This window comes from Lygodium microphyllum, chromosome 21 (genome assembly GCF_053477565.2).
Source record: "Lygodium microphyllum isolate KBCC chromosome 21, Lygodium_microphyllum_v1.1.10, whole genome shotgun sequence".
Taxonomy (NCBI): Eukaryota; Viridiplantae; Streptophyta; class Polypodiopsida; order Schizaeales; family Lygodiaceae; genus Lygodium; species Lygodium microphyllum.
Genome location: NC_141155.1, coordinates 15,803,497 through 15,875,585, shown reverse-complemented (window position 1 = coordinate 15,875,585; position 72,089 = coordinate 15,803,497).

Sequence of the window (72,089 nt, the reverse complement as noted above, 5' to 3'; positions counted from 1 at the left end):
AGCACCCCCCCCTTGCGTGGACATCACGATAGCCCCCTTGGCCTTTCTACGGCACGTGGTGGCCCCCCAGCCTTCTCATGACAGCCTCCCCCCACCGTTCACCAGTTGGCCACGCAAGTGGGGGGGATTTAATCTCTTTAAAAAAAAAAACATTTTATTATGACGGGATTGTTACAATGTCATCGTTTCATTCTCTTGCCGTTCTTTTCTCCGCATGCTCACAAATTTACTACAGACAAAGGTATCGCTGCACCATTGTCAAGAATCGCGTGGTGGGGGGACTTGCTCAAGATGCTGAGCCGAACACACACAGAATGCACAAGGAGAAGCTCACTCAAGAGACAAGAAGAGAGATAGAGGCCAAAACGTTTTCTTGCTGGTTTCTTCTTCTTCTTCCACACTCTTTACAATGTACACAAAGTATCGATAAGATACAACATAAAAGGAAAGTGGCCTACTAAGTCAAACAATGCATAACCGACTACACTAGTCGACTGGCGCTATAACTATGCCAGCTGTAAATAGGTGTAACAACCTGAATATAATAAGTAATGAGTCAGTGGCCATGTGAGAGTCATAATGACCACCGACGTGCTAAGTGTAGACGTGTGGACCCATCTAACCAGGCGGTCCATCATCAATGTCCACATGTGTTGAGCTTGTCATCTCAACAACCATCATGAAAGGAGGAAAGGCTTGGTGTTGAATCAACTTCTCTTCTTTGCGTTGTCCTCTAGCCATCCTCGTTGAGGATGAGCTCTCACTGCTCATCGTCTTCCTTTTGATACCTTCAAGGGCAACCATTTTTCTCTTTTCCTTCATTGCCTGAATGATCTTGACATATTTAACATTAACATGCTCTTCTAGTCCATCTAATATTCTTGTCTGTTATGAGGCCTCTGACAAAAAATGACAACATGCTATGATTCAAAGGATAATTCATGGCACTTTTGATGAACCTCCCTTCTTTGATAGATTCATGACCAGCCTTTTCCCTGGCTGTGCACCAAAAATGATGACCCTCCCACATACACCAAAAGAAACATAGAATCAAGAATTGCAGGTAGCAAAGTATATGCATGGGCTGAGCCCATCACCATGAAGCTACCAAAATAGCCTCTCTTGCCATAAGAAACCTCATGAGTCAAGTACCTCCTCTAAGACACCCATCATCTTCGCCCTCTTTATTACTCTCAACCTCTATGAGAGAAGAAAATACAAGAAAAGCACAAGAGAGGAAGAGAATTTTTTTAAAGAAGGTGTGAGGAGAAGAAGAGAGGGAAAGAGAGGAGAAGAGACACCTAAATTGCTAGTGCCTTCTCCTTCCAACCAACTCCTCCAACCACCTTTCTCTTTGTTTTTAATTTACTTTGATAAAAATTGTAGTGCATATTTGAAGGCCTAAGATTGAAAAACCTTATATAATATGGAAATAGAAAATAATCCTTGAGCCTCCGAAGTTTAAGATCACACACATAAGTTAGGTCATGGCAAAGATAATATGCGGACCCACTAATAAGCCATGCCTTTTACAATGCATATGAAAAGATTTTCCATAGAAATGAAATCAATTGAATGACTAAACTTTTAGAAATTTGCCATTGAAGATTTTGAAAAGTTCCTATTTGTTGCACAAATTGTGGGTTAACAGGTTTTTTCAAGATTCGTATATATGTGTTGCTCATGTACTTAGGCTTACACTTATGGATAAAGAAATGATAATTCTTAAGATATTCATGAGATAAAGGTATTCAAAGGTCCTTGAGCTAGTCCCGCTTTTTTATGTGAAGGATTTCAATATTTTAAATGTGTCTCCATATAGAAAGAAGAAAAATGATCCAAGTCTTAAGGTTGAAGATGTCACCCATGAAAAGAAAGTAAGACAACATGAGAAAGAGGAAAAGGCCACAGAAGAGTAGGAAGATAAATGGAGATAGTATAAAAGTAAGAAGGGAGAAGAAAAGGAAGCAGAACAAATCCCATCTTTTGAAGAGGAGTTATCTACCCTTCTTGAAAGGGCTAACCCTAAGGGCTTCAATGTTTGTTGCTTTTTACCTGGTGATATTAACAAAAGATCTAATATGGTATTTTTGGACTCTAATTGTGTTCAAATTCTCAAGAATAAAGTATACCAAAATTGACGGTGTTCAAATTCTCAAGAATAATATGGTATTTTTGGACTCTGAGTGTGTTCAAATTCTAATATGGTATTTTTGGACTTTGACTATGAATGACTCTATTCTTCTTCCTTGGATGAGAGATAGTATACCAAAATTTGTTTTTACTCACTATATTTTTCTAGAAATAGACTTTCATGTTGATGTTTACTATCTCCATTCCTTTGCTAGGTGTGTAATGCATGAGCTCTCCTTTGATATACAACAAAAGATTGAGGTTCTTGATCCATCTATCTCATACTATATGAGGAGTGAGCTAGATGCAAGTGCATTTGACCATTGGTTCAATTCAATTGACTTTGAAACTTTGGAGGTTCTTCTAATTCCATACAATGAAAAGTAAGTAATATGATATTTTGTTAGATTTTAGATTATTGAAATATTTTTGTTTTCAATTCTCACTGGAGCCTAATTGGAATAGATTGTGTAGAGAGCCAATGTTTTCTCATCAATTCTATAAAAGGAAACCATGGAAATGCCAAGTTGAAAGTTATATAATCTAGGGTCTCCTTGATATTTTGATCTTTTTTTGTAGGTAATCTAAATATTTTGATCGTTCTTTGGTAATTACTCTAAAATTTATTGCCTTTTTGGTACAGAGTTGTAAAACAATTGATTGAAGTGCTAGAGAAAAAGCCTCCCATGTCTTCTGACTTACTTGCAACAATGCAATATAAACAAGTTGCGGTAAGGTCTTGATTAATATGGTTGGAACATAATATGAAAATATATTCTAAAAACTACCATAAACAAGTTTCATAGTTTTACTTTATATTGTTGATTGCAGCGTCCTCATCAGGATGATAGTTACTTTGTGGTGGTTGGAGAGTAATTGTAAATGTTAGAAGATTGGTTTAGTTTATTTATCTCAATGATGATAAACTTATAAAGGTAATGTGAAACATACTAAACTTTAAGATAGAGGTTTATTGCAATATAGTCCATTGTAAAAAAATAACAATGAAGTAAAAAACTTTTCTTACAAATATATGACAATTTACAAGGGATTGCTATACAAGTGAGCATGTTTGGTATATAAAAGCAAAGCTCATGAAGTACATAATGGTCAATTGTATACAACCGACAAGAATGGACAGTAGTGGGGGCTTGGACATTGAAGGAGAGGAGGTATATGTAATTACAATAGGTGAAGCTATGCGTTCAACACCCAAGGCAACCAAAGTATCAAAGATAGGCAAAAGAACTCCTAGAAAGGATGTCCCTTCTCCTAAGAAAAGATCCTTGTGGCTGACAAAAATTTGCCACAAAATTTGTACATGTATTTTATATTGATAGTAAAGATATATTTTATTCAATATCCTTGCATTGTATATTCTTCTCTCTCCTCATTGATATCTGAAAAAGAAAATATGTAACAAATGTTTATTAATTAGGAAGTGAAATCAGATAGGCACCTAAGTGGATATAATATGATATAAAAACTTACTCGTTTGTTATTAAGTTAGAACAGAAATGAGTATGGTAGTTCAATATCTTCATTCTGTAAATCCATTCTCAGTTGATTTAGCATACATGATGATCTAACCTCTAGGATTGTAATAATGTCCTCATTATACCAAAAATATCAAGATCCACTATAGAATCTTTGCTAAAATTATCAAGTTTTTGGTCTAAAGCAACCAGACTACCACCAACATAATGCAATCTACTATGATAAAAACTAAGGATGAAATTTTGAGTAGCAATCATATATTTGCAAGCTATGGAGTCTTGATCTATCTTACATATAATTTTTCCTTCTGTCCTAGTATCCCATCCCTCATCAACAAATTGTATAACATGATCATATGTTAGTCTCTTCACAGTGACGGCATGGCCTTTGATCTTCTTATCTGAGCTTTAGAAAAGAAGTCAACAAATATATTAATAGGCATGAACAAAGTAACTTTGCTTAGCTTACTTGAGATAATAGGTTTTAATGTTCTCTATATCTCGTAAAATATTTTACATCTATAGCCGTCACTAGTAGCTGGACTTGGCAAGGGCCACTCAAAGCTTGAAAAATCAAGCAAAGGGGAAATTGATCCCCATTGGCTATGTTGCATGGGGACAATATAAGAATGGTCATAGAAGAATATTCCATTCTCTGCAAGCTCTGTCTTCTTTCTACCATCTACAATATAAATAAACAAATGTTGTAATGAAAAACCTTAAATCGAGCCCAATAAAAGAAAGAACTTAAGAATCAAATCCTTACAATTTGGTTTATGCATTGGAAGATTTGAGCTTCCATGTTCTAACTATAGCTCTCTATGCATAAACACATGTTGCACCAAAACCTCTCTTATGCTATTCTTATTTACTCCAAGCTTGAAATATCAGATTCTACCCTTCCAAGTAGAGATGAACAAGCTCTCATATCTTTGCATTTTTCCATGTTTTGCATGTTGCATGGTGATCCAATTGCCTTTACTAATGATTGTAGGAATCCATCTCTCCATATTTTTGGAATGAGTTAAACTCTAATATGGATGAGATTTGGGAGCTTGGATGCCTTATTGAAGGTCGAATTTCTATATCCATGGCAGAGAGAGAGAGAGAGAGAGAGAGAGAGAGAGAGAGAGAGAGAGAGAGAGAGAAGACTAAGCTACCACAAAGGAGAGAAAAACACAAGAGGGATAAAAGAAAGGAGGGAAAAAAATAAGTAGCAAGCTCTTTATTAATTTAAATTTAGATTAAACATGTCATTATCATTAATCTAGACATATCATTAAATGAAAGTGGTCGGGACTGTATATCATTAATGCAAAGATTGTTATAATCACAAATATAAGAGGCTAAAAATAGATATTGATCAAACAAAGTCGTAATATGTACACACACACACACACACACACACACACACACACACATATATATGTATGTATGTATGTATGTATATATATTTGTAAAATAACTTTTTTATTGTTTTAATAGAAATTTCGTTACAGAGGCTCTGCTCCTATTGATCTAAAGCACTCTCTCTCTCTATCTCCTAAAAGGCATTTTTGAGCTCAAAACTCCTCTAATGAGCTCACAACTTCACATAGCCAAGGTAGACCTTAACCTAAGGTAACCTTATAATCTAATGAGGATTCTTCTCCCCATAAAGAAGTGTTGAGTACATATCTTTCAACTTTTTTAAGCAAGACATGAATTTTTTGCTTAGGGCTAACTACCCCAACACAAGCGATACCATTGCATAAATATTTATGAAGAATACACAATATTCCTCCATTTCAATTTTTGGGGGTTTGTAGGTAATACGATAGACTAGAAGGTTCTAAGTTGTTCTTTAGATTTTTTAAAGATTCCATCCAATATTTTCTTAACATTAAACTATCCTAAGAAATAGCAAATTTCCTTTAGTTGGTACCTAGAAAAATATGGCGATGATAACCTAACAAGAGTATTTACATGGTTTTTAAATAGAATTTTACTTTTGTATAACAAGTGTTATTAAATACTTAACCTTTTCGCGTTCGACGGTAGATATATTGAGCCATTTTACTTTAACTAATCTCGAGTGTGCATATAGTCATTTACTCATTTCACGTAATGCAACTAGAAAATCTTTTTGTGTGCTAACTAATGCACAACTTGCAATTCTATTCTATCGCATAGATAGTTCCGTAATACTAAGTTCTTTGTTTATGCAACCATCTACACAACTACCTAATAGTTTAGTATCTAGTGTAGTTTTTCTACTTCATAACCTATGCAATATCCACCTACAACTATTTCTATCATGATTCTACATATTATAATCTTGACTAATCTAACTACAAATCATAGGTAGAAAATATCAATTTATGCATGCACTAATACATACTCTAGATGAAAGCTGTCATTTTGTGTAAGTATAAATATGAAAGCTAATATTTTATGTATTTAATTTTTATATGGATGATGTCCATGCAATCTAATAAGTAGTTCATGTAGCATTTAATGCAAAAGCTAACATTTTATGTAAACTTTTAGAAAAAAACCTTATTGTTTTATGTGGGGCTAAGAAAATAATAGCTTATTTCTGAGACGCAAGTAACTTGGTTCGGCACGATGACATTGGGAGTTTCGTCTTTACTTGCAATTGCGTTTGCCACACCCGCTATTTCATTGGTAGTGGCAACTCCAGCAACCTCATGCACTCTCATATCTTTGGCAATACTCGTTTCTTGGCCCGTTGCGGTGGTTCTCATGGTCTTTGCATATCGTTGCTTTGGAGCCACCATTGAGAGTGAGGTTGAGAGATAAATATGGAAAGTTGAGCTCGGGATGGGAGAGCATGAGAGAAGATTGCCTAGTCGATGATTGAGAGAAGGGGGTTTTGACTTAACTTTCTCTATCACTAACTCTCTATTCCCACTAACTCTCTCTCTCTCTCTCTCTCTCTCTCTCTCTCTCTCTCTCTCTCTCTCTCTCTCTCTCTCTCGGAGTATCTTCCTACTTCATTTTTGAGTAGAGGGTATGCCTTTACAGAGATAGAAGGGAGTACGTGCTACCTCTCCCTTCTCTTATCTTTCTCCTCCCTTTTTGGCCATAATAGCTCCTTCACTCTTAGTTTTAGAGTGGGAGCTTTTTTCATTTTTTATTTAATGTGTCATAGATGATGACCTTGTTGATGATGACATTTCCCACCACAACATTTCATATCAAGAAACAAATTCGGGCTTGAGGCACTTTAAAAAAATTACTTGTCGAGCTGTCACATAAGTAACCACATGTAATCTTCTTGATATCCAGTCTCACATTAAAGCAATTTCGCAATCCAACATGAGAAGACACATTAATGTTCTCAGCCAATAAAAAGTAAAAACACCTCACAAATAATATTACAATGACTTGATCATAATTTTTTCATCATTATATTTGATTTAGCATTCCCGATTCCGTTTAATGCATCAAAGATTGCATTGATTTTGTAACCATACGACAAATCGCAAAAGCCTTAATCAGTAGATGAAGAACACGCAAGAACAAGCATGATGCTAAGTAAGTTAAGTATCAAAGAGTATGGCATGACTTTATAAACTAGATAAGTCATGAGAAAACTTGGCTAAAAGTCACCAGATGAAGTCGTTTTGAAGAAAAAAAAACGTTTTGAAAAAATAGGCAAAAAATCGTGACTTTTTTATGCCTGGAGAGGGAGAGAAAGCATTTTAAAATTATCCACATGCCACCATCCAACAAGTAGGCAATCAAAATACATTTTTAATAAAGCTCACTTGGCTCTTGAAGAAAAATTAGGTAGAGCCGAGTGTTGACTTACCTAGGGTCAGGTCTTAAAACCTTGATTAGTAATTATCTTAGGGGAAAGGTATGGCAGTTGTGCCAGAATTGTGTTGAGGTTGAATCCTAACCAGTTGTGCTGGAAAAAAGCGTTACACTCCATGAACCAAGGGTAACTAGGATCACTCCAATTGGATGAGAAGCCCTTGTGGGACACCTCTCATGGAACTAGTTGATGTATCGAAACCTCAGTTGTCAAATTAAGACCCTGAGCTTGCCATATTGATCCTTGTGGGGATGGCCAGTACCTTCCGTTATGGGGTGGACTCTAGGAAACCTAGATGATAGACCCCGTGCATTCTTACGAGTGCCAAGCGAAGCCGTCTAAGATAGTTCCCCGATGGATCAATAAAACGTGCTGCCAAGGAAATGTTAGGTAGGCATGTAACATCATCATCATCATCATAACCGTGGCCTGTTTGTCAATCGGATTCGGGGAGGAGGCGCCCTTTATGGGGGAACGATGATGCTTTTTTTCTTTTAACATTAATTATAACGTTAGTTATAACATTTATAACTTATATAATATATAAGATATATAGGTTAATACTAACCTTACTAACTTATAAACTAACTTACTAACTTAGTGCCAACTAACATTTTTATCTTGACTAACCAAAAGTAATTCATATGGAGGCGTGGGGTGTCAAGATTCTGGGAGAGAAGGAAGGAGTCTCACTTGTAGCTTTCTTGCTTGCACAATGGGGGAATACACACACAGAGGTGGAGGCTGAAAACAGTTTTCCTCTTCTTGGTTGTGTAAGCCAAAAAAACTCTCATACAAAGAAATACAAGAACCCTATACATGGGTCTCAAACCAAACTCAACTAACTAAGGTGGCATATTAACTGAACCACGAACTAGAGTAGATAAGGATAGCTGTTATCTAGCTATTATTCATGGGCGGTGTAACAACCGCATCTGCAACTAACAAGTCGGTGACATAAATGCACAACGGTCACCCTGGCATATTACGAGTGGAGCTCGATATCTCAACACTCCCCCTCGAGCTCAATCCCAATTCCTGCACACCAAGCAGGTCTCTGAACTTGTGCAGCTTCTCTGCGCCCAATGCCTTCGTAAATATGTCAGCTACCTGATCCTCTATGCTGACATAAACTAGATCAATAAGACCTAGTAAAACCCTCTCCCGCACATAATGATAATGCACCTCAATGTGCTTTGTTCTAGCATGATAGACTGGGTTATTTGCTAAGTGTATACTGCTCATGTTGTCACAATAAATGACAACTAGCCCATCTATAGGCTGATGCATATCATAAAGTAGCTTATGCAACCACGCTACCTCACATGCAGCCATTGCTGTATCCTTGTACTCAGCCTCTGTGCTCGACAAGGCAACTGTAAGTTGTTTCTTGCTGCTCTAAGTGACTGCAACACATATCCACTGGTAGATCGTCTATCAGAAATACTACCAGCCCAATCAATGTCAGTGTATCCATGCAACTGTATCTGAACCCCAGTCTCATAAAATAGTCCATACTGCAATGTGGACTTCACATACCTGAGTATGCATCTAGCCGCATCCAAATGTGGTTTCCTTGGAGCCTGCATAAACTGACTTACCAATCCAACAACATAGCTCAAATCTGGCTTGGCAATAGTCATATAAATCAAACTTCCTACTATGCGTCTGTACATAGTAGGGTCTTCCAAAAGCTCACCTGCATCTGCGCTCAGCTTCACATTCTGCTCCAAGGGAATTGAAATAGGCTTACAGCCTGTCATCCCATATTTGGACAGCATGTCCAATCCATACTGCCTTTGCAAGAGCCATATCCCACTTGGTGATCTAATCACCTCAATGCCCAAGAAATAACGCAGCTCTCCCAAATCCTTCATCTCAAACTTCTACTTCAATAGCATTTTCACATGAAGGATATCTTCATCACTATCACCTGTCATAATCAAATCATCAACATAAATGACAATTAGCATAATACCTTTCTCTGTTTTTCTCACATAAAGTGAGAAATCTGGCTTGGAAATTTGAAAGCCAATAGTGACAAGATACTATCCTATCTTGTCAGGCCATGCTCTAGGTGCTTGCTTCAAGCCATACAATGCTTTCTTCAACCTGCAAACAAACTCAGGATGAACAGCATGCACATAACCTGGTGGCTGCTCCATATATACCTCTTCTTGCAAATCACCATGTAAGAAGGCATTCTTTACATCCATCTGATGTAAAGACCATTCCTTTGATGCAGCCATAACAATGACTGTTCTTATGGTTGCCATCCTTGCAACTAGACTGAATGTTTCTTCATAATCAATACCATATGTTTGTGCATACCCCTTGACTACTAATCTTGCCTTGTATTTGTTCACAGAACCATCTGCATTGTGCTTCACCTTATAAACCCACTTATAACCAATTGCATTCTTATCTTTAGGCAAAGGTACCAATTCCCATGTAGCATTTGCTTCCAAGGCATCCATTTCTTCATCCATGGCTTTCTCCCATTTTTCTTTTCCCATGGCTTGCTCAAAAGAAGTGGGTTCTGGTTCCTGTATCACTTTGACCATATAGGTATAGTGAATGGCTGTAAATCCATCATATTTCAGCCTATCCACAGGATACCTAGCTCTGGTAGACCTGGCAAAGTAGGTTCACTCCCAGGTGCTCTCAAAACATCCCCGATCTTCCTTACTCTAGGTGTAACAATAGAAGGAATACCCAACTCATCATCAATGCTCTGTTCTGAGCCATTGGATTCACCATCCACATAAGAGTGACCTGCATTCACATCAAACATGGGCTGATCTACCTTCTCTTTTCCTTTTCGTGATACTTGAATACCACTATCTGCATTGCTTTGAGAAGATTCTCCTGATCTCAATCTGCCTGTCCATGGTGAAGAATGTGAACCACTGCTAGAGGACGCTCCAGGTCCACTAATATTTTGTGACTACTGCTGTGAATTCTGTGCAGCATTACCATTTTGTGCATCTACATCATCAATCACATTTACTGGTTTATACCAACTACTCATCTCATCAAAAATAACATCTCTACTCAATGTAAACTTACGAGTAGAAGAGCATCTATACCCTTTCTGCAGAGAGTAACCAATAAAGATGCACTTCTCAGCTTTTGGATCCAACTTGGATCTCAACTCATCTGGCACATGAACATAGGCAATGCAACCAAAAATCTTCAAATGAGAAATATCTGGTTTCCTACCAGTATACCTCTTCTCTGGAGTCATCCCATGTATTGCTGCAATGGGAGTCCTGTTCATTATGTAGACTGCTGTAGCAACTGCTTCAGCCCCTGGCAAGTCTTTTTCATTGAGCATGGCACGAGATACCTCTCCAATATGCCTGTTTTTCCTTTCTGCAATTCCATTTTGTTGTGGGGTATGACTTCATGAAGATTGTTGTTTTATTCCATGCTCCTGCAGGAACCTTGTAAACTCATTTGAGAGGTACTCTCCCCCTTCATCTGACCTTAGGCATTTTATTTGCAGGCCTGTTTCTTTTTCAACCATAGCTTTAAGAGTTTTGAAATGCTCAAAAACTTCACTTTTCTTTTTCATAAAATACACCCAAACTTTTCTGCTATAGTCATCAATAAAAGTGACAAAATAATGATAGCCTCCAAGAGATGCAGCTTTAGTAGTCCACACATCAGAGTGGATTAATTCCAATGGCTTCTTACTCTCTTGAACATGTCTAGGAAATGGTTTCCTTGCCTGTTTTCCAAATTGATAGGCTTCACATACCTTATGCATTTCTGCAACCTTGAATTTAGGCAATCCTGCAACAATATTTTGGGCTTGCATTGATTTTAAGTCGCTGTACATTAACATGACCAATGCGTTTATGCCAGATATCAATATCTACAACTACACCGGTCCCATGTGCAAACATTGCTGCACTCAATTTAGGCATGTCTGCATCCAACGTAAACATTCTGCCCTTCTTCTTTCCTTTTGCTATCAAGCGACCTTTATTTTTCATATCCTCAACAAAGCATCCATGAGAATTAAATCTGACATGTAAGCCCTGCTCAACCACTTGACCAACAGAAACTAGGTTCTTGGTGATATTCGGGACATGAAATACATCCGACAGGTATTTCTTTTTCCCATCCTGCATAGACAAAGGAATTTTTCCAATCTGCACAATAGGATGTGCAGTATCATCACTAATCTCCACAAATCCTGGTTTTTCCATTTTCCTTGCATCCTGCATCCATTCTGCATGACCTGTCATGTGGTTTGATGCACTTGAGTCAACATACCACACATCGTTGCTTTCTTCTGCACTTGTCACAGAATTGGTCATGTGCTGCACCATAAACAAATGCTCATTTCTGTCATCACCCTGTCTATTAGAAGATGCATAATTTCCTTGTTGCAATTTTCCATTCATGATGTCATTCTGCTTTTTATAGCAGTCTTTAGCCATATAACCCATTTTACCACAGTAGTAGCATTCAACATTGTCGTTTGCATTTTGGCCTCTTTGCCATCCACCACGACCTCTTTGGCTCCCCCTGCCTCTAGAGTTACCACATCCTCCTCCATAGGACTGGTTTTCTTGAGTTTGCTGCATATTCTGATTTCTACCACGGCCTCCAGATCGGCCTCCTCTACCTCTGCCTCTACCTCTTCTAGTATTTGAGTAGAAGACAGCTTCTTTTGAAGTTCCTCCTGAAGGAGATGCACCACCATTTCTTTGCTCCTCAGAAATTAGAAGAGAAATCAACTCCTCAAAATCAGGAGATCTTTCACGGACGGAAATGGATGTTCGGAACTGTGCATAATCCTTTCCTAGACCATTCAAGGTCACAGAAACTAAATCATCATCTTCCACTGGCGACCCAATGGAAGCAAGTGCATCTGCAATCTTCTTAACCTTCATGTGGTAGTCATTGATCCTCATACTTTCTCTTTGCACATTGTGCAACTCTTGCTTGAGCTGCATTTTCCTGGCTTGCGTATTTGTGCTATACATTTTTGACAAAGTATCCCATGCCTCCTTTGGCGTACTTGCATCTTGAATATGCACAATCATAGAGTCTGAAATGCTGATAGACAGCCAGTACATAACTTTCCTGGCTCTCTCATGCCATGCTTTAAATGCCTAGATTTGCTGTTGATTGGGAACATCAGGAAGAACTGGTTCTTCTTCATTTCCTGCAACGAATTCCCAATATCCTTTTCCCATAAGGAAATTCGTCATTCTGAACTTCCATGCTTGGAAGTTGTTCTTGTCAAGCTTTTCAGTGACAATCTGTGAAAGAGAATCAGACGCCATTACAAAACACTGCAAAAAATTCTGTCACTGCAAAGAACACAGCTTCAGCCTCACAAGGGCAAATCTGCAAAACTGACGAAAGTGGTATTTGACCACACAGTCACTTTCTAGTGACGATTTTGCATCAACAGGCAACAAGGATGATTCTGTAACTCCCAATGTCTCTGCGCATAGGCATATGATGCAATTTCTATAGTAACTTTTCACCGACCTGTAGAGCAGTGGTCGCACAGCATAAAACAGGGCCTTTTTCTGAGTGCGTGCAGAAAACTTCCGCCTCCAAAATCGGCCCCGAAATGGCCTCAAATCAAAAAAGTAGGGAAACTGAGGGCTAAAGCCTTCACCCGCAACATATACTGCCCTCTTGCTACACTGCGAAGGGCATCTCAATCTGAGACAATGCACTCTTGCACTTTCCGGCTGTGCTACCTGTAGAGATTTGCTCCCAAAACAGAAAAATGAAAGCAACACCGGTCCTCTTACCAGAACACCACGAACTTGGTTTGCTTTCTTGAGCTCCTTACCACGAACAAGGCTGTGATACCATGTCAAGATTTTGGGAGAGAAGGAAGGAGTCTCACTTGTAGCTTTCTTGCTTGCACAATGGGGGAATACACACATACAGGTGGAGGCTGAAAATAGTTTTCCTCTTCTTAGTTGTGTAAGCCAAAAAAACTCTCATACAAAGAAATAGAAGAACCCTATATATGGGTCTCAAACCAAACTCAACTAACTAAGGTAGCATACTAACTGAACCACGAACTAGAGTAGATAAGGATAGTTGTCATCTAGCTATTATTCATGGGCAGTGTAACAACCGCATCTGCAACTAACAAGCCGGTGACATAAATGCACAACGGTCACCCTGGCATATTACGCGTGGAGCTCGATATCTCAACATGGGGATGTTACAATATAAGTTATGTATGTAGGTTTTTAGGTAGAATATATTGGATCACTGGAAGAATGCACTAGAAGGTAGCAAGGACTACGTAATACCATTCTTGGATGAGGAGTTTCCTATACCTACAATGATTGATCATTTATCCTAGGATGGATGTTGGAGTTGATTGTGTACCTACATATCCCACAAACAATTGGATGCACAGAAGGTAGTGAAGAGTGGCAGAGGGAAGCTTGAGTGGCTAGACCAAGAGAACTAAAGTAGCCTCAGAGAGGAGGCCATGGACTCTCTAGGGCAATGGCGACAATAGCAAGATGTGGCAAAGGCATGACTAGAGGTGGGAGCCATGCACTACCTTAGGAGTGGTGGCCATAGGACCTACTTGGAGGACTTTGTGAGTTCTCTATTAGTTATGTTTACTTTCTTATTTTATGTGTTGCTTGAAGTAATAACCTAATTCCAATAATGGTACTTTGTCTTTTTTGATGCAACACTCCACTATAAATCATTATCCTACAGGGTTGGAGACACGATATGTAGAAAACATAGTCTAACTATACTTATCGAAAATCCATGTGCACCTAGCTATTCGATAACTCATGCCTCTTTAATATTTCCAATTTTTAGTTCTTTTGATGCGTAGTCTACTTTGGATTGATCTTTGGATATGTTCACACTCTTTTCAATGATCCATTGGATTGGAATGAGCTATTGGATGGTGACTTTCTATAGTCGAAGCTTGGATTCATGGAGTACCCCTCTCTTTTTTGACCTTCTACTCCATACATACTTTTTCTTATTGATTGCATGTAGCTTTTCTTATACACATTTTTCCTTCGTTGTATGTATCTCACATTGAGTAGCCCTTATCAATAGTTTTTCTTATTGTTATTCCTCTTCCTTATCATTTGATGTAGTACTATGGAATGTGATGTTATCATTGCACTTTTTCATACATTCAATTAGTGGATTCCTTGTTTTTGGAAAATCATGATGTACAATTTTTTGACATTAGCTATATATCACATTTATAAACAAATTATGAAACAATATTCAGCCCATACTAGAAGAGTGGTGAGGTTGCATGCCCTACTACTAATAAAAAACTATTTGTAAACTTTGCCTTTTCCAAAAAAAGTTTACCTTACAAGCGTCGCTATTAGTATCAAAAATTTACTATAACTGTTGCTATTTGCCTATGTATCTGTGTGTCAATATCTACATTGTATGTAGATACCAATGTAAATAGCAATAATTTTCTAGTGATGCTAATAATGATGATGAGTATAATTTTTTTCATAAATAATTTTGTTGCTTTGAACATTGATATTGGATCTATATATTGTAGTGACATAGTCCAAATAGCATTAAACAAAAAGCATACCATGAAATAATATTGTCCAAGTTAGGACATTAGCCCGTTACAAAAAGTTTACACATTTAATTGCTATTGTCTAACCCAATGCTTTCTATCTAGGATACCTATAGCCCATGAAAGGACCAAATACCCAAGATATAAGTCCTTTGTTATTGTCCCAATGCTTGTTTAAAAACAAGAATCAAGTCTAGCAAAAAATTAATGATTACTTCTTGCTCTTGTTGGAACAATTAACATGATCTTATTTGCATACTCTTTGGTTCCTTTCTTTTAAGTATTCATATGCAAAGAATGGAACTTGGCTCATCGAAAGACTCTTAAAACCATCCACTCAATGCATAAGATACTCTCAAGGTTTTATCCTTAAGAGATTTTTTTACCCAAGAAGGATACACTTCCCAAGAGACTGAATTGGAAGCTAGAAAAGTGAGAAATGCAACTGATATCCTCTATACATAGTGGTTTTTCCAGGATTAGAGCCCCCACTAGGTTCTATCAATTCAAAGTTCCGTTCATGTGGTAAGGGTAAAACATACCAAAATTCTTGCATCATGGAGGCTCTTTTTTCCATCTATCCAAGGTCATCCACATCAATAGGAGAGAATACTATTCCCAATAGATTTACAAGGAAGAGTCCACATGAGGATGATAATGAGGATATCTCTATCAATGAGACCTATAGGCCATCCAATTAGGGTAGAGTTATAGGGTCTAGCAATGATGAAAGTGAAGAATACTATACTGGAGATGAGGAGGTTTGAGACAAGGATAAGAACAAAGAGGATGAAGATCAAGACCACAATTCTCAAAGTGAGCAAGTCCACTCAACTACTATAGAGCATAGGAATGAAAGGCAACATAATAGATATGGCAAAGGGTCTATGATGCTCACCATTAAAGGACCCATACCTATGTAATGACTCAGGCTTGCTCTCTTTCCACCAAAGCAACAATCCCAAGCAGCACAATATCCCTAGCCACTTGCACGCCATCCCATAAGCTATACAATGGTCCATCATCAATGTCCACATGTGTTGAGCTTGCCATCTCAACAATTTCTCCTTCTCAAGCTCCCCACAGAGTTTCTACAAAGCTTCAAGACTTCCTTTTGTACTCACTTCTACAATTTGACCTTGAGTTTTGGCAAGCTCTTCTTTGTGAGCTTACTCTTTTTTTGTCTTCTCAGGAGTCCCTTCCATAGTCTTTGTTGGCGACCTCAGCTTATAGTTCTTCTATGGTCGTTATGAGGTTTTGTAGTGTTGTTGCTTTGACACTTTGTGAGCCTTTGTCGACCTTCTCTTTGTCCTTTTTTAACCCTATTCCTTCCTAATATTTTTATTATTATTAGGAGTTCCTTAATAGATTGTAATATCCTCTCCTCCATTTTCTTCATATCCTTCCTAGACCATTTGTAGACTATCATAATCATAGATCCTTGCTTGCTTGTCTCATCCTTGTTGGATGTTTTAGAGTATGAGCTGAAATTCAATTATTCTCTTTCCTTTCTTTTCCTACTTCCTTTCGGTGTAACTTGTAGATTCTCCCTCAGTACTTCCTTGGGGTTTGTCAATATATCATGGAGGTATGATGTCCTTGAGAGAAACTCTTAGATAGTAATTTAGAACTTTTGTAAGGACCCCTCCATAGTTGATTAGGTTGTGTTTTCCTCCTGACTAGCGGAGCTTTCCACTTAGACTCTTCTTGAGGACTTTGTGAGATTTGGCTAAATATTGTGTGATACACTCTAGACATAGTGCATTTAGGTCATGATTGACTAGGATATCCATCAAAATGTCATGTATCAACCATTTTGGGCACTTGAATGCATAGACTATGGTTTTATAGTAAGTGAACATATGATGAAGCACTTGTGTTGTAACTCTTAGTTCCTCCTCTAGAACATTTTTCAAATTAGCACCATATGTAGCTATTGTTAATTCCCCCAATTGCTAAGTCACTTGAGTCATAGGGATGCTTTGATATATTTCCCTTGTCTTCATAATGTTGGCCTATCTGTATGGAGTACTTCAACCAAGTACTTCAAGTATCTGGGTTGTAGTTTTTGATGACACCATCACAAATTAGGAAATGCATGTGTATCTCTATGGCTTTGACATACTCAACTAGGCCACATTGGATGACCGAATTTGAGATAGCCTAATGTTTGGTTACCAAGTTTGTGAGGTTGGTCAATACTTTGAACTTGAGATGGCTTGCTTTCCACTTCTGTATGTCCATATTGTAGTCCATAAGACTAATATATAAAATAAATACAAGATCGCATAATGAAAGCGACGGTACAATCATGGCAAGATACAAAGGATGATAATAAGATAGTGCATAGAAAATACCTATATAAATCACATGACCAAAAAAGAAGAAGATGTGCGCTCCACGGATCCAAGGGTGAGCTATAGATCCTTGCCATTCGAAAGCTCATCCCGCCGCAAAAGAACATCGAACACACTCTGCAAAAAAAAAAAAAAACTACACATCAATCCACCATAGAATAATGCATTTTAATTAAAATTAGTAACTACTGACAATAAAGATGAGTAACTTATTGGGCCACCACGTCCATACAATTGGTCGATCAATGCAGTGACATTGTGTCTCTCTGCATATCGAGTCTCTAGGCCGATGGGATCGCGATTTGTAATGGAGTGCCACAAAGAAAACAAAATAAAACTATTAGAAACACGATTCTCAGTACAGGGGATATTGCAAAAAAATAAGTAAGCAGAACAAAAGAAAAACTTACGAAGTCCTCCAGATAAGTTCTATGGCCGCCATTCCCAAGATGATGGGCCACTCCTGCCTCCAGTCGTGCCCTCGCCACCTCGCGCTACTGTCTCCAACTTCCTAGAGAATCTGTAGCCTCCTCCTTGAGTCGGCACCAGTCATCTGCGTCTAGCCACTTGGGCTTTGAGGCCCCACTCTTAAGTGCCTTGCATGCGTCTGATCATCTATGTGACATGTACGCACACATGCACTCCATCATCCAGACTATGGAAAACCTATAGCGGGTACCAGAAACTCCTTATGCAAGGATGCTACTATGTAGTTCTTGCTCCCCTCTGGTATATTCTTCCAATGATCCAAGACATTGTGCCAAAAAATGTGTTGGCACAACTCTCTCATATGAGCCATCAGCCTCCTCCCCTCATCATTCACGATGATGGATCTTGTCTTATCATCTACAAGGTATCCATATCCCTCTTGGGTATGCCTAAGATGTGTCCTCTCTCACCTGCGATCATGCTCCTGTGCATATCCAGGAGACCCGTGTACATCTGATGTACCTACGGGGGCAGTATCTCTCAGAGTAGCACCCATAGAGGTGCCACCTGCGGACGGCTAAGTAAAAGCTAGAGTGACTGGAATAGACGTCCTTGGAGTGTTTCTCATCTCGTGGTATTGCACTAGACCTCGCCACATTTTTTCCTTTGTGTGCACCTTTAACAAAACCTCTCTCTCTCTCTCTACTACTACCACTACTATTACTAGTACTTACCTTCCCAAAGAGTCAAACACACCCAATATACACCCTAAACAGACCTCTCTCTCTCTCTCTCTCTCTACTACTACTACTACTACTACTACTACTATCACTACCACTACTACTACCACTACTAGTACTCGTCTTCTCGAACACACCAAAGGTGCACCTTTAACAAAATCTCTCTCTCTCTCTCTCTCTCTCTCTGTGTGTGTGTGTACTACTACCAACACCACCATTGCTATTACCACCACCCACCACCACTACTACTACAAACAAGAAAATAAGAAGTTAAAGAACAAGATCTTACCCTCTCTTTGTTTTTTATCCATTCATTCTCCTCTCTCCCTCCCTCTCTCTCTCTTTCTCTCTTTCTTTATTATGTTTCATGTTTATTCCCTTTCTCTCTCATTCCTTCTTTCTTTTTCTCTCTTCCTCTCCCTCTCTCATTTCCTTTATTAAAACATATATATATATATATATATATATATATATCTCTCTCTCTCTCTCTACTACTACTACTACTACTACTACTACTACTACTACTACTACTACTACTACTACTACTACTACTACTACTACTACTACTACTACTACTACTACTACTACTACTACTACTACTACTACTACTACTACTACTACTACTACTACTACTACTACTACTACTACTACTACTACTACTACTACTACTACTACTACTACTACTACTACTACTACTACTACTACTACTACTACTACTACTACTACTACTACTACTACTACTACTACTACTACTACTACTACTACTACAAACAATAAAAGAAGAAGAAGAAAAAAAAAACCAACAACAACCACTATCACCACCACCACCACAAACAAGAAAAGAAGAAAAAAAAACCAACAACAACCACTATCACCACCACCACCACAAACAAGAAAAGAAGAAGAAAAAAAAAAACTACTACTACTACTATTACTACTACAACAACAATAAACAAGAAAATTACTACTACTACTACTACTACTACTACTACAAATAAGAAAATGAGAAATTAAAGAACTACTATTACTATTACTATTACTACTACTACAAACAAGAAAAGAAGAAATTAAAGAACAAAATCTTACCCTCTCTTTGTTTTTTATCCATTCATTATGGAAAACTATTCAGCAAAAGTCTATCATAACTAACCACCATTTAGTTGACATCATTTTATCATATTGGAAATCGTGTATTCATGCACGCAAAAAGAAGAAGCCAGGACCTTATTGATTATGCTCGTAATACTTCAAATTATGCACTAACATTAGCATGGTTAAAAAAATGGGTTGTTGAAACACTTATGCATATTCGTCAATTAAGTAAAAATCGTAGTTTTTTCTCTACATCATAAAACTTGTGAAATTGGAAAGGTAGAAGTGACGGTTTGAATCAAGTACATGAAATTCCTGAATTGCTACAATGAGGTTTAAGTATATCTAGGCCATTGCAAGACTAAAATAGGTATTAGACTCCTATAAACTTTCAGAGAGGAGTGTTTGCTTTTGCCTTAGGACTGATAGCTTCACATCCTCCACCCCAAGATATATATATATATATATATATATATATATATATATAAGTCTCTATTTGTGTTTTACATAAGCGCATCGAAATGAATTCCCAAAAGCAAAGGCCTGCTTTTTGCAGCATTGTATTGTCTAGGAAAGATATGCCATCATGATCAGTTTAGTTGCACTGCAAGGGATTCATCTTGAATATAACTATCAACTACACTTAGAGAATACAAAAATTTGTTCAAGATCCGTTCAATAAAAATGAACCCTATGCATGCAAGGATAGGGCTCAACTCAACTTATTTAGAGTTTTGAAGAAACTAAGCCAATCTATGGTTACTTCATAGGGGGACGGAACGAAGAAATTCCCTACCCTTCGGAGGATATTGGAAATTACCGCTAAGGCAAGAACGACAAACTCTTAGGTCAAGAGAGGGACCCCACCTTAGTAGATGTCTCGAGCACTCGCATGCACCTTTGTTTGTGCTTGTAAATTTAGGAACAGTGTTTCTAAATTTAAAAAAAAAGAGAGATTGTGTAATCCCAAATTGATAAATGAGTATAGTGAATTAGGATGAACTTTTGGAGGGCGCGCTAAACCACCCTTAGCTGGCCGCCAACCCTAACCAAGGGGGTTCTAAATAGCCGTGACGGAAACATGGACCGAACTCGCCATGAGAGATCTCTCCGCGGATTGGTTTGAATGTAGGAGGATGCTTGGATGCAAGGGGCGGCTCTGGCTGTAAATTCTGTGCCTCCAAGCCCTACTCAAACCATCAACGTGACTCAGAATAGATTTTCGAGAGCCCTTATTACTAGTGCAAGGCCAAAACTTGGTGGAAATAAAGTGCATCCTTACGGATTGCGAATATTGTCCCTTTTGAACAAGACTTGTAACTCTAATAATTTGCTAATATTAAGTACTTCCAGGGAAATTGTTTGAATTTGTTTCCATATCAATGCCATCAGATTACGTGAACGAACCCTGTTCTCCAAAAAGGTTTAATTAAGGAAGCTGTTTTTACATGTCACACTTAAAAGTGATAGGACTAATTAGACAACTAAAGTACGCCAAGTGAGGGAAGCAGGAGGGAAGAACCCCCGATGGGTTTGTCCTATGGCAGGGTGGTCCCAGAGAACTGGGAGGCTTCTCACAAGGTTTTACACTGACGACCGATGCTTAGAAATCGTTAGGCTAGAACCTCGAATCATGCCATTTTAGGGGACTAGAATGGAACTATGCCCGCATCCCTCTCGTTTCCCATTCTCTTTGAACCAAGTGCTGTCTACTTGGCTTTGTTATCTCTATGCAAAGTAGGATGTCCAAAACCGACGCTAGAAAGCTGTCAGGAGACCTTGGCCACTGGGGACTCAAGTTCAGGTCGATCCTAGTGGGTATGGCCGTAAACATTCCGTTGAGAGGGCGGACTTGAGAAACCCTAGGTGACAAACCTCGTGACATACCATGAGAGTGCCGGGTGGCATCGCTTAGACTCGTCTCTTGACGAAACGCTAAAGACGTGCTTAGATAGCTGATAGGCGACACATGATAGATATGTGTAGAAAAGGACCTTAGCCAAAAGATAACCTTTGAAAAGAAAACCCTGAGGTTTGATTTGAAGATTATTCAAACCTCTTGTTCACATGCCAAGTTCTTATCTCCTATCTTCCACTCTCAAATGCCAACAAATTCTTAACAAGTCATGCATCCAAGAGCCTTATTCATCAAGTGGTTTTAATTTCTTTTCCTTTATTCCATTTACATCAAATGTATTTCCCTTAAAGATGGTCACACACTAATTTTAGTGGGTGGAGGTCTTCATCGATCGAGAGGGTATGCTTTCAAGTTAAATTATGAGTTGGAGATTTTTCCATGGTTGCTTCCATGGATATTCTTTGGTTCTTCAAGGGTGGTGTTGGCAATTCTCTTCTCCCAAAGCTTGTGGGTGATCTTCAATGGCATTTTTGGATTTATCTTTTGCCTAATCTTTTCTTATAGGTGTTTGGAAGATTAAAGAGAAGATTGGAGGGAAAAAAGAAAGAAAGAAAGTATTGGAGTAGCCCGCATTGACATCAGGTGGTTAAAGGCAAAGCTTTGTTTTAGGTATTTGCAAGGACACTCACAAGATTGGAAGAGGAGGAATGTTAACACATAATTTGTGCAACAAATAGGCACATTTTAAAATATTCAATGGAAAATTTCTAAAAGTTTAGTCATTCAATTGATGGAATTTCTTTGGAAAATACTTCTCAAATGCATTATAAAAGGCATGTCTTATTAGCGGGTCCTCATATTATCTTTGCCATGACCTAAATTATGTGTGTGATATTAAACTTTGGAGGTGCAAGGATTATTTTCTAGTTCCATATTATATAAGGTTTTTCAACCTTAAGCCTTTAAATATGTAGTACAATTTTTATCAAGTTGAAATTAAAAACAAAGAGAAAGGTGGTTGGAGGAGTTGGTTGGAAGGAGAAGGCACACACAATTTAGGTTTCTCTTCTCCTCTCTTTCCCTCTCTTCTTCTCCTCATGCCTTCTTTTTAAAAAAAATCTCTTCCTCTCTTGTGTTTTTCTTGTTTGTTCTTCTCTCATTGAGGTTGAGTGATGAAGAGGGTGAAGACAATGGGTGTCTCAGAGGAGGTACTTGATGTTGAGATATCGAGCTCCACTCGTGATACGCCAGGGTGACCGTTGTATATTTATGTCACCGACTTGTCAGTTGCAGACGCGGTTGGTACACCGCCCATGAATAATAGCTACATGATAGCTATCCTTATCTACTCTAGTTCGTGGCTCAGTTAGTATGCCACCTTAGTTAGTTGAGTTTGGTTTGAGACCCATATATAGGGTTCTTCTATTTCTTTGTACTTGAGTTCGTTTGGCTTACACAACTAAGAAGAGGAAAACTGTTTTCAGCCTCCACCCTTGTGTGTCTTCCCCCATTGTGCAAGCAAGAAAGCTTCAAGCGAGACTCCTTCCTTCTCTCCCACAATCTTGACATGGTATCAGAGCCTTGTTCGTGGTAAGGAGCTCAAGAACGCAAGCCAAGCTCGCGGTGGTCTGGTAAGAGGAGCAGTGTTGCTTTCATTTCCTGTTTTGGGAGCAGATCTCTGCAGGTAGCACAGCCGGAAATTGCAGGAGTGCATTGTCTCAGGTTGAGACGCCCTTCGCGGTGAAGCAAGAGGGAAGTATATGCTGCGGGAGAGGGCTTTAGCCCTTGGCGACCTTGTTTTTTTGATTTGAGGCCATTTCGGGGCCTGTTTTGCAGACGGAAGTTTTCTGCACGCACTCAAGAAAAGGCTCAGTTTTATGCTGTGCGACCACTGTTCTACAGGTCGGTGAAAAGTTACTGTAGAAATTGCATCGTATGCTTGTGCGCAGAGACATTGGGAGTTTCAGAATCATCCTTGGTTCCTGTTTATGCAAAATCGTCACTAGGAAGTGACTGTGTGGTCAAATACCACTTTCGCCAGTTTCGCAGATTTGCCCTTGTGAGGGTGAAGCTGTGTTTTTTGCAGTGACAGAATTTCTTGCAGTATTCTGTAATGGCGTCTGATTCTCTTTCACAGATTGTCACTGAAAAGCTTGACAAGAACAACTTCCAGGCATGGAAGTTTAGAATGACGAATTTCCTTATGGGAAAAGGATATTGGGAATTTGTTGCAGGAAATGAAGAAGAACCAGTTCTTCCTGATGTTCCCAATCAACAGCAAATGCAGGCATTCAAAGCATGGCATGAGAGAGCCAGGAAAGTTATGTATTGGCTGTCAATCAGCATTTCAGACTCTATGATTGTGCATATTCAAGATGCAAGTACGCCAAAGGAGGCATGGGATACTCTGTCAAAGATGTATAGCACAAATACACAAGCCAGGAAAATGCAGCTCAAGCAAGAGTTGCATAATGTGCAAAGAGAAAATATGAGTATCAATGACTACCACATGAAGGTGAAGAAGATTGCAGATGCACTTGCTTCCATTGGGTCGCCAGTGGAAGATGATGATTTAGTTTCCGTGACCTTGAATGGTCTAGGAAAGGATTATGCACAGTTTCGGACATCCATTTCAGTTCGTGAAAGATTTCCTGATTTTGAGGAGTTGATTGCTCTTCTAATTTCTGAGGAAAAGAGAAATGGTGGTGCATCTTCTTCAGGAGGAACTTCAAAAGAAGCTGTCTTCTACTCAAATGCTGGAAGAGGTAGAGGCAGAGGTAGAGGAGGCCGATTTGGAGGCCGTGGCAGAAATCAGAATATGCAGCAAACTCAAGAAAACCAGTCCTATGGAGGAGGACGTGGTAACTCTAGAGGCAGGGGGAGCCAAAGAGGTCGTGGTGGATGGCTAAGAGGCCAAAATGCAAACAGTAATGTTGAATGCTACTACTGTGGTAAAATGGGTCATATGGCTAAAGACTGCTATAAAAAGCAGAATGACATCATGAATGGAAAACTGCAACAAGGGAATTATGCATCTTCTAGTAGACAGGGTGATGACAGAAATGAGCATTTGTTCATGGTGCAGCACATGAACAATTCTCTGACAAGTGCAGAAGAAAGCAATGATGTATGGTATGTTGACTCAGGTGCATCAAACCACATGACAGGTCATGCAGAATGGATGGAGGATGCAAGGAAAATGGAAAAACCAGGATTTGTGGAGACTGGTGATGATACTGCACATCCTATTGTGCAGATTGGAAAAATTCCCTTGTCTATGCAGGGAGGGAAAAAGAAATACCTGTCCGATGTATTTCATGTCCCGAATATTACCAAGAATCTGGTTTCAGTTGGTCAAATGGTTGAACAGGGCTTGCAGGTCAGATTTAATCCTCATGGATGCTTTGTTGAGGATATGAAAAATAAAGGTTGCTTGATAGCAAAAGGAAAGAAGAAGGGCAGAATGTTTACATTGGATGCAGACATGTCTGAATTGAGTGCAGCAATGTTTGCACATGGGACCGGTGTAGTTGCAGATATTGATATCTGGCATAAACGCATTGGTCATGTTAATGTACAGCGACTTAAATCAATGCAGGCCCAAAATATTGTTGCAGGATTGCCCAAATTCAAGGTTGCAGAAATGCATAAGGTATGTGAAGCCTGTCAGTTTGGAAAACAGGCAAGGAAACCATTTCCTAGACATGTTCAAGAGAGTGAGAAGCCATTGGAATTAATTCACTCTGATGTGTGGACAACTAAAGCTGCATCTCTTGGAGGCTGTCATTATTTTGTCAGTTTTATTGATGACTATAGCAGAAAAGTTTGGGTGTATTTTATGAAAAAGAAAAGTGAAGTTTTTGGGCATTTCAAAACTCTTAAAGCTATGGTTGAAAAAGAAACAGGCTTGCAGATAAAATGCCTAAGGTCAGATGGAGGGGGAGAGTATCTCTCAAATGAGTTTGCAAGGTTCCTGCAGGAGCATGGCATAAAGCAGCAATATTCATGCAGTCATACTCCACAACAAAATGGAATTGCAGAAAGGAAAAACAGGCATATTGGAGAGGTATCTCGTGCCATGCTCAATGAAAAAGACTTGCCAGATTTTTATTGGGCTGAAGCAGTTGCTACAGCAGTCTACATAATGAACAGGACTCCCACTGCAGCAATACATGGAATGACTCCAGAGGAGAGGTATACTGGTAGGAAACCAGATATTTCTCATTTGAAAATTTTTGGTTGCATTGCCTATGTACATGTGCCAGATGAGCTGAGATCCAAGTTGGATCCAAAAGCTGAGAAGTGCATCTTTATTGGTTACTCTCTGCAGCAAAAAGGGTATAGATGCTATAACCCTTCTACTCGTAAGTTTACAGTGAGCAGAGATGTTGTTTTTGATGAGATGAGTAGCTGGTATAAACCAGTAAATGTGATTGATGATGAAGATGCACAAAATGGTAATGCTACACAGAATTCACAGCAGCAGTCACAAAATATTAGTGGACCTGGAGTGTCCTCTAGCAGTGGTTCACATTCTTCGCCATGGACAGGCAGATTGAGATCAGGAGAATCTTCTCAAAGCAATGCAGATAGTGGTATGCAGGTATCACGAAAAGGAAAAGAGAAGGTTGATCAGCCCATGTTTGATGTGAATGCAGGTCACTCTTATGTGGATGGTGAATCCAGTGGCTCAGAACAGAGCATTGATGATGAGTTGGGTATTCCTTCTATTGTTACACCTGGAGTAAGGAAGACCAGGGATGTTTTGAGAGCACCTGGGAGTGAACCTACTTTGCGCAGGTCTACAAGAGCTAGGTATCCTGTGGATAGGCTGAAATATGATGGACTTACAGCCATTCACTATGCATATATGGTGAAAGTGATACAGGAACCAGAACCCACATCTTTTGAGCAAGCCATGGGAAAAGAAAAATGGGAGAAAGCCATGGATGAAGAAATGGATGCCTTGGAAGCAAATGCTACATGGGAGTTAGTACCTTTGCCTAAAGGTAAGAATGCAATTGGCTGTAAGTGGGTTTATAAGGTGAAGCACAATGCAGATGGTTCTGTGAACAGATACAAGGCAAGATTAGTAGTCAAGGGGTATGCACAAACATATGGCATTGACTATGAAGAAACATTCAGTCCAGTTGCAAGGATGGCAACTGTAAGAGCAGTCATTGCTATGGCTGCATCAAAGGGATGGTCTTTACATCAGATGGATGTAAAGAATGCCTTCTTGCATGGTGATTTGCAAGAAGAGGTCTATATGGAGCAGCCACCAGGTTATGTGCATGCTGTTCATCCTGAGTTTGTTTGCAGGTTGAAGAAAGCCTTGTATGGCTTAAAGCAAGCACCTAGAGCATGGTCTGACAAGATAGGACAGTATCTTGTCACTATTGGCTTTCAGATTTCCAAGGCAGATTTCTCACTTTATGTGAGAAAAACAGAGAAAGGTATTATGCTACTTGTCATTTATGTTGATGATTTGATTATGACAGGTGACAGTGATGAAGATATCCTTCATGTGAAAATGCTATTGAAGCAGAAGTTTGAGATGAAGGATTTGGGAGAGCTGCGTTATTTCTTGGGCATTGAGGTGATTAGATCACCAAGTGGGATACAGCTCTTGCAAAGGCAGTATGGATTGGACATGCTGTCCAAATATGGGATGACAGGCTGTAAGCCTATTTCAGTTCCTTTGGAGCAGAATGTGAAGCTGAGCACAGATGCAGGTGAGCTTCTGGAAGACCCTACTATGTACAGACGCATAGTAGGAAGCTTGATTTATATGACTATTACCAGGCCAGATTTGAGCTATGCTGTTGGATTGGTAAGTCAGTTTATGCAGGCTCCAAGGAAACCACATTTGGATGCGGCTAGACGCATACTTAGGTATGTGAAGTCCACATTGCAGTATGGACTATTTTATGAGACTGGGGTTCAGATACAGTTGCATGGATACACTGATGCTGATTGGGCTGGTAGTATTTCTGATAGACGATCTACCAGTGGATATGTATTCTCTTTTGGGAGTGCTGCAGTCACTTGGAGCAGCAAGAAACAGCCTACAGTTGCCTTGTCGAGCACAGAGGCTGAGTACAAGGGTGCAGCAATGGCTGCATGTGAGGTAGCTTGGTTGCATAAGCTACTTTATGATATGCATCAGTCTACAGATGGGCCAGTTGTCATTTATTGTGACAACATGAGTAGTATACACTTGGCAAATAACCCAGTCTATCACGCTAGAACAAAGCACATTGAGGTGCATTATCACTATGTGCGAGAGAGGGTTTTACTAGGTCTTATTGATCTAGTTTATGTCAGCACAGAGGATCAGGTAGCTGACATATTCACGAAGGCATTGGGCGCAGAGAAGCTGCGCAAGTTCAGAGACCTGCTTGGTGTGCAGGAATTGGGATTGAGCTCGAGGGGGAGTGTTGAGATATCGAGCTCCACTCGTGATACGCCAGGGTGACCGTTGTATATTTATGTCACCGACTTGTCAGTTGCAGACGCGGTTGGTACACCGCCCATGAATAATAGCTACATGATAGCTATCCTTATCTACTCTAGTTCGTGGCTCAGTTAGTATGCCACCTTAGTTAGTTGAGTTTGGTTTGAGACCCATATATAGGGTTCTTCTATTTCTTTGTACTTGAGTTCGTTTGGCTTACACAACTAAGAAGAGGAAAACTGTTTTCAGCCTCCACCCTTGTGTGTCTTCCCCCATTGTGCAAGCAAGAAAGCTTCAAGCGAGACTCCTTCCTTCTCTCCCACAATCTTGACACTTGATTCATGAGGTTTATTGTGCCAAGAGAGTCTATGCTTTATGGTGATGGGCTTAGCCCAGCAAGCATATAATTTTCTGCGTGCAATCCTTGCATCTGTGTTTCTTTTGGTGTCCGTGGGAGGGTCATCATCTCTAGGTGTGGATAAGCGAAAAGGGAGGTTCATCAAAAGCACCATGAATTATCCTCTGAATCATAGCATGTTGTCATTTTTTGTTAGAGGCCTCATAACATACAAGACTATTAGATGGACTAGAAGAGCATGTTGATGTTAAAGATGTCAAGACCTTTCAAGCAATGAAGGAAACAGGAAAGATGGTTGCGCTTGAAGGCATCAAGAGGAAGATGATGAGAAGTTGAGTCAAGGATGGCTGGAGGACAACTCAAAAAGGAGCAATTGATTCAACACCAAGCCTTTCCTCCTTTCATGATGGTCTAGCGATACCTTTGTCTGTGTAGTTGTGAGCATGGCGAAGGAAATAACGGCAAGAGAATGAAACGATGACATGTGCAGAAAATGACCTTAGCCAAAATATTACCTTTGAAAAAAAAACCCTGAGGTTTGATTTGAAGATTATTCAAACCTCTTGTTCACATGCCAAGTTCTTATCTCCTATCTTCCAATCTCAAATGCAACCACATTCTCAACAAGTCATGCATCCAATATATTGCCTCATTCATCAAGAGTTTTTAATTTCTTTTCCTTTATTCCATTTATATCAAATGTCTTGCCCTTAAAGATGGTCACACCCTAATTTTAGGGGTGGAGGTCTTCATCGACATACTCTTCAAGAGGGTGTGCTTTCAAGTTAAATTATGAGCTGGAGATTTTTCCATGGCTGTTTCCATGGATATTCTTGGGTTCTTCAAAGGTGGTGTTGGAAATTCTCTTCTCCCAATTCTCGTGGGTGATCTTCAACGGCATTTTTGGATTTTGATTTTGCCTAATCTTTTCTTATAGGTGTTTGATGGAAGATTAAAGAGAAGATTGAAAGGAAAAAAAAAAAGAAAGAATATATTGGAGTAGTCCAAATGAGGAAAGAGTTTGTGAAGTGTGTTTGTGTTGGAGTTCTTCATCGACATTAGGTGGTTAAAGGCAAAGCTTTGTTTGAAGTGTTAGTGAGGACACTCACAAGATTGGAAGAGGAGGAATGCTAACCCAAATTTTTTGCAACAAATAGGCACATTTCAAAATCTACAATGGCAAATTTATAAAAGTTTAGTCATTCAATTGATGTAATTTCTTTGGAAAATCCTTCTCAAACGCATTGGAAAAGGCACGGCTTATTAGCGGGTCCGCATATTATCTTTGCCATGACCTAACTTATGTGTGTGATCTTAAATTTTGGAGGTGCAAGGATTACTTTACATTTCCATATTATATAAGGTTTTCCAACCTTAGGCCTTGAAATATGTACTACATTTTTATGAAATTAAATTAAAAACAAAGAGAAAGGTGGTTGAAGGAGTTGGTTGGAAGGAGAAGGCACGGGCAATTTAGGTTTCTCTTCTCCTCTCTTTCCCTCTCTTCTTCTCCTCATGCCTTCTTTAAAAAAAAATCTATTCCTTTCTTCTGCTTTTCCTATCTTTTCTTCTCTCATGGAGGTTGAGATTGATGAAGAGGGTGAAGATGATGGGTGTCTCAGAGGAGGTACTTGACTCATGAGGTTTCTTGTGGAAAGAGAGGCTATTTTGGCAGCTTCATGGTGATGGGCTTAGTGTAGGCATATACTTTGCTGCTTGCAATCCTTGGTTTTGTGTTTATTTTGGTGTGTCTCAGAGGGTCGTCATTTTTGGTGCGTATACGGAAGAAGGCTAGTCATGAATCTGTCAAAGAAGGGAGGTTCATCAAAAGCGCCATGAATTATCCTTTGAATCATAGCATGCTGTCATTTATGTTAGAGGCCTCATAACACACAAGACTGTTAGATGGACTACAAGAGCATGTTGATGTTAAAGATGTCAAGATCATTCAGGCAATGAAGGAAAAGGGAAAGATGGTTGTGCTTGAAGGCATTAAGAGGAAGATGATGAGAGGCAAGAGCTCATCCTCACGAAGGATGGCCAGAGGACAATGCAAAGAGGAGGAGTTGATTCAACACCAAGCCTTTCCTCCTTACATGATGGTGCAGCAATATCTTTGTCTATGGTAAATTTGTGAGCATGGGGCAGGAAAGAACGACAAGAGAATGAAAGGATGACATGTGCAGACAACGAGTTAGCCAAAAGATAACCTTTGAAAAGAAAACCCTGAGGTTTGATTTGAAGATTATTCAAACCTCTGTTTGACATGCCAAGTTCTTCTCTCCTATCTTCCACTCTCAAATGCCACCAGATTCTCAACAAGTCATGCATCCAAGAGCCTCATTCATTTCTTTTCCTTTATTCCGTTTACATCAAATGTCTTGCCCTTAAAGATGGTCACGCACTAATTTTAGTTGGTGGAGGTCTTCATCAATATACTTTTCGAGAGGGTGTGCTTTCAAGTTAAATTATGAGTTGGAGATTTTTCCATGGTTGTTTCCATGGATATTCTTTGGTTCTTCAAGGGTGGTGTTGGCAATTCTCTTCTCCCAAAACTTGTGGGTGATCTTCAACAGCATTTTTGGATTTTTCTTTTGCCTAATTTTTTCTTGGTTCTATCTTGTCAGACCATGCTCTAGGTGCTTGCTTCAAGCCATACAATGCTTTCTTCAACCTGCAAACAAACTCAGGATGAACAGCATGCACATAACCTGGTGGCTGCTCCATATATACCTCTTCTTGCAAATCACCATGTAAGAAGGCATTCTTTACATCCATCTGATGTAAAAACCATTCCTTTGATGCAGCCATAACAATGACTGTTCTTACGGTTGCCATCCTTGCAACTGGACTGAATGTTTCTTCATAATCAATACCATATGTTTGTGCATACCCCTTGACTACTAATCTTGCCTTGTATTTGTTCACAGAACCATCTGCATTGTGCTTCACCTTATAAACCCACTTACAGCCAATTGCATTCTTACCTTTAGGCAAAGGTACCAATTTCCATGTAGCATTTTCTTCCAAGGCATCCATTTCTTCATCCATGGCTTTCTCCCATCTTTATTTTCCCATGGCTTGCTCAAAAGAAGTGGGTTCTGGTTCCTGTATCACTTTGACCATATAGGCATAGTGAATGGCTGTAAATCCATCATATTGTAGCCTATCCATAGGATACCTAGCTCTAGTAGACCTGTGCAAAGTAGGTTCACTCCCAAGTGCTCTCAAAACATCCCTGGTCTTCCTTCCTCCAGGTATAACAATAGAAGGAATACCCAACTCATCATCAATGCTATGTTCTGAGCCATTGGATTCACCATCCACATAAGAGCGACCTGCATTCACATCAAACATGGGCTGATCTACCTTCTCTTTTCCTTTTCGTGATACCTGAATACCACTATCTGCATTGCTTTGAGAAGATTCTCCTGATCTCAATCTGCTTGTCCATGGCGAAGAATGTGAACCACTGCTAGAAGATGTTCTAGGTCCACTAATATTTTGTGACTGCTACTGTGAATTCTGTGCAGCATTACCATTTTGTGCATCTACATCATCAATCACATTTACTGGTTTATACCAGCTACTCATCTCATCAAAAACAACATCTCTGCTCACTGTAAACTTACGAGTAGAAGGGTTATAGCATCTATACCCTTTCTGCTGCAAAGAGTAACCAATAAAGATGCACTTCTCAGCTTTTGTATCCAACTTGGATCTCAACTCATCTGGCACATGAACATAGGCAATGCAGCCAAAAATTTTCAAATGAGAAATATCTAGTTTCCTACCAGTATACCTCTCCTCTGGAGTCATCCCATGTATTGCTGCAGTGGGAGTCCTGTTCATTATGTAGACTGTTGTGGCAACTACTTCAGCCCAGTAAAAATCTGGCAAGTCTTTTTCGTTGAGCATGGCACGAGATACCTCTCCAATATGCCTGTTTTTCCTTTCTGCAATTCCATTTTGTTGTGGGGTATGACTGCATGAATATTGCTGCTTTATGCCATGCTCCTGTAGGAACCTTGCAAACTCATTTGAGAGGGTACTCTCCCCCTCCATCTGACCTTAGGCATTTTATTTGCAGGCTTGTTTCTTTTTCAACCATAGCTTTAAGAGTTTTGAAATGCCCAAAAACTTCACTTTTATTTTTCATAAAATACACCCAAACTTTTTTGCTATAGTCATCAATAAAAGTGGCAAAATAATGACAGCCTCCAAGAGATGCAGCTTTAGTAGTCCACACATCAGAGTGGATTAATTCCAATGGCTTCTTACTCTCTTGAACATGTCTAGGAAATGGTTTCCTTGCCTGTTTTCCAAATTGGCAGACTTCACATACCTTATGCTTTTCTGCAACCTTGAATTTAGGCAATTCTGCAACAATATTTTGGGCCTGCATTGATTTAAGTCGCTGTACATTCACATGACCAATGCGTTTATGCCAGATATCAATATCTGCAACAACACCGGTCCCATGTGCAAACATTGTTGCACTCAATTCAGGCATGTCTGCATCCAACGTAAATATTCTGCCCTTCTTCTTTCCTTTTGCTATCAAGCGACCTTTATTTTTCATATCCTCAACAAAGCATCCATGAGGATTAAATCTGACCTGCAAGCCCTGCTCAACCATTTGACCAACAGAAACCAGATTCTTGGTGATATTCGGGACATGAAATACATCGGACAAGTATTTCTTTTTCCCATCCTACATAGACAAAGGAATTTTTCCAATCTGCACATTAGGATGTGCAGTATCATCACCAGTCTCCACAAATCCTGGTTTTTCCATTTTCCTTGCATCCTCCATCCATTCTGCATGACCTGTCATGTGGTTTGATGCACCTGAGTCAACATACCACACTTCGTTGCTTTCTTCTGCACTTGTCACAGAATTGTTCATGTGTTGCACCATAAACAAATGCTCATTTCTGTCATCACCCTGTCTACTAGAAGATGCATAATTTCCTTGTTGTAGTTTTCCATTCATGATGTCATTCTGCTTTTTATAGCAGTCTTTAGCCATATGACCCATTTTACCACAGTAGTAGCATTCAACATTACTGTTTGCATTTTGGCCACTTTGCCATCCACCACGACCTCTTTGGCTCCCCCTGCCTCTAGAGTTACCACGTCCTCCTCCATAGGACTGGTTTTCTTGAGTTTGCTGCATATTCTGATTTCTACCACGGCCTCCAAATCGGCCTCCTCTATCTCTGCCTCTACCTCTTCCAGCATTTGAGTAGAAGACAGCTTCTTTTGAAGTTCCTCCTGAAGAAGATGCACCACCATTTCTCTTCTCCTCAAAAATTAGAAGAGCAATCAACTCCTCAAAATCAGGAAATCTTTCACGGACGGAAATGGATGTTCGGAACTGTGCATAATCCTTTCCTAGACCATTCAAGGTCACTGAGACTAAATCATCATCTTCCACTGGTGACCCAATGGAAGCAAGTGCATCTGCAATCTTCTTCACCTTCATGTGGTAGTCATTGATGCTTATACTTTCTCTTTGCACATTATGCAACTCTTGCTTGAGCTGATTTTTCTGGCTTGCGTATTTGTGCTATACATTTTTGACAAAGTATCCCATGCCTCCTTTGGCGTACTTGCATCCTGAATATGCACAATCATAGAGTCTGAAATACTGATAGACAGCCAATACATAACTTTCCTGGCTCTCTCATACCATGCTTTAAATGCCTGCATTTGCTGTTGATTGGGAACATCAGGAAGAACTGGTTCTTCTTCATTTCCTGCAACAAATTCCCAATATCCTTTTCCCATAAGGAAATTTGTCATTCTAAACTTCCATGCTTGGAAGTTGTTCATGTCAAGCTTTTCAGTTACAATCTGTGAAAGAGAATCGGACGCCATTACAGAACACTGCAAAAAATTCTGTCACTGCAAAAAGCACAGCTTCACCCTCACAAGGGCAAATCTGCAAAACTGGCGAAAGTGGTATTTGACCACACAGTCACTTCCTAGTGACGATTTTGCATAAACAGGAGCCAAGGATGATTCTGTAACTCCCAATGCCTCTGCACACAAGTATACGATGCAATTTCTGTGGTAACTTTTCACCGACCTGTAGAACAGTGGTCGCACAGCATAAAACAAGGCCTTTTAGTGAGTGCTGCAGAAAACTTCCGCCTCCAAAACAGGCCTCGAAATGGCCTCAAATCAAAAAAACAGGGTCACCAAGGGCTAAAGCCCTTACACAGGCATGGTATTAGGATTAAGTACATGGCCTCCACCATTTGGAGCCATTTGACTGCCTGTAGGCATCGACATGCTAGGGGGAGCTGGTAATAAAGGCACATTCTGCATCATGTTCCCTCTCCCATTAGGATTATCCATCGCTATCCCTTGGCTACTACTGCCATTGGCCGTCACCATATTATTTCCCAATGCTAGACCCATATTCGAATTGGCTCGAGAGGCATAGGCTGCTTGTAGTCGGGATTCCACTTCTTGTGCTCGTGTAATGGCAGTATCTATGTCCTCCAAAGGGACATTACTCAACTGCAACTGGATATTAAAGTCCAAACCATGCAAAAAATATTGCAATTGGGCAGCTGCGGGGATAGGAATAGAGGTGTCCAACTTACGGAAAACCTCTTTTAGTTTCTTTGCATAAGCACGAATATCCTCGTGTGATTCTTGGCGGGTCACGTTGAGTACACGCAACCAATATTGCCCACCCCTTTCAGGGGCAAACTCCCTTCGAAAAGCTCCATAAAATGAATCAATATTCAATATGATTCCGGCTTCTAAACCTTGATACCATATGGCAGCTCTTCCTTTGAGAGTCATGTTGAAGAACATCATTAAATGTCCTTCTTCTTGGATGCGACAGTTAAACATCAGCTTTTGAAACTCCCTGATGTGGAGTTCCGCATCTTCCTCAACTAGCCTGCAGGAATTGCAATAGGCTGCGCCATGACGGAAATTGGATTTGCACTAGGAATAGGGGACGGTGAGGTTACACCTCCCGCACTTGATGTAGACTGGCTTATGGAAGAAAGGGGAGCACTAGAGCTTCCACCTTCTCCTAACGAACTGCTTGTGGCACTAAGACCACTAGATCCACTCCCCCGTAAGGGTTCAGCACCGCTATGCTTAGGGGAATACCTCCTAAAAATTTCAGCACGTCGCCTAGCTCTTTCGTCTCTCTCTTGCTTTTGGATTTCGACTAGACGATGCTTATCGATGAATAACGGGTCAATCTCAGTATCCTTTGGCATAAACTGCTAACTGGTCCCTAGACAACCACGATTCGAGGACCGCCACTTCTAAGCGACTCCCGGCAGATGCACCACTGATGGGACCTGAAATGGGCGGCACTGGCTCATGCACTAGCCGGACCTCTATCATGCGCTCAACAACCCCATGGCCTCGCGGCCAAGAGCGTGGATGACACATACATCATCTTCCTAAACATCTTGCGTTTGTATCACGTCTTGTAGTCCAACTCTAACCCAATTAACACTCCTCAGAGGGAGTCCCAACACATTGCCAAATAGCACGAAGTACAAACATAGGAGGTCCTCCCACAGCTGACTGCCACTACCTCACTACGACTCTCCTACATCTTGGGGATTGGCCCTTCGATGCATCGCTAAACATATATAACATTTTGCACACAAACTTCTCTCTTTTATGATTTGCATATTTCCAGGAGATATACCATGCTTCCTCACTTTCTTTTCCCTTAGACCCAATGCCTAGCCTATAGCTTGGACAACCTTACTCACTCAACGTTGGTCATGCTTCTAGAAAGCAATTGCCATGCATCCAAGAGGTATTGTCTGATACCTTTTAAATTTCTTTATGATTTATGCAAATTGTGAATGTCCATGTGCTCAAAAAATTAAGAAAATCAGCATTTGTGTTGGTGCAAAAGGCCGACGGGTGGTCGAGGTTTTCTAGAATTAGAGCCTGTGACAAGGAAGAGTTGTGGTTGGGAGTGTTCTTGAGTCTGCGGTTGGGCTGCTTAGATTATGGGTGGATTAGGAGTAGCCATGATGGATGGACTACTGCATTCAGGTTGGATTTGGGGAGTCGGATTGACTTGGTCGGGTGATGACTCTTGTGACGGAGTCTGTTGCTTGGGCCGATAGGCATGTGTGACTCTCTTGGGTTTAGGTGTGGATGAGTCGGATGGTTGTGGTTTTGGAGAGCACTACGGCTTATGGTTTGGAGGGTTTATGGGACTTGGGTTGATCAAGTTTGAGGGCGGCGTATAAGTAGTGCCTTTGGCCGTGTAGGCCTTAGGGATCCACAGCCAGGCATTGCCCATGCAGAAGCCTTGTGCATGCAAGAGGGCTTTAGGGACCCATCTTTGCTTGATCATGCGGTGCTTTCTGTGACTGCGTCTTGGCCTCCTAGGTTTAGAGTTTTTGGTTTTATGAGGATAGGAGCGTCGACTCCTAAGTGGCGATTGCGGCTGCTTAGGCTGCCATTGAAATCTAGGCTGTTGGGCCTTAGGTTTTGCTGTTGTGGGATGTGATTGATGAAATGTGGGAGGTGGAGGCCGTGCACTATCCCCCTCCTTGGACTTGGTTACAGATATTTCTACCGGTGGTGTTGCGGACAGTGATGAGGTCACGCAGCCCTTGTTGAAAGCTATGACAATGCGAATGTTGCCTGTGCGACTGATCGCACAAACTTTGAAAGGTCCAAGACCTCTAAATTTAATTTTTTGCTTATGCCCCTTAACTGAGTAGAGGAGCACTAAGTCGCCCTGTTCAAAGTCGTGCTGCTTGACATGCTTGTCAAACCAACTCTTGCGTCGGGACTTCTCACATATAAGCGCATGGGTGGCTAGAAGGCGAGTCTCTGAGAGGCATTTGAGTTCAACCAGGCGTTGCGTCCATGCCTCCTTTTCTTCCCATCGTTCTTGAAGTGCTAATCTTAGGCTAGGAACGAAGAATTCTAATGGTAGAACCGCTTCAGTTCCATAGGTCAGCATAAAGGGGGTTTGACCGACAGGCGTTTTATAAGCTATGCCGTAAGCCCACAAAGCTGCCATCAGCTTGTTGTCCCAGTCACTGCGTGAGGCTGAGACCACCTTGGTCAGGACATTGACAAGAATCTTATTCGTGGATTCCGCTTGACCGTTTGCCTGAGGGTAGTATGGTGAGGATTGTCACGATTGTGGGAGAGAAGGAAGGAGTCTCGCTTGAAGCTTTCTTGCTTGCACAATGGGGGAATACACACAAGGGTGGAGGCTGAAAACAGTTTTCCTCTTCTTAGTTGTGGAAGCCAAAAGAACTCAAGTACAAAGAAATAGAAGAACCCTAGATATGGGTCTCAAACCAAACTCAACTAACTAGGGTGGCATACTAACTGAGCCACGAACTAGAGTAGATAAGGATAGCTATCATGTAGCTATTATTCAGGGGCGGTGTACCAACCGCATCTGCAACTGACAAGTCGGTGACATAAATACACAACGGTCACCCTGGCGTATCACGAGTGGAGATCGATATGTCAACACTCCCCCTCGAGCTCAATCCCAATTCCTGCACACCAAGCAGGTCTCTGAACTTGCACAGCTTCTCTGCGCCCAATGCCTTCGTGAATATGTCAGCTACCTGATCCTCTGTGCTGACATAAACTAGATCAATAAGACCTAGTAAAACCCTCTCTCGTACATAGTGATAATGCACCTCAATGTGCTTTGTTCTAGCATGATAGACTGGGTTATTTGCCAAGTGTATACTACTCATGTTGTCACAATAAATGACAACTGGTCCATCTGTAGACTGATGCATATCATAAAGTAGCTTATGCAACCAAGCTACCTCACATGCAGCCATTGCTGCACCCCTGTACTCAGCCTCTGTACTCGACAAGGCAACTGTAGGCTGTTTCTTGCTGCTCCAAGTGACTGCAGCACTCCCAAAAGAGAACACATATCCACTGGTAGATCGTCTATCAGAAATACTACCAGCCCAATCAGCATCAGTGTATCCATGCAGCTGTATCTGAACCCCAGTCTCATAAAATAGTCCATACTGCAATGTGGACTTCACATATCTGAGTATGCGTCTAGCCGCATCCAAATGTGATTTCCTTGGAGCCTGCATAAACTGACTTACCAATCCAACAGCATAGCTCAAATCTGGCCTGGTAATAGTCATATAAATCAAACTTCCTACTATGCGTCTGTACATAGTAGGGTCTTCCAGAAGCTCACCTGCATCTGCGCTCAGCTTCACATTCTGCTCCAAAGGAACTGAAATAGGCTTACAGCCTGTCATCCCATATTTGGACAGCATGTCCAATCCATACTGCCTCTGCAAGAGCTGTATCCCACTTGGTGATCTAATCACCTCAATGCCCAAGAAATAACGCAGCTCTCCCAAATCCTTCATCTCAAACTTTTGCTTCAATAGCATTTTCACATGAAGGATATCTTCATCACTGTCACCTGTCATAATCAAATCATCAACATAAATGACAAGTAGCATAATACCTTTCTCTGTTTTCCTCACATAAAGTGAGAAATCTGCCTTGGAAATCTGAAAGCCAATAGTGACAAGATACTGTCCTATCTTGTCAGACCATGCTCTAGGTGCTTGCTTCAAGCCATACAAGGCTTTCTTCAACCTGCAAACAAACTCAGGATGAACAGCATGCACATAACCTGGTGGCTGCTCCATATAGACCTCTTCTTGCAAATCACCATGCAAGAAGGCATTCTTTACATCCATCTGATGTAAAGACCATCCCTTTGATGCAGCCATAGCAATGACTGCTCTTACGGTTGCCATCCTTGCAACCGGACTGAATGTTTCTTCATAGTCAATGCCATATGTTTGTGCATACCCCTTGACTACTAATCTTGCCTTGTATCTGTTCACAGAACCATCTGCATTGTGCTTCACCTTATAAACCCACTTACAGCCAATTGCATTTTTACCTTTAGGCAAAGGTACCAATTCCCATGTAGCATTTGCTTCCAAGGCATCCATTTCTTCATCCATGGCTTTCTCCCATTTTTCTTTTCCCATGGCTTCCTCAAAAGAAGTGGGTTCTGGTTCCTGTATCACTTTAACCATATATGCATAATGAATGGCTGTAAATCCATCATATTTCAGCCTATCCACAGGATACCTAGCTCTCGTAGACCTGCGCAAAGTAGGTTCACTCCCAGGTGCTTTCAAAACATCCCTGGTCTTCCTTACTCCAGGTGTAACAATAGAAGGAATACCCAACTCATCATCAATGCTCTGTTCTGAGCCATTGGATTCACCATCCACATAAGAGTGACCTGCATTCACATCAAACATGGGCTGATCAACCTTCTCTTTTCCTTTTCGTGATACCTGCATACCACTATCTGCATTGCTTTGAGAAGATTCTCCTGATCTCAATCTACCTGTCCATGGTGAAGAATGTGAACCACTGCTAGAGGATGCTCCAGGTCCACTAATATTTTGTGACTGCTGCTGTGAATTCTGTGCAGCATTACCATTTTGTGCATCTACATCATCAATCACATTTACTGGTTTATACCAGCTACTCATCTCATCAAAAACAACATCTCTGCTCACTGTAAACTTACGTGTAGAAGGGTTATAGCATCTATACCCTTTTTGCTGCAGAGAGTAACCAATAAAGATGCACTTCTCAGCTTTTGGATCCATCTTGGATCTCAACTCATCTGGCACATGTACCATCTGGCACATGTACATAGGCAATGCAACCAAAAATTTTCAAATGAGAAATATCTGGTTTCCTACCAGTATACCTCTCCTCTGGAGTCATTCCATGTATTGCTGCAGTGGGAGTCCTGTTCATTATGTAGACTGCTGTAGCAACTGCTTCAGCCCAATAAAAATCTGGCAAGTCTTTTTCATTGAGCATGGCACGAGATACCTCTCCAATATGTCTGTTTTTTCTTTCTGCAATTCCATTTTGTTGTGGGGTATAACTGCATGAATATTGCTGCTTTATGCCATGCTCCTGCAAGAACCTTGCAAACTCATTTGAGAGGTACTCTCCCCCTCCATCTGACCTTAGGCATTTTATCTGCAGACCTGTTTCTTTTTCAGCCATAGCTTTAAGATTTTTGAAATGCCCAAAAACTTCACTTTTCTTTTTCATAAAATACACCCAAACTTTTCTGCTATAGTCATCAATAAAACTGACAAAATAATGACAGCCTCCAAGAGACGCAGCTTTAGTAGTCCACACATCAGAGTGGATTAATTCCAATGGCTTCTCACTCTCTTGAACATGTCTAGGAAATGGTTTCCTTGCCTGTTTTCCAAACTGACAGGCTTCACATGCCTTATGCATTTCTGCAACCTTGAATTTTGGCAATCCTGCAACAATATTTTGGGCCTGCATTGATTTAAGTCGCTGTACATTAACATGACCAATGCGTTTATGCCAGATATCAATATCTGCAACTACACCGGTCCCATGTGCAAACATTGCTGCACTCAATTCAGACATTTATGCATCCAACGTAAACATTCTGCCCTTCTTCTTTCCTTTTGCTATCAAGCGACCTTTATTTTTCATATCCTCAACAAAGCATCCATGAGGATTAAATCTGACTTGCAAGCCTTGCTCAACCATTTGACCGACAGAAACCAGATTCTTGGTGATATTCGGGACATGAAATACATCGGACAGGTATTTCTTTTTCCCATCCTGCATAGACAATGGAATTTTTCCAATCTGCACAATAGAATGTGCAGTATCATCACCAGTCTCCACAAATCCTGGTTTTTCCATTTTCCTTGCATCCTCCATCCATTCTGCATGACCTGTCATGTGGTTTGATGCACCTGAGTCAACATACCATACATCATTGCTTTCTTCTGCACTTGTCACAGAATTGTTCATGTGCTGCACCATGAACAAATGCTCATTTCTGTCATCACCCTGTCTGCTAGAAGATGCATAATTCCCTTGTTGCAGTTTTCCATTCATGATGTCATTCTGCTTTTTATAGCAGTCTTTAGCCATATGACCCATTTTACCACAGTAGTAGCATTCAACATTACTGTTTGCATTTTGACCTCTTTGCCATCCACCACGACCTCTTTGGCTCCCCCTGCCTCTAGAGTTACCACGTCCTCCTCCATAGGACTGGTTTTCTTGAGTTTGCTGCATATTCTGATTTCTACCACGGCCTCCAAATCGGCCTCCTCTACCTCTGCCTCTACCTCTTCCAGCATTTGAGTAGAAGACAGCTTCTTTTGAAGTTCCTCCTGAAGAAGATGCACCACCATTTCTCTGTTCCTCAGAAATTAGAAGAGCAATCAACTCCTCAAAATCAGGAAATCTTTCACGGACGGAAATGGATGTCCGAAACTGCGCATAATCCTTTCCTAGACCATTCAAGGTCACAGAAACTAAATCATCATCTTCCACTGGCGACCCAATGGAAGCAAGTGCATCTGCAATCTTCTTCACCTTCATGTGGTAGTCATTGATGCTCATATTTTCTCTTTGCACATTGTGCAACTCTTGCTTGAGCTGCATTTTCCTGGCTTGCGTATTTGTGCTATACATCTTTGACAGAGTATCCCATGCCTCCTTTGGCGTACTTGCATCCTGAATATGCACAATCATAAAGTCTGAAATACTAATAGACAGCCAGTACATAACTTTCCTGGCTCTCTCATGCCATGCTTTGAATGCCTGCATTTGCTGTTGATTGGGAACATCAGGAAGAACTGGTTCTTCTTCATTTCCTGCAACAAATTCCCAATATCCTTTTCCCATAAGGAAATTCGTCATTCTAAACTTCCATGCTTGGAAGTTGTTCTTGTCAAGCTTTTCAGTGACAATCTGTGAGAGAGAATCAGATGCCATTACAGAATACTGCAAAAAATTCTGTCACTGCAAAAAAACACAGCTTCACCCTCACAAGGGAAAATCTGCAAAACTGGCGAAAGTGGTATTTGACCACACAGTCACTTCCTAGTGATGATTTTGCATCAACAGGCAACAGGAATAATTCTGTAACTCCCAATGTCTCTGCGCACAAGCATACAATGCAATTTTTACAGTAACTATTCACCGACCTGTAGAACAGTGGCTGCACAGCATAAAACTGGGCCTTTTCCTGAGTGCGTGCAGAAAACTTCCGCCTCCAAAACAGGCCCCGAAATGGCCTCAAATCAAAAAAACAAGGTCGCCAAGGGCTAAAGCCCTTGCCCGCAGCATATACTGCCCTCTTGCTTCACCGCGAAGGGCGTCTCAACCTGAGACAATGCACTCCTGCACTTTCCGGCTGTGCTACCTGCAGAGATCTGCTCCCAAAACAGAAAATGAAAGCAACACTGCTCCTCTTACCAGAACACCGCGAGCTTGGCTTGCTTTCTTGAGCTCCTTACCATGAACAAGGCTCTGATACCATGTCACGATTGTGGGAGAGAAGGAAGGAGTCTCGCTTGAAGCTTTCTTGCTTGCACAATGGGGGAATACACACAAGGGTGGAGGCTGAAAACAGTTTTCCTCTTCTTAGTTGTGGAAGCCAAAAGAACTCAAGTACAAAGAAATAGAAGAACCCTAGATATGGGTCTCAAACCAAACTCAACTAACTAGGGTGGCATACTAACTGAGCCACGAACTAGAGTAGATAAGGATAGCTATCATGTAGCTATTATTCAGGGGCGGTGTACCAACCGCATCTGCAACTGACAAGTCGGTGACATAAATACACAACGGTCACCCTGGCGTATCACGAGTGGAGCTCGATATGTCAACAAGGATTTGCGATGGATGATGAGAAAGGTGGATAGGAGATGCGCTATCACTTCGTTGATGAAGTGCATGCCTTGGTCCACTGACCAGTTCGATGGGGGAGCCGAATCGTGAGATCACTTGCTCCCATAAGAACTTGGCAATCTTCCTAGCGTCGTTTTTTCGTGTTGCTCTTGCCTTTGCCCATTTCGTGAGGTAGTTCGTAGCCACAATGATGTACTTGGCCTATGAATACTATGCCGCAGGACTGATAGGTTCTATGAAGTCAATTCCCCATTTTTCGAAGGGTTTCCGTGCAATAACTGGGGTCAACTCCATCTGATGCTTGCGAATCGTGACTTTTGTCCGTTGGCACTCGTCACAATGCTTGACGAATTGCGCTGCATCGCGGAAAAGCGTGGGCCACCACAGTTGAGATTGCAACACCTTTCATGCTGTTGTATCTCCGCTAAAGTGCCCTCCAGCAATGCCGTTGTGTGCCTCTGAGAGCACATTGTGCATCTCATTTCGCATATGCATCTGCGCAACAATCCGTCTTGTCCCCCCAGCCTATAGAGTTGGCCTGCAATCAGCTGATAGGGCTGGATCTTAAGGATTAATTGCCTAAGTCGGGCTTTTTCTATTGGTTGATTAGGCAGTCCATGTTCAAGCAGTTGGACTATGTCATCCGCCCAATATGGCGTTAGATCAGCCTTGAATAAATCTCTCTCTCTGCACAGGTTAAATAGATGGCCATTAGGTAATTCATCAACAATGCCTTGTCCAGCGGCTTCTCCCGTGGGAATGCGTGACATATGGTCAGCCATGTAGTGTTGTTTTCCTTTTCGTACAACCACGGAGAAGTCAAATTCCAAGAGCAAAAGGAGCCACCGAGCTATGTGTCCTGTAGCGCAAGGTTTGTTTACTAGATAGAGTAGGGATTGATGGTCCACAAAAAAGGTAAAAGGTGTGGTCAATAGATAGTGCTGGAATTTCTTCACAGCAAACACCATGGCTAATCCTTCTCTTTTTGTCATCAAGTAGTTCATTTTCATCTCAGTGAGTTGTCTGCTAGCAAAGCTCACTGGATAGTCTAAGTTGTGTTCGCCAGGTTGGCACAACACTGCCCCCATGGCAAACTTAAAAGCATCAATATGCACGTGGAAAGTAATGGTCCAATCTGGGGCTCGTAGATTTGGTGCTATGGTTAGAGAATTTTTCAACTCTTCATATGCTCGTTGGCATGCCTCGGTCCATTCGAAGACGATCAACAGCTTGTACAAAGGTCTGGCGATCAATGCATAGTTCAGTACAAACCGCCGATAGTACCCCGTATGGCCTAGGAAGCATTGAACTCCCTTGTAGTTGATTGGGGGTGGAAGGTCAACAATAACCCTGACTTTTGAGAAGTCATCGGCAATGCCGTTCTTCGACACCACATGCCCTAAGATGCATCCATGCTTTACCCAAAACTGGCACTTTAAGGGGTTTAAGGAGAGACGATATAAGTGACACCGCTCAAAGACTACGCAGAGTTTGTCTAAGTGTTCGATCTAGGTCGAGTGGACATAGAGATCGTTGATAAAGACTTTCAACTCCTTGTGAAGCATGTCTTTAAAGATGGTGCAAAAGAGGCGTTGGAAGGTGGCAGGGGCATTAGTCAACCCAAAGGGCATGACTATGTAAGCAAAGACGCCCCAGTCAGTGGCGAAGGCAATCTTGTGCCTGTCCGTAGGATGCACTTGCACCTGGTTGTACCCTGAGAAGCCATCTGTAGGATGCACTTGCACCTAGTTGTACCCTAAGAATCCGTCCAGAAAACTGGAGGCTTCCTTGCCTGCCACTCTCTCAAGCATGTGCTTGGTGTACGGAAATGGATAGTTGTCCCTCTTAGTAATAGCGTTCACCTTCTTGTAATTGATGCACACTAGGATTTTTCCATTCTTCTTCATCACGATGACTATGGGCGATACCCAGTCTGTGTGTTCAGTTTCGTAAATGAATCCCTCTCTCATCAACTTATCAATCTCCTCTTTGACAGCATGAGCGTGTTTTGGATTCATAGGGTATGGTCACTGCTTGACCGGCGTTGCGTCTAGCATCATGGGTATGTTGTGAGTCATGACACTCGGATCTACCCCCTTAAGCTCTTCTAAGGACCAGGTGAGCACATCTATGTACTCTCGCAAGAGAGCGACAAGACTTGTTTCTTCTTCCTCAGTCAAGTCATTGGCAATGAAGACTGGTCGGGGTGTTTCCCCTTCCTGGGCTAGGTTCATCTCCTTAACCTTGGCTAGTCCCTCGATCGGTTCGCTTGTTTGCCTTTGACGCTTGGCACCTAACAGAACTACTATCCTATCCCCTTTTTTGAATTTCATAAATCATTTAGGGAGGTCCTGCGGTTTTCGTTGTTCTTCCGTTCGTGTATCCCTGGGTTGTTTTACCTTTTTTTGCCTTAATCGTCTGCGCCTCAGGTGGACGGGTAGGTCCCCCTTGGTGCATCTGGCCGTGGGCGGCCTAGGGATTTCTGGATCACTATCCGAACTAACCTCTGACTCAAAGGCACGATCACATTCCATGCGACATGACTCCTTGCTCTATCCTAAAGATACTCTTTTTCTATGGCTTGGATTCTGCTCGTATTTGCTCTATTTCTTGTCCTTCAGTGTCGTATTCCACGGTATCTACCTCACCCTCACTTTCGTTCACTGAAGGATTAGTAGTCTCTGTATTCATCATTAGAATCCTCTTCGTCAGATTGCTCATCATCTCCTAGGGCTTGGTATATCTCTTGTCGTTGGTCAGGAACTAGAGCCCAGTTATACATGAGGTTTAAGTCATGCACTTTGGTCCATTGCCACTTGGATTCATCTAGGAGATCTTGGAGTGGTTTGAAGTTTGCAGCTAGATTGCCAGCTAGCTTGTTCGTTAAGTATTCCAGTATCTCCTGGAGTTCCCTTTTGTTGGTTAGGACTTGGAAGTTGACAGGTTTAGGTTTCCCACGAAGGGTTCCTGCCATCATGCAGACTGGTACAGAGGGTGTGTCGTTAGACTTGCTGATTGTTTTGATGGCTTGCTCATATGCTTCATGATCTAAGAACGGCAGGTCGATTGTAGCAAGGACGTGCATCCAATCCCGCTCGTCCTCTAGGCATGGGATATACTTGGTCAGGGGCCCATAGGACTTCTTGACCTGGGTGTTACCCTTGAGCATAGCAGAGATGGCATCTAAGTTGACTGGTGAGGTCTTCCAAGTGTCCATCTCTATTTTCACGGCATCCGTTCTATTGCCAAGGAAGATCAAACCGTTACCCCAATCTTCGATGACTCTAGTGTTGCGCATCCAAGGTTGGGCTAATAGGATATCATAGTCCACTCCCTTCATGACTATAAAGTCCACAGAGAATTGGACACCTGCGATCACTGGCCGTTCTTAAGCATCCCGAATGGTTTGATTCTCATACCGTTTGCTAATGTGACATTAAACCTAGCAGTTTTGACAGGTAGGTTTCCCCAAGTCTGAAGCACCGCATGGCTAAGCACACTAACCCCAGTTCCCGTGTCCACGATTCCCTTTCTCATTGTATCGCTTGAGGCTAGAACCGGTAAGACCGTATGCATCTCGGAACCTTTCCAAAAGGCATTGATGTGTAAGGATTTAGGCATAGAGTGCAGCATCAAACTCGGTATTTGCGTCTCTCCATCATGGTCATGAGGGTCTGCCGTGACTTGCTCTTGTGACCCTTCAACCCACTGCTTAAGATCTTGCCATAGGGTGGGATGCTGCCTAAGCAGATCTCCCAGGCTAAGTGTTACACGGGTACTCACCAACATGGTCAGGAGATCGTTGGGTGCTCGTCTTTCTCCTAACCTGGATTGTCCTGGCCAATGGCCGTGACTGATCTGCGGCCCTGTAGCATCAAGGCTTGGCCTTAGCGGCACTGCTTGTGGTGGAGCTGCTTCTCCCGACTTTGGTTGAGGAGGTGAGATTGGCGTGCTTATGCTGGAGAGATCATCGATCTCGTCCTCTATGATGGGCTCAGCGTCTTTTAGATGCTCTTGAGCCTCCTTCACCCATTCCTTCACTTTTTCTATGGCCTCTAATTGTCACTTCAGATGCGGGTATTCCCCTACCTTAGCACTTCCCTTTTCGGCCGTCTTAGGGGCTGAAGTCTCTACCTCTGCGTCAGAGACCTTTCCAGCAGGCAGAGTTATAGCACTCTCCATTTTTAGTGTGATTTTAGCTTCTGACCTCTTCTTCTTCCACCTACAACCTTTCTTCCCTATCGAAGCTGCGTCAAGGTTGCTAGGTCCTGGAAGTGATATGCCGGCCTGCTTCGTCTGGGCATGGGTCATGACCCGCAATGGGATAGGTGTAGCCTCCCCATCGAGGTTCTCGACACCAAATAGCCCCAATGGGACATATGGTACGTTGGCTGAGCTAGAAGACGGCTTTCGCTTTGGGCAATCAACGAAGAGATGAGTGATTCCGCACTCAGCACACCTTTGGTCAGCCTTGTCTCTGTTTTGCTGCTCCCTTTCAGGGCAGCGTGATGAGACATGACCTGGGCAACCACAAGTCCAACAGGTGATTGGATCCTGTGTCTACCCTCCTAGGCCTCTACCTCGTCCTCCTCCTAACGCCATCACCGGCACATGGCGATAATCCATGAGGATAGCGTTGCCCTCATCATCATGCGAGACGTAAGGGCATATGTAAGTTTCTTCCTCATTTGGTTCTTCCACGTAGTGGACTGGAGCATCGCTCGATGGATGGGTCACGTAAGGAACAGGTGGTTTGGGTATGCCAGTAGGGTTTATGTACATCCTAGGAACAGCTGGCTTAATGTCGTTAAGCGCAGGAAGGGCCAATGGGGCTCCCCTTTCGAAGAATGGTTGTTGCCTATTCGCTAGGTAAGGCTGGCTGTAGGGTTGCGAGTACGGAAGTCTTCTTAGTAATCTACAATGCGTGACGTCATGACCGAACCTACCGCAGTTAGCACAAGGTCTTGACCTAGGGTCTTGACACTCAGCTGGCAAGTGGTTTCAGCCACAGTACACGCATTGGACGTGTGGGCATGTTGGTCGTCTCAACATGTCTTGCAACTTGGCTAACTCCATCTTTACATCAGCCAAGTCTTGGTTCATCTTGGTGGCCTTCCCCTTATCTTGGGATGATGGGACTGATCGCTCACTAGAGGCTGACGCTCTCTCTGAGCTTTGCGAGTTGGTCTCTTCTAGGTTCGAGCTCCTAGAGCTCTGCTCTTTTAGCTGATCATCGACTCTGATGGCTTCCTCAAACACTCTAGCTAGCACATCTTATTGCAAGCTCGAATTGCCTGCCAAAGCCTTATATAACTCCTCGTCTCGAATTCCGCTGATGAATACAGTCGAAATTGCTCTTTCAATCGGTCACTCACCCAAAGGGATTCTCTTGAAGAGACTCCTCACGTGGGTTACGTAGTCGCGAATGTCCTCCTTCTCTTTCTACTTGACATTCATCAAGCGTACTAGCAGATTAATGAAGAGATCCTTGAGGCCACTGAAGTTGGCTCATTTTGCGGCATCTAGGCTTGTATACCAAGTCCTTCCCTTGTCACCTAAGTAGAGCCTGAACACTTGAGAGTGTTGAGTCAGGTCGTTGAGGCCGTTGGCTTCACAGACTTGCTCGAACTGCTCTACAAAGCTGTATGGATCATCATGGGGTTGGTATTTGTCGAGTTGCTTGGTAACAATAGGGATTTTAGACTGGCTCTTTGAGCCTTGGTTCGCTCCTAATTCTGCGAAGAGCAGTGATGTCGCTAGTGCCACGGCACTTTGCTCTGTTTTGTTGCCGTGTTATCTAGCAGTCGCTTCATGAGAAGCTCTCTCAACGTCAAGTCTCCTTCTAGGGCCCTCTCGTGAACTATTCGGTTTCTACCTGCTAAGTTCAGCACTCAATGTACCTCATGCAACTCCGTGCTTTGCCTTTGGCTCCTAGCCTGCTGGTCCCTATTGTATTCGACTATGCTTTGCAAAGCCTTATGGGCTAGTTTTCTCTCTTCCTCTAGGTCTGCGATGATAGTGTCTGCCATCCTACCGCGGTGCTCGTACTGGGCATGTGCATCGCAGCTGCTGACCAGTTGCCTGCTGAATAGCCTCCGGGAAGACGTTCAAGTCGAGTTCCTCATTAGACCTATGGTGTGAGTCTTCTTCTGCCATAGTCATGTTGTCATGCTCCACCAAGCTGTCGATCAGGTTGAGTAGATTTGTCAAATCCACGTCGTTGACGCCACATGCTTGGTCCTACTTCGCGTGTTGATGGTTTGTCTATCTCTTGGGTCCTCTCCTACTGGTGGGTTCCTTGAGTGGTTTATCTGAGTGAGTTCCTTCAGTTATTGAATACAATCCTTGATTTATGGTCACTCAGTATGTGTGTCACTTCTCGTGCACTTGTGCTCAATCAGGCTTTCAATTTCCTTAAGTGCATTCAAGTGCGGAAATTCAAGGTGAGTGTAGCAAACAATCTCGAAGCGTCTTACGCACTCTCGCTTTGTTTCGGGCCTGATAGGCTTGTTGGTTAATTTTCTAGCTGCCTTGACAGGGTTCAGGGTTTTTCTAATATGTTGCCTCATTTGTGTTTGGCCAATCAGGTTTTAACTGCTCAACGCTTTGCGTCTAGGTCTTTGGGTCTCGCTGCTGTCTACTTCAAGCTGTTAAGCGGCTGCTCCCTACGATTTCGTCTATTCCGTGTGCCAGAATCAAGTTCTAAGCGTCAGAAGGACTTGCGACAATTTGCGCTACTAAGCTCTAGTCGGGTCAGATTAAATTTTTGAGAATTTGATAAAAATTTACACTCGGCCCCAACTGGTCCGAATTGCAGGGTCCGAGTAGGTCACTTGGACGGGCCCAATGGTCAATTCGGATGAGGTCACTTGGACGGACTGAATGGTCAATTTGGAAGAGGTCACTCGGACGAACCGAGGCACTTGGGCTGAGGGCCGAATATGACACGTGGTTGAGGGCCAAATCCTATGACTCGGACGGTCGGGTCGAGGGCTGGGCCGAATTAGTTGATGGTCCAAATGGTCAAGTCGGACGGGCCGAGTAGGTCTGGGCCGAGGGTTGATTAGGGTTTTGGGCTGAGTGGGCCGAACAAAAGAGGGCCGAAGGCCGATTCTGGGACTCGGCCCAGAAGCGACCGCTCGGACGGGCCGAACGCGGTGCGACGATGACAACGAGAGGTCAATTTTGCTCGATTCTTGTGATTTAATCAATCATAGCAAGCATAAACCTCAAGATCCTATCTAGGGGGATAGGGGAAGAGATTCATATACCTGAATAGAGTCATAGGCTCGTCGATGGTGAGATCGGATCAAATCGTGCAATGGCTCTCTCTCTCTCTCTCTCTCTCATTGAAATGGTCACAAATGAGCTCTCCCTTGGCCTCTTGGCTCTTATACCCCTTCCCAGGTATGGTGTTGATGCCCCCAATCACTCACTTGCCGATCTTAGGTATCATAAGCGAGATTTTTACCATTTTTTGCACAATTTTGGCCCTGTTTTGCAACAGTAAACCCTACCCTTCTCTGGTGCGATTTCCTAATCCTAACCTATGCTAAATGCAACAAGAATCGAAAGCAAAAAATTGAAATAATTTCTCCATGTTTCTCAATCATCAAATAAACAAAATATCCCAAAATACTTACTTGTTTTGAAGATAAAGAACACCCAAACTTCCTACCTATCTCAAGCTCCGTTTCGGGGATGAATCCCTTACTTCGATGCTTGATATGAGGTGCACAAGTGCTCAAGCTTGAATCCGTTGGTCCCGGCAATGGAACCAAAATGTAGTGGGAGCTCACGCTCAACCACCAAGACCCATAGACCGCTTATTGCTTCAAGCGTTTCAAGCGAGCTCTAATGGCTATCTCTCACCGAGCTGATGCGCCATCGATCCTATGAGTGTAGTGAGCTTACCTTGATGCCGATACGAGTTGCCTCCTCTCTCGCACACCCCGGTAGCTCCACGATCCTAGATGTGAGCTCAAGCATCCTCAAGCCTCCTCCATCTCCAAGCTCCATCCTCCATAGCCGCGCGCGCGAGAAAAGAGAAGAGAAGAGAAGAGAATAAGAGAAGAGGAGATGGTGAAGAGCTTCACCCTCTTGATCCCTCACTCTCACACACTCACTCCCTCACACTCTCACACTCCCTCTCTCAAGAGCACACACAAGCAAGAAGATGAGGAGAAGAGAAGAAGAAGAGAGCTCTTGTTAGCCACACACCAAAGAATGAGCTTCCATTCATTTTTTGAACTTTATATACAAAACCCTAAATCTCTTTTGGGCACCCATCCCTTTTTTACATGACTGGCCATTGTGGCAAGGTCCTTTTTCAAATTCCCTCTTCTAGCCTTATGCCTCTAGCCTACACCCATCTAATATTTTACAATTGGCACAAGAGGGAGCCATGCGCTCTTTTACAAGAGTTTTCCAAGTTTTTTGAGGTGCCTTTCATTTAAAATTGCACTTTTTTCCCCGGCTTAGCTTTGAAGGTCGCCTGCGTGTCTTTGCTCTTTTTCCGTGTTTTTTTTTTGCTTTTTCCTTCCTTTTTTCGCCATCTCGACTTGGGGTTAACATACAACCACCTTCTCCTTGTCTGAGACTCTCAATATTTCTAAGAGGCTTTTGTCAATTTTGAAGGCCTAAAATAGTTTACTTTTTTTGATAAGATTTGATGCATTTCTCCAATAAATGAATCCTCTATTGATAGCCCTCTAGCTTCTGTAGTAACTCATTGTTATGTTTTGATAAAAGATGGTTCTCCAATTTGAGGACATCCTTTTTTGCAACCAAGTTAAGTGTATAACCTAGAAATCCATTACAACCATCACCAATGAATCTCAACAATGAAGAGCTATTATAGAAAGGCAGAGTGCTATTTTTGCTAAGATCTTTGGGATATAGCCTACCATCTAACCAAAGATCAAGATTCTTCTTTCCTTCAAACTTGAGTATATGTTTCATAGACTCTATAATAGTAATGGGTTTTGTTCTCTTCCTTATTGGCTTATACTCACTATCCAACTCAATATGAATATGATAGAGAGGTCTTTTAATAGAGGTACAGAGATCATTGGATAAATGATCCATAGCTAAGGATGTGATTAGAAGATTGGATTGAAAAACTATGTGAATTAGAAATAAGAAGGAAAATGAGGAAGAAACTAGTAAGGATGGGAAAGAAAGAAGAGAGCGAGAATGGAGGAAAACAATCAAATGTCGAAAAAACTTCAAATTGAATATTAGTTTTCACTTTAATGAGGATGAGTAAGATCTTCATTATGACAATCTTTGTCACTTTTATGGTGGCCTAGATTTCTAGGTTTGATGTGACCATGAGAATATTGTGACAATGACTTATTAACAAATTTTGATATATTTATTTACCAAAATATAAAAGGTTTCAAAAATCTAAAATTTTATTTTATTTTCTAAAATATATTCTCTCTCTAGGATCACTTACAAGGCATTTTCAAGACCTCAAAACTCCCCTAATGGCATGATGGTGTGATTGTCATTGTATCATTTTATGTTGAAAGGATTGTTTGTGTTTGCTAGAATCTAGATCTTTGATTCAAAACATTGACAAATAGGATAAAAGGAAAGATCATGCTAGGATACCCCCAAGCTAGTTGCGAGACCCTACTCCAAGGGGATCATGGTTATCACTTCAAGAGGCTTAGATCGGCTCCGTGTAGCAGAAAGGTCTGATGTCTGTGTAGGGATAGTCTTGAGCAATAGGAATTGTGGATGCTAGGGAGGGCTCTAGCTATAAATTTTACATTACTCCTAGAATCTGAGGAGCTGCTTCATGACCCAGGATGGGATCTTGGAACCCTAATACTAGTTATAAGGGTGGTATCTTGGTGGGCAGAATACCCTCGTGGAATTTTGTATATCTTTCACATAATCAGAAAGATAGAAATTGTAATAAAGACTTCCAATATAATGAAGAAATTTGTTTTATTCAAGGTTTGTTTGAATTGTATGCATGTCCGTGAGATAAATTACGTGAAGGAACTTGTGATTTAACGAAGTAATCAAGGAAGCTAGTTGTATATGTTTCAATAAATGTATTGTATGTAATTAAAAAACTAAAGATTACACTATCACCAAAGGAAAGCGGGTGGACATGACCCTCGACATGTCTGTCCAACTGTAGGGTGGTCCTAGTTAGCTAGGAGCTTTTCTAAATCAGTGATAGAAATAGAAAAATGGTAAATTGACCAACTAGTTGCTAGGTAGAACCGACTTGCATTATTTTAGGGTGCCAAAATGGGATTTTTTCTTATGGTGGGCAGGAGGGTTGACATGCCGCACTCCTCTTCGTCTCCCATGTTGACATATCGAGCTCCACTCGTGATACGCCAGGGTGACGGTTGTGTATTTATGTCACCGACTTGTCAGTTGCAGATGCGGTTGGTACACCGCCCCTGAATAATAGCTACATGATAGCTATCCTTATCTACTCTAGTTCGTGGCTCAGTTAGTATGCCACCCTAGTTAGTTGAGTTTGGTTTGAGACCCATATCTAGGGTTCTTCTATTTCTTTGTACTTGAGTTCTTTTGGCTTCCACAACTAAGAAGAGGAAAACTGTTTTCAGCCTCCACCCTTGTGTGTATTCCCCCATTGTGCAAGCAAGAAAGCTTCAAGCGAGACTCCTTCCTTCTCTCCCACAATCGTGACATGGTATCAGAGCCTTGTTCGTGGTAAGGAGCTCAAGAAAGCAAGCCAAGCTCGCGGTGTTCTGGTAAGAGGAGCAGTGTTGCTTTCATTTTCTGTTTTGGGAGCAGATCTCTGCAGGTAGCACAGCCGGAAAGTGCAGGAGTGCATTGTCTCAGGTTGAGACGCCCTTCGCGGTGAAGCAAGAGGGCAGTATATGCTGCGGGCAAGGGCTTTAGCCCTTGGCGACCTTGTTTTTTTGATTTGAGGCCATTTCGGGGCCTGTTTTGGAGGAGGAAGTTTTCTGCACGCACTCAGGAAAAGGCCCAGTTTTATGATGTGCAGCCACTGTTCTACAGGTCGGTGAATAGTTACTGTAAAAATTGCATTGTATGCTTGTGCGCAGAGACATTGGGAGTTACAGAATCATTCCTGTTGCCTGTTGATGTAAAATCGTCACTAGGAAGTGACTATGTGGTCAAATACCACTTTCGCCAGTTTTGCAGATTTTCCCTTGTGAGGGTGAAGCTGTGTTTTTTTGCAGTGACAGAATTTTTTGCAGTATTCTGTAATGGCATCTGATTCTCTCTCACAGATTGTCACTGAAAAGCTTGACAAGAACAACTTCCAAGCATGGAAGTTTAGAATGACGAATTTCCTTATGGGAAAAGGATATTGGGAATTTGTTGCAGGAAATGAAGAAGAACCAGTTCTTCCTGATGTTCCCAATCAACAGCAAATGCAGGCATTCAAAGCATGGCATGAGAGAGCCAGGAAAGTTATGTACTGGCTGTCTATTAGTATTTCAGACTCTATGATTGTGCATATTCAGGATGCAAGTACGCCAAAGGAGGCATGGGATACTCTGTCAAAGATGTATAGCACAAATACGCAAGCCAGGAAAATGTAGCTCAAGCAAGAGTTGCACAATGTGCAAAGAGAAAATATGAGCATCAATGACTACCACATGAAGGTGAAGAAGATTGCAGATGCACTTGCTTCCATTGGGTCGCCAGTGGAAGATGATGATTTAGTTTCTGTGACCTTGAATGGTCTAGGAAAGGATTATGCGCAGTTTCGGACATCCATTTCCGTCCGTGAAAGATTTCCTGATTTTGAGGAGTTGATTGCTCTTCTAATTTCTGAGGAACAGAGAAATGGTGGTGCATCTTCTTCAGGAGGAACTTCAAAAGAAGCTGTCTTCTACTCAAATGCTGGAAGAGGTAGAGGCAGAGGTAGAGGAGGCCGATTTGGAGGCCGTGGTAGAAATCAGAATATGCAGCAAACTCAAGAAAACCAGTCCTATGGAGGAGGACGTGGTAACTCTAGAGGCAGGGGGAGCCAAAGAGGTCGTGGTGGATGGCAAAGAGGTCAAAATGCAAACAGTAATGTTGAATGCTACTACTGTGGTAAAATGGGTCATATGGCTAAAGACTGCTATAAAAAGCAGAATGACATCATGAATGGAAAACTGCAACAAGGGAATTATGCATCTTCTAGCAGACAGGGTGATGACAGAAATGAGCATTTGTTCATGGTGCAGCACATGAACAATTCTGTGACAAGTGCAGAAGAAAGCAATGATGTATGGTATGTTGACTCAGGTGCATCAAACCACATGACAGGTCATGCAGAATGGATGGAGGATGCAAGGAAAATGGAAAAACCAGGATTTGTGGAGACTGGTGATGATACTGCACATTCTATTGTGCAGATTGGAAAAATTCCATTGTCTATGCAGGATGGGAAAAAGAAATACCTGTCCGATGTATTTCATGTCCCGAATATCACCAAGAATCTGGTTTCTGTCGGTCAAATGGTTGAGCAAGGCTTGCAAGTCAGATTTAATCCTCATGGATGCTTTGTTGAGGATATGAAAAATAAAGGTCGTTTGATAGCAAAAGGAAAGAAGAAGGGCAGAATGTTTACGTTGGATGCAGAAATGTCTGAATTGAGTGCAGCAATGTTTGCACATGGGACCGGTGTAGTTGCAGATATTGATATCTGGCATAAACGCATTGGTCATGTTAATGTACAGCGACTTAAATCAATGCAGGCCCAAAATATTGTTGCAGGATTGCCAAAATTCAAGGTTGCAGAAATGCATAAGGTATGTGAAGCCTGTCAGTTTGGAAAACAGGCAAGGAAACCATTTCCTAGACATGTTCAAGAGAGTGAGAAGCCATTGGAATTAATCCACTCTGATGTGTGGACTACTAAAGCTGCGTCTCTTGGAGGCTGTCATTATTTTGTCAGTTTTATTGATGACTATAGCAGAAAAGTTTGGGTGTATTTTATGAAAAAGAAAAGTGAAGTTTTTGGGCATTTCAAAACTCTTAAAGCTATGGCTGAAAAAGAAACAGGTCTGCAGATAAAATGCCTAAGGTCAGATGGAGGGGGAGAGTACCTCTCAAATGAGTTTGCAAGGTTCTTGCAGGAGCATGGCATAAAGCAGCAATATTCATGCAGTTATACCCCACAACAAAATGGAATTGGAGAAAGAAAAAACAGACATATTGGAGAGGTATCTCGTGCCATGCTCAATGAAAAAGACTTGCCAGATTTTTATTGGGCTGAAGCAGTTGCTACAGCAGTCTACATAATGAACAGGACTCCCACTGCAGCAATACATGGAATGACTCCAGAGGAGAGGTATACTGGTAGGAAACCAGATATTTCTCATTTGAAAATTTTTGGTTGCATTGCCTATGTACATGTGCCAGATGAGTTGAGATCCAAGATGGATCCAAAAGCTGAGAAGTGCAACTTTATTGGTTACTCTCTGCAGCAAAAAGGGTATAGATGCTATAACCCTTCTACACGTAAGTTTACAGTGAGCAGAGATGTTGTTTTTGATGAGATGAGTAGCTGGTATAAACCAGTAAATGTGATTGATGATGTAGATGCACAAAATGGTAATGCTGCACAGAATTCACAGCAGCAGTCACAAAATATTAGTGGACCTGGAGCATCCTCTAGCAGTGGTTCACATTCTTCACCATGGACAGGTAGATTGAGATCAGGAGAATCTTCTCAAAGCAATGTAGATAGTGGTATGCAGGTATCACGAAAAGGAAAAGAGAAGGTTGATCAGCCCATGTTTGATGTGAATGCAGGTCACTCTTATGTGGATGGTGAATCCAGTGGCTCAGAACAGAGCATTGATGATGAGTTGGGTATTCCTTCTATTGTTACACCTGGAGTAAGGAAGACCAGGGATGTTTTGAAAGCACCTGGGAGTGAACCTACTTTGCGCAGGTCTACGAGAGCTAGGTATCCTGTGGATAGGCTGAAATATGATGGATTTACAGCCATTCATTATGCATATATGGTTAAAGTGATACAGGAACCAGAACCCACTTCTTTTGAGGAAGCCATGGGAAAAGAAAAATGGGAGAAAGCCATGGATGAAGAAATGGATGCCTTGGAAGCAAATGCTACATGGGAATTGGTACCTTTGCCTAAAGGTAAAAATGCAATTGGCTGTAAGTGGGTTTATAAGGTGAAGCACAATGCAGATGGTTCTGTGAACAGATACAAGGCAAGATTAGTAGTCAAGGGGTATGCACAAACATATGGCATTGACTATGAAGAAACATTCAGTTCGGTTGCAAGGATGGCAACCGTAAGAGCAGTCATTGCTATGGCTGCATCAAAGGGATGGTCTTTACATCAGATGGATGTAAAGAATGCCTTCTTGCATGGTGATTTGCAAGAAGAGGTCTATATGGAGCAGCCACCAGGTTATGTGCATGCTGTTCATCCTGAGTTTGTTTGCAGGTTGAAGAAAGCCTTGTATGGCTTGAAGCAAGCACCTAGAGCATGGTCTGACAAGATAGGACAGTATCTTGTCACTATTGGCTTTCAGATTTCCAAGGCAGATTTCTCACTTTATGTGAGGAAAACAGAGAAAGGTATTATGCTACTTGTCATTTATGTTGATGATTTGATTATGACAGGTGACAGTGATGAAGATATCCTTCATGTGAAAATGCTATTGAAGCAAAAGTTTGAGATGAAGGATTTGGGAGAGCTGCGTTATTTCTTGGGCATTGAGGTGATTAGATCACCAAGTGGGATACAGCTCTTGCAGAGGCAGTATGGATTGGACATGCTGTCCAAATATGGGATGACAGGCTGTAAGCCTATTTCAGTTCCTTTGGAGCAGAATGTGAAGTTGAGCGCAGATGCAGGTGAGCTTCTGGAAGACCCTACTATGTACAGACGCATAGTAGGAAGTTTGATTTATATGACTATTACCAGGCCAGATTTGAGCTATGCTGTTGGATTGGTAAGTCAGTTTATGCAGGCTCCAAGGAAATCACATTTGGATGCGGCTAGACGCATACTCAGATATGTGAAGTCCACATTGCAATATGGACTGTTTTATGAGACTGGGGTTCAGATACAGCTGCATGGATACACTGATGCTGATTGGGCTGGTAGTATTTCTGATAGACGATCTACCAGTGGATATGTGTTCTCTTTTGGGAGTGCTGCAGTCACTTGGAGCAGCAAGAAACAGCCTACAGTTGCCTTGTCGAGTACAGAGGCTGAGTACAGGGGTGCAGCAATGGCTGCATGTGAGGTAGCTTGGTTGCATAAGCTACTTTATGATATGCATCAGTCTACAGATGGACCAGTTGTCATTTATTGTGACAACATGAGTAGTATACACTTGGCAAATAACCCAGTCTATCATGCTAGAACAAAGCACATTGAGGTGCATTATCACTATGTACGAGAGAGGGTTTTACTAGGTCTTATTGATCTAGTTTATGTCAGCACAGAGGATCAGGTAGCTGACATATTCACGAAGGCATTGGGCGCAGAGAAGCTGTGCAAGTTCAGAGACCTGCTTGGTGTGCAGGAATTGGGATTGAGCTCGAGGGGGAGTGTTGACATATCGAGCTCCACTCGTGATACGCCAGGGTGACCGTTGTGTATTTATGTCACCGACTTGTCAGTTGCAGATGCGGTTGGTACACCGCCCCTGAATAATAGCTACATGATAGCTATCCTTATCTACTCTAGTTCGTGGCTCAGTTAGTATGCCACCCTAGTTAGTTGAGTTTGGTTTGAGACCCATATCTAGGGTTCTTCTATTTCTTTGTACTTGAGTTCTTTTGGCTTCCACAACTAAGAAGAGGAAAACTGTTTTCAGCCTCCACCCTTGTGTGTATTCCCCCATTGTGCAAGCAAGAAAGCTTCAAGCGAGACTCCTTCCTTCTCTCCCACAATCGTGACATCCCATTCTCTTTGAACCAAGTGCAATGGCAAGTCTGCTTCAGTTCGAGTGATCTTGTGAGAATAGGGAACTTGAATAACTAATGCTAGCTGGTTGTTACGAGACTCGACTAATATTAGAACCCAGAATTTAGGTTGATCCTAGTGGGTTCAACCAAAAATCTTCCATTGTGATGTAGACTCAGTAAGGTCCAAGAGAAAAACCTCGTGATACTCTAAGGGAGCGCCAGGTAGCGCCATTGGAAAACCTATTGATAGACTACAAAAGGCACGCCTTGGAATGAGCTTGGCAGGCACCTTATAGTTGGTATCAGAGCGCACGCTAGTATAGAATACAACGTAAGCTTATTTAAAAAAATTCTTGGATTGTAAATACAACTTAGGATATGCTTTTCCTTAAAGTAGAATTCTTCTCTTTGTTAATGTATATTTTTGAATTCTGATAGAGTAACGAATCTTGGAAACGATTCTTGATCTTCCAAGTAATGTTTATCTCAGCTATGAATTCATCCAACCTTGCATGAAGAAATCAAATGATGCGAATATTAGACCAGTTGTACATCCCCTCACCTTTGTATCATGAGAGACGGTGGATGATTAATAGAGGATACTGCTATATCAATGCAAGCTATCTAGCTTATCTTTAGAATAATTTGAGAATGGTAAAATGGATGGAAGATCTTAAAGTTATCAAGATCTATCTATTTTATGAAGCCAGTGTAAACTCAACCATGTATATTAGAGGCAAGAAGATTAAACTAAACTAGTATATCTATGAGAAAGTTACAAAGATCCTTCTAGTCGCGACAGAGTAAAAGCCATAGGTCACTCTAGTTGTCGCAACTACGAGAAGGATGAATTTCTTGATCTCCCTAAAAAATGTAGATTCCTAGATATCTACTTTCAGAATCCAAGTTACTTTATAAAGCATGTATCAGAGTGTCATGCTTAGATCATAGTAGGAAAACCTTTTCTAAAAAATAAGATGAACGTGTGAGCTATCTGAATAATGTATTTCTTCCCATTGATTATCTTGTACATCCGTTGTAATAAAAATTGATTGGTACTTTATCAATCAGAGAAATAATGAAACCTTTTCCCTTGGAACCTCTGAATTGTAGTTTGAACCTTCAACAGATTAAACGAGAAATAATTTGGGTCTTAAACTCTAATATTAACACTATTTAAATTTCATAAATTTTAGCCTTGGAATTGTTGAAAATTTCCCAGAATCTTGCATCCACAATAATTCTCAATGAAGCCCAAGAAAAGAGGAATCTTTTGAAGCAAGTCAGACCTTTGGAATTTGGCAAGAGAGGCGAGAATGTGGAAGCCGATACAAAAATTTGGATTGAATCCATGGAAGATTATTTTACTGTTGTTGAAACTGTCCCACCCAACCAGGCCACGATAGCTAAGCTAAAATTTATTGGCGAGGCTCGACTTTGGTGGAAGTAGTGGTGCCGAGATCATGGTGTCCCTGAAAATACCATTACTTAGGATTTGCTGAAAGAAGCTGTAAGAGGAAGGTATTTATCTCCATCTTATCGCACCAGAAAATGAATGAGTTCTTTAATTTGAAGCAAATGGGACTGACATTAGAGGCCTATTACTCCAAGTTTGTTTCACTTCTGAAATATGCACCCTCCATGGATATTGGTCAACAAGTGTCCAAGTTCTACAATGGGCTAAATTCTCCTCTGAACACTCGTCTTGAATCAATGTGCCCAACAGACCTCCAAGATGCTTTGATTCGAGCTACTCTGATTGTACAGGAAGTACAACCAAAGCCTAAAAATAATAAGTTTTGGAACTATAATAACTAGAACAAAGGAGGATTCAAAGGTCAAGCAAAAAGAAACCAAGGTCGATTTCACCAAGGTCAAAAGAAAAACACAAAATCCAATGCAGTTGGAAATTTTATTCCTACCCGAGAAACATGGATGGTCTTAGGTGCTTTCACTATAATGAGCTAGGACATTTCAAGAGAGATCATCCAAAGCTTGGTTGAAACCATCGCAAGGCCAATTTTGAGGTCAAGGTAGAGCTGAGGTCAAGTAGCTATGGCAAGAGGAAGAATGTCAAGTATTACCCTTAAAGAGATTAATAAGGAGGAATACCCTACTATGGAAGAAGATATTGAAAAAGTGATTGTTCATGTTGCATTCCACAAGAAGGGTCCAAATCATCAATATTCAATAATACAGACACCAGCTAGTCACTAAGGTAAATCATTTAAAGTTTTGATTGATTATGGAAGTACACACTCGTTTATTTCACCCAAGTGTACTAAGAAGTTAGAGGTAGACACAATAAATGCATCAAAACTGCTTGTGGAATTAGCAAATGGAAAGGAAATACTTTCTACATAGCAAACTGCCAAGGTAGAGTTTACTCTAGGAGAAACCTTGTAAGTATGAGGTTTAGGGTAATGAAATTAGGAGCTTATGAGTGTTTACTAGGAATGGATTGGCTGATTCCCAATGATACTCATATCCATTGTGGAAAAGGCCAAGTCACATTTCACGAATTGAATGGTGAAATAGTGACTACACAAGGTGAAACAGGGAAACCTAAGGTTCAATTAGCAAAAGCTTCTTGAATTGTGAAAGGCCTGAAAAAATGATCACCTATCTACTTGATCAAGCTTAACAAGGTAAATCAAGGTGGTTAGACATAAGAAGAAGGTAAATCAAGATGGTTAGACAGAAAAACCGTCCTGGTTAAAAGAATACGCCAACGTATTTCTCAAAGAGCTAATTGAGTTACCTCTAGAAAGAGAATTCAATCATGAGATCAAACTTGTTCTAAGAGCAACTCCAATTGCAAAAAGACCTTACAAAATGTCTATTCCTAAAGCCATCAAATTGAAAGAGCAACTCAAACAATTGCTAAATCAAGGGTATATCTGGCCAAGTAGTTCACCATGGGGAGCCCCAGTATTATTCCAGAAGAAGAAAGATGGAACTCTCTATCTTTGTATCAACTACTGAGGGCTAAACCAGGTAACAATAAAGAAAAGTACCCGATCCCAAGGATAGACAAGCTTCTTGATCATTTACAAGGATTAAGGATCTTTTCTAAGAGCGATCTTCAGTCAGGATATTATCAAATTAGAATCAAGGATGAAGATATTCCTAAAACCATCTTCAACATAAGATACGATAATTTTGAACTCATTGTGATGTCATTTGGGTTGACAAATTTTCCACTAGCCACCTTCAACACGTTAATGTAGGGCATTTTTAGACCTCATATCGATGATTTTGTTATTGTATTCTTTGATGACATCCTAACTTATTCTAAGGATGAAGAAGATCATAAACCACATCTTTGTATTGTCCTAGAAACAATGAGAACACATAAGTTGTATGCCAAGAAGAAGAAGTGTGCCTTCTTCAAAAGGAAGATTGAATACTTGGGATTCATAGTGTCTGTTGAAGTTACATCAGTAGATCTTGCCAAGGTCAATGATGTTCAAGATTGGCCACCTCCAACCACTATCAAGGAAGTGTGAAGTTTTCTAGGTCTAACAGGATGGTATAGGATATTCATCAGAAACTATGCCCACATTACAGCACCTCTTACAAACCTACTCAAAAAGCAAGTTGCTAACATTGTGAAAATTCATACGACCATTCTTGTGACGATGAGAGGGGGTAGGATTCTTATGCATTCTGCTATACATTATAGGGTGATTCTTGTGATCCTTATGGAAAACCCTATCCAACTAAATTGTAGGGTAACTCTCAGTCTTATTTAGCCTACTAAGGTTAAGTATAAAAGGCTAAGTTGTAACTAGCCTAGAATATTTTTGCCATTTTACAATATTTTATGTTTGAGGTTTCAATATCCCACCATCTAAGAGGGTGCATACTCTTGGCCACCATAGCTTGGGATGCATACCATGTTGCAGAGTCTCATCATTTGATTCTCAACCAACATTGGTAATATCATTTCATGCCTAGCCACCTTGGCTATGGTTTCTTGGTTAAATAGTATATTTCTTGTATTTTCAATTTAGTGGCTTTCTATGAAAATCAATTGCTTTACATTGGTATTAGAGCACATCTTTGATCGAATAGGAAGGTCATTTTCATGATCAATCTAGTTACAGTTTAGGTACAGAGTAACTGGAGGACAAGAATTAGTCACAGGATTTGACTCAATTAAAACCATGACTAGTTCATGTGAGGTGCCTCCTCCAATAAACCCGGAGGAGTTCTCAAATAGTCATACTACCACGCTGTTTGGACATATAAAATAAGCTTCCTTTTATTACCCCGTTAAACTGGGTTCGTTAAACTTGATCTTTACATATAACAAACAATTCAAAAATCAAGTACTTTATTTCATCATCACTCCGCAGAGCGATACAAAACCGTCTTTTCGCAAAAAGACACTATCCAACCTAGGATAGGACCTTTAAATCCCTCGGGATTGGGCTGTATGTGATCACACTTCATCTACAATCAACAGGGAATTTAGTGGCTCTCAGAGCCCCTCTAAGCTTCCTTGAGCCTCTGGAGCCATCCTACATAACAGGGGCACTTATCACTCGGCCCTTTGCCCTCTTAGGTGCTTGAGTGATCAAAAACCAAGATCAAAAACCAAAAACACCTACCTCCCATAGACACAAGTGAGTTTTTCCACACTCTGTAGAGTGTAAGGGAGCATTGGGTTGGGGACCCCAATGTCCCAAACCACCACAATCCACAACTCGTCCGGCTATGCAAGCCCAGAATCATAAGAGCTATAATTCATCATTTACAAATTCAAAAGCAGTCATAACCATAAGATATTTTAACACAGTTGTTAATGTGATGCATAGAATCTATCCCCTTCATCAATTTTCATGCTCCTTCCTGAAAAGCATTTGATAGTACTAACATGTTTTTACAATTCTAAGTAAGTTCTAACTAATAGTGATCATTTTCTTAGGTACTAACATGATTATCTCTTTTTGGCCATCCATCGTGAATACGGGTTATAGTTGCAACCTCAATTTATTGTGGGATGGCTGGTTCTTCGATTTGAATGGGTTTGGGTTTAACTTTTGCTTGTGCTTCAGCATCGTGTAGAGTTCCATCAGCAACAACAGCCATTTCCTTGAGTTGGGAAACTCTCTGAGCATGACCTCGCTTAGCACCTCAATGCCTCTTAGGAGCCATGGAATAAGCTTGATGGGTTTGGGTAGTGCTTTCAGGTAAGGTTGGAGAGAGAGAGAGAGAGAGAGAGAGAGAGAGAGAGAGAGAGAGAGAGAGAGAGAGAGAGAGAGAGAGAGAGAGAGAGAGAGAGAGAGAGAGAGAGAGAGAGAGAGAGAGAGAGAGAGAGAGAGAGAGAGAGAGAGAGAGAGAGAGAGAGAGAGAGAGAGAGAGAGAGAGAGAGAGAGAGAGAGAGAGAGAGAGAGAGGCTCGATTGATTGCAGCAGAGCTTCGTCGCGTCAATAATAGCAGAGAGACTTCTGCATGGGTGGTTGTGTATCTGTGTGTGTTTTGACGTGACCCTCTACCCATGTTTATATAGTAATTGAGGGGAGGGGGGAAGTAAAAAAGAGGACATTTACTTTTTAGCATGACATCATGGATGACAGAGAGAGAACACTTTCTTTTAACGCTTAGCTTTAAATATTATGCTTTTTTTTCACTATTTTCCCTTTTTCCTACCCTGTAACTTGTTTGGATCATAACTTCGTCATATGAACTCCAAATATAGTCATTTGGATACTTAAAACGATCGAAACACATTTGGTCGACAAGCTTTTGCAAGCAAAATTGTGAAAATATATCAAAGAAAGGTGAAAATCATGATTTTTGTAAATCGTGTTATTTTTATCCACCTTTTATCTTGGACGACTTATTCCCTTCAAAATACGTCATAGTATATATTTCAATCCATCTAAAGTGGGAATTAAGTCATCTAAACATGATACTAGACATTTCAAACTATTCTAGTAAACCAATCCTGCTTCCTGTAAATCATGCAGAGATTTTGCAGTCTTTTTCCATGTGTGGATGTGCAACATAAATCAATTTTCTTTGGAATGTATACGATATACACACACTTCTTATTAAAATAAACTAAGTAATTAAGACATTACATTCTCCCCTCCTTAGAGAAATCAAGATGTCCTTATCTCGAGAGAAACTGGGGGTATTCTTTCATAAGGGTTGCCCCATCAATCCATGTGGCATCCTCTTCAGGATAATCCTTCCATTGTACTAGGTGTTCTCTTTGAATTTGGCTTCTTGGAGGTTTATCCCTTGTATCAAGAATCTTCTTGGGTTGCATTTCCAAAATTCCTCGGGCATGCATGACTATTTGTTCATCATTAAGCACATGATCGGGTTTGGTACATAAGGTTTCAGTAGGCTTACATGAAATACATTGTGAATCTTGAGATGGGGTGGCAATTTAAGCTTGTAGGCTTGCCTTCCCATTACTTGATTACTTCATATGGTCCACAGTACCTTTAACTAAGCTTTTTTTTTTCCCCAAGGATAATGAGCTCTTTTCGGGTCTTACCCTTAGAAACACCATGTTACCTTCCTTGAATGTTCTTATGGATCTTTCAAGATTTGTATAGGATTTTTGCTGATCTTGAGAAGCTTGGATGTCATGTCGGATCAATTGGATTTGTTGGTCCATCTCTTGAAGCATAGCCTTAGAATCCTCTACCTTGAGAGTGGGATCTAAGAAGTTTAGAGGTGTATGACATTCTTGCCATACAAGGCTTGGAATGGCGACATCTTGATTGTTTGTTGAAAGGTAGTGTTATAAGCAAACTCCACCAAAGGTAAATGTTCAATCCACCATTTTTGTTCTTTGCCACAATAAGACCTTAGAATATCTTCAATGGTTTGGTTCACCCTCTCAGTTTGGCCATCAATTTGAGGATGATAAATAGTACTGAAGCATAGCTTCATTCCAATTGCTTGGAATAGGCAAGTCCAAAAATTAGAGGTGAATATGGAGTCTCAGTCAGTGATTATGCTCTTTGGCAATCCATGTAACCTAAATACTTCTTTGCTAAAGAATCGAACAATGTTAGATAACTTATAGGTCATTTTGACTGGGATCAAGTGTGTAACTTTTGTCAATCTATCAACCACTACCATGATGGAATCATATCCACCAGCAGTAGTGGGTAATCCAACAACAAAGTCCATACTTATTGACTCCCATTTCATTTGTGGACTGTCCAAGGGTTGTAACTCTCCAAGCATCTTGATCCTTTCCGCCTTGATTCTTGGGCAAGTCAAGCATTGAGTTACGTACCTTAATACATCCCTTTTTAATCCTGGCCAGTGATAGCTCTTACGAATTGCGTTGAGTGTCTTGGCATACCCCGGATGTCCTGCAATGGGGCTATCATGTGCTTCCCATAAGATCTTGGTCTTCACTTCTGGTCATTTTTGGGACACAAAGGCGATCATGGTAATATAGATAACCATTGCTAGCATGATAATCCTTAATCTAAGACCTTTCTTTGTCAGAGCTTTCTTCGTGAAGTACCTTAGCCATGAGTCCTTCATATTCCTTATCTTGAGAAATAGCTTGGCGTACAAGCTCAAGTACAGGGTAATCAAGTATGGATACGGTTCTTAAGCTTCAAACTTCTACAACGCTGTTAAGAAAGACTTTTCAACTTAATGCATCTGCAACAACATTGTTCTTCCTTGGATGATATTTGATTTTAAAATCAAACTCTTGCAATATCTCCATCCATCTTCTTTGCCTCATGTTTAGGTCAGTTTGGGTGAAGATCCACTTAAGACTTTTATGATCTATTACTAAAGTGAATTCCCTTTCCAATAGATAGTGTCTCCACAATTTCAAGCCACGGATTACTGTGAGTAACTCAAGGTCATGAGTAGCATAGTTGGACTTGTAGGGTTTCAATTTTTTGGAAATATAGGCCACTGGTCTTCCTTCTTGTACTAGCACCACACTGATTGCAAGTCCACTTGCATCAGTGATCACCTCAAATGGTTGAATGAAGTCAGGGAGTATTAATATAGGTGCAGTGGCTATATCTTCTTGAAGCTTATCAAAGATTTCTTAATGCTCATTGATCCTGTATTTTTCTTCAAAAGATTTGTCAAGGGTGTAGCAATGAGGGAATAATCCTTGATGAAGATTCGATACCATCTTGTCAGTCCCAAAAATCCTCGGATTTCTTTTACTATCTTAGGTATTGGCCATTCTAAGATATCTTTTACTTTGGCAGGGTCTACACATATTCCATTAGCAGAAACAATGTATCCAAGATATTCAATCCTGTCAATGAGAAATACGCATAGACTCATCTTGGCGTAGAGCTGATTTTTACGAAGTGTTACTAGGGGAATCTTTAAGTGACCTTCATGTTCCTCTATTGATTTGGAGTATACTAGTATATCGTCAAAGAGTACTAGTACAAAATCATCTAGATATGGTCAAAAGATGTCTTGCATTAGACGATTGAATGTAGCTGGGGCATTAGTCAATCTGAATGGCATGATTAAAAATTCATAATGACCATACCTAGTGCTAAAGGCAGTCTTTGGGATATCTTGTTCCTTGATTCAAATTTGATAGTATCCGCACCTTAGATCAATCTTGGAAAAAACCTTGGCTCCGTGTAGGCGATATAAAAGTTTGTTTATCTTGGGTATGGGATACTCGTTTTTTACTGTAACTTGATTTAGTCCTCTGAAGTCAATGCAGAGTCTAAGTGTCCCATCCTTCTTTTTCTAGAAGAGAGGACATGCGCTCCTCAATGTGAGTTACTTGGGCAGATAAATCCTTTCACTATTAGCTATTTCAGTTGTTCCTTAAGCTCAATAGCTTTAGGAATAGACATTTTGTACGATCGTTTTGACATTGAATCGGCTCCAGGAATCAATTTTATTTCATGATCAACCTCATGCTTTGGAGAAAATTGAGTCAATTCTTTTGGGAAGACATCCTTGAAGTCATTGATTCACGAAGGTCTGCCTTCATTAGTCTTTTCAGCCTTATTCAACCGGATCATGTAGATTGGTTGACCTTTCTTCAATCCCATCCTGAGTCGACTTGCCTTGGCTAGTTGGACTCTAGTTCTTCTAGCTTTCCCATATGCCTTTACGGTTTCTCCTTACAGGTCTTGAAAGATTATTTCCTCTTCAACACATAGAATTTGGGCTTTGTTCTTCTTGAGCCAATCCATTCCTAGAATGCAATTGTAGCATCCTAGTGGTAGGATTCGAAATTCTGTTTTAGTTATATGGCTATCTAACTCAAATTGAAGTTTCCATATAGTTTTGGTTGAGGAGATTTCCTTCCCATTAGCCAATTCTACTATCATTTTTCTTGTCCTCCTGGATTCTAGATGCAATCTTTTAATTGTCTTGGGTGCAAGAAAGGAATGAATGCTACCACAATCAATTAAGATCATAAACCACCTACCCTTGTAAGTAGCTGGAGATTGAATTACTAAACATTGGTGGTCCACCGCTCCTTTCTTTTCCACAGTAGCATGAATGGATCCTCTTTCAAATTATTCACCTAATGTGCATTCCTCAGGCTACCTAATCATGGTATTTACTCGGGCACCAGCTATTCTTCCACGTCCATGACTTGGGTTGTTGTTATCGTTCCCTTGGCCTCTTCCACCAACCTAGTTTGGGCTAGGATTTTGAGGACGGTTATGAAAAATTTACCCTTAGGTGTCCAGTCCTTCCACATTGGTAACATTGCATGATTCCTATCCCATTTGGTCCTTTGGTGATTGCATAAGCTCTACCATTCCATTGGCATTGGCCATGTCGACACCAGGGTTTGGGTAGCCCCTTCCATAGTTGTTTATTGGACGGTTCCTCTGGCCATTTCGAGCAATTTCCTTGGCCATAGGTTTTTACTTGTATAAGAGAATCTTTGAGAGTCGTTGGCGTCATTGATTCAAGGCGAGTGTCCAAAGGTGGATTTAGTCCTTGGCCAAACCTTGCAATTTGTTGAGACATTGTCATTGGGGGTGCATATTTGCACAGGCTCACAAACTTTGAATAGTATCCTTCCAAGGTTAGGCTTAATTGTCATAAGTTCATTAATCTTGATTGATTCAAAAGATGGGGGAAGATAACGTCCTTTCACAGCTTCTTTGATCTCCTCCCAAGTTTGGGAAGTTTGCGTTACCCCTTTATCTCGACAAAACTATTTCTACCAAATCTTACCTTCACCAGTAAGACGAAGACGAGCAGTCATGGAGTGATTTGCAACAGTAGTTTCGGCAGCTAGGAAATAGTCATCCAAATCCTCAATCCACACTTCTGCATCTTGCTCAACCTTGGTTCCTTCACCGCTAAACCTAGATGTTGGTGTCTGCTTGAGAAGAAACTTCTTCTCTTGGAATTCCCTATATGTTTCATCAATTTGCACTAGTTGGCAATTTTGATTATCTCTATAACTTCTTTTTCACAAAGGAGGTTTTTTGGCATTCATTTCTATGAATCGATAAGATTTTGGGACATTGGATACTTTGGAATCTCATAAATTTTTTGACTTTACACTCTCGGTATAAGGGTTATCCTATTGGGAGCGATAACCTTTGTATATTGGTCATACACCCAACAATGTAGGGTGAATGGCTCCCCATTAATTGTCAGAATATAAGAACATCGATTAGTTTTAGTTCTTCAAGCCATTTCAATAACTTGAGATGGACTTTCACATCTTCGTATAGAGTTGAGTCTAAGTACAGGTAAGGGTCGTCCCTTCCCCAGATTTGGGCTCTAGTTTTAGCCCCTTTGTAAGCTTAAACAATTCCATAGACGAGTTTTCTCTAAGATAGCCATCATGTTTTCTCTTAATTCCAACATGTTTTATTGGCACATAAGCAGTGGAGTACATGATCTCAAAAATAACTCGTATAAAGCGTACTTCATCATTAACTTGTCAAAGCAGCTCAACTATCATCATAAGCTCATAACTCACACTCTTCAATAATAATGAGACTTTATATTTATGAAAAGTACTTACATATATGCATTTGATCATACTATGATCTACCAATACATCATCTCATGGATCCTTTTCTCATGAAAAGTATCAGGGTCTATATTCTTATATCTTGGGGGATTCTCATATACATGGCAAACAACATAATGTGGTGGCTCTGGGGATAACCAAAACATCCCATACCAAAATAAGGCCTCCTTGGTTCTACAACAACTCTCTCGGGTGGTACTATTTGTAACACTTTCGATATACCCACAATGTTTCAGGTATAGGCTCATCCCCAATGTCTAGTAACCATTCGACAAAGACACTGAACGAAAGGTACATCTTAACTATCCTTAATTGTTCAGCCCATCAAACCATCCATAGTTCGTAATGAAGAATAATGTTATGCTCACAATATATCTCCATATGTGACCCATTCCTTGGCTAGAATTCTCTTATGTGCCATGTGTTAGGATAAGGTTGCAATACGATTGGAGGAATAAATATCATCTCCATTATCTCAAATATAGCCTCACAGTATGAAAATTTATTCGACCCTAAGGCTACTTGATACATGATGGGAAAAATATCCTGCAAAGTGTAGCTTCCTCATCGCTAAGTTCCTGATGAGCACAATGTGTATGTTAGTGTTAGTGCAAGATAATCAACAACAGTTTTCTTCAAACAAGTGTGGTTATTTTATTAATTCCTTTTATACATTGACTACTTAACCTTACACTAAAAGCTATTTTGAAACCTAGGCTCTGATACCACGTGTGAGGTGCCTCCTCCAACAAACCCGGAGGAGTCCTCAAGTAGTTGACTTAAATTCATATCCATGCACATCACCATCCCGTCTCCCCATGGGAAACCTTGGACCTAGTTGAGCATTAGAATCTCAGTTTTACTTCACAGGGGAAGCATAGACAAGTCACCCCTAATAGCAATCAAATGCCCACCTAAGAAAGACCACTTTGTAATCAATCAAAGGCAGAAGTGAGATTAACACTGCACTTGGTTCAAAGAGAGTGAGAGACAAGGGAGAGTGTAACTCAATCCCCCTATCCATAAGGTAAAATCTCAGCTCCAATCCCCTAAAATGGTGTTAACTCTCGTAACTAATCCTACCGATATTGGGAGGGTCACGGTTTAATCATCTCTATCTAGTGTTGGAAAGTTACATGACTTATCGGGTCCACCTAGCCACCACAGGCATCCAATCATCAGGATCGAAGCCTCCCACTTTCCTTGATGGGTTTCCTTAGTTTTCTAATTAGCAAAGCATACTAGCACACTATTTAGACATATAAAATCAACTTCCTTTTATTACCCCATTAAGTTGGGTTTGTTAAGCTTGATATTTAGCACATAACAAAAAATTTAGAAATCCGATACTTTATTTCACCATCACTCCGTAGAGAGTGATACAAAATTGTCTTTCTGCAGAAAGACACTGTCCACCTAGGATAGGACCTTCCAATCCCTTGGGATTGGGCTATATGTGATCGCACTCCATCCGTGGTCAATAAGAAATTTACTGGCTCAAAGTCCCTCTAAGCTTCCCTGAGCCTTCGGAGTTGTCCTACATAACATGGCACTTACTACTCGGCCCTTTGCTCTCTCAAGTGCTCAACTAATCAAAAACCAAAAACACCTACCTCCCTCGGGAGCGTAGAACCCCCACCCGCAGGTAAGTTTTTTCACACTTCGTAGAGTGTAAGGGAGCATTGGGTTGGGGACCCCAATGTCCCAAACCATCACAATCCACAACTCGTCCGGTTGTGCAAGCCCGGAATCATACGAGCCATAATTCATCATTTACAAATCCAAAAGCAATCATCATCATAAGAAATTTTAACACAGTTGTCAATGCGATGCATAGAATCTATCCCCTTTATCAATTTTTGTGTTCCTTCCTAAAAAGCATTTCATAGTACTAACATCCTTTTACACGTCTAAGTAAGTTCTAACTAATCGTGATCATTTTCTTAGGTACTAACCTGATTATCTCCATTTGGCCATCCATCATGAATACGGGTTATAGCCACAACCTCAATTTGTTGTGGGATGGCCAGTTTTTCAATTTGAATGGGTTTGGGGTTAACTTCCTCTTGTGCTTCAGCATCGCGTAG